General features: G+C 34.8%; 3 protein-coding genes across 3 annotated transcripts; all 3 read right to left on the bottom strand.

Annotated features, from left to right (window-relative positions):
• Positions 1-38,155: 38,155 nt before the first annotated feature.
• Positions 38,156-38,854, bottom strand: LOC131857911 (LRR receptor-like serine/threonine-protein kinase ERECTA). Its single transcript, XM_059210698.1, has one exon. The coding sequence runs from the start codon at positions 38,852-38,854 to the stop codon at positions 38,156-38,158; it is 699 nt and encodes a 232-aa protein (XP_059066681.1).
• Positions 38,855-39,254: 400 nt separating this feature from the next.
• Positions 39,255-40,789, bottom strand: LOC131032402 (LRR receptor-like serine/threonine-protein kinase ERL1). Its single transcript, XM_059210697.1, has 3 exons — positions 40,773-40,789; positions 39,476-40,127; positions 39,255-39,290 (listed from the first exon to the last, which is right to left on the bottom strand). The coding sequence occupies exons 1-3, from the start codon at positions 40,787-40,789 to the stop codon at positions 39,255-39,257; spliced, it is 705 nt and encodes a 234-aa protein (XP_059066680.1).
• A 5,383-nt stretch (positions 40,790-46,172) lies between these two features.
• On the bottom strand, positions 46,173-69,929 carry LOC131032368 (uncharacterized). Its single transcript, XM_057963316.2, has 9 exons — positions 69,711-69,929; positions 69,142-69,582; positions 68,611-69,023; positions 58,703-58,879; positions 58,427-58,576; positions 47,746-47,847; positions 47,589-47,659; positions 47,317-47,384; positions 46,173-47,136 (listed from the first exon to the last, which is right to left on the bottom strand). The coding sequence occupies exons 3-9, from the start codon at positions 68,914-68,916 to the stop codon at positions 46,895-46,897; spliced, it is 1,116 nt and encodes a 371-aa protein (XP_057819299.1). The 5' UTR covers positions 68,917-69,023; positions 69,142-69,582; positions 69,711-69,929; the 3' UTR covers positions 46,173-46,894.
• Positions 69,930-72,089: the final 2,160 nt, after the last annotated feature.

The following is a 72,089-nucleotide window of genomic DNA, read 5'->3' as shown; positions in this document are numbered from 1 at the left end:
AGCATCAACAACACCATCATTGTCTGTGTTCTTGTTTTTATTCCATAATCTTGGCTTGTCTTTTCCTTTAAAGTCCTCTTTGTTTTCTTTGAATATTTTGACGATGCCTTGCTCAATTAGGACCTTCTTTGTTTCTAAGCCTTTTTCAATGATGTCCTTGAAGGTGGAGAAACAAGCTTTTCTCAGGTCATAACCAATGTCTTTGTTGACATTTTGGGTGAATATCGCTACCATTTGCTTTAGTGGAATTTCACAAGAGCATCTGCTGGCTAGATTTCTCCATCTTTGTAAAAATGATGAAAATGATTCTCCATCCTTTTGTTTGGTGTTGCACAGAGTGGTGACTGATGTGTCTGTCTCTATGTTGTATGAGAAATGTTGTATGAAAGCTTCTACTAAATCACCCCATGACTTAATTCCAGGTGGAAGTTGGGAGAATCATTCCATAGCTTGATCACCTAAGCTTTGTGGGAATAATCTCATCAAATATGTCTCTTCTGCTACTACCTCAGTGCAAGCTGTGAAGAATTGTCTTATATGTGCCTTAGGGTCTCCTTTGCCTCTGTACTTATTGAACTTAGGTGTCATGAAATGTGTAGGAAAAGGAGGCATTGGAATGCTTTTGTCAAATGGATAGGGACATATGTCTCTCATTATGTAAGTTGGCTTTGGTGTATTTATGTCCTCCATTTTCTTTTGTAAGTCCTTAATTTGTTGTTCCAAATTGTTCTTAGGTGGAGATCGACTTCTCGGACCATACCCCATGCCTGAACCATCGAGTGGAGGAGGAGCATGTTACATATATCGATGATATTGATCATACACATGTTCATATGGAAGAGGTCTATAATAATGTTGTGTATAGGGACCACTTAGTATAGAGTCATGATGAGGAATGGAATATTTGTTTTGTCTATGTATACCATACTCTATAGGCATGTCATGAGTTTGTTCTAATGTTTTGCCCCCAAATTTGACGCGCGGTTTCCTTGTGTCAAAATTTTGAACATACCTTTGGATATCCAATTGCTTTGGTGGTTCCTTAGCATTGGTATGTGATTAAGTATATTTTTCTGCATAAGACTTCCATAATGGTCTGTGAAGGTGAGTATCATATGCTTGACCATGAGTATGTGGGACCTCAGGTTTTTGAAACAAAGATGATAGTGATTTAGGCACCATATGCGGTCCTCTATTGCCTCCACTATTGGGCCTCCTTTGAACCATGTTGAGGTGAGGTTATTGCAAAGGTCGATTTTCCATTATTTGAGACAAGTCAAAATCATGAGGGATCTTGGCTCCACTTTGTTTCATCACTTGTAAGAAGTATTGTCTATCTCTCCTCATTGTTTCCTCAACCAATCGATTGAAACGGGGATCCATAATGAAATCTTCCACTTCTGTTGAATGTACGGAAAAGTTGTCCATATTGTCATTGTGTGTATCATTGTTGTTTGTGTTATCCATGTTCTCAACGTTTGGAATGTTTCTATAGGCATCCATGTCAGGTAGCGTGGTATGATCAGAATTGAAAAAGACATCATTATCATACTCATAGGCACTCATGTTTGCGAAATCTTGAGCTTATTTAGCTTCTCTCCTAGATTATTGGAAACGGGTTTCAACCATGAACTAAGTATTGACCAAGATGTATAAGACTAGATGAAAATTGAAAGAGTATGGAAAACCAAGAGTTGGATGGAATGTAAATGAATCTGAGGTTTACTTGCAATGTCCAAAGTGTAAGACCAAGTATGTATGTAGTAGAGTAGGTGTGGCTTCCAAAGAGATGATAGTTTCTCTTGATGAGGTAAGTTGACCTTCACTCTAAGTAAGACCAAATGAGACCCAAAGGTGATAGACCTTGATGAGGGACCACTTAGCAAAATGTTGTTGTATGTAGTGTGTTGACAAAGCAAGATGAGGACAAGCAAGTGACCTTTCAACTCAACTTTGGACAAGTGTGAATGTAATGTAAGGTGTAAAGCAATGATGGACTTTGTGAGACCCCAAAATAGACTGAATTCTAGATGAAAACTGGGAGAGATAACCTAGGAATCTCAGTAAGTTTGAAACTGACTGCTCTTGTTTGTTGGACTGTAAAGTTTTCCAATTCTGAACACAGACGTGCTTGTATACTTCACAGACGCGGTTAAATGATGCAGACGTGATTCTTTCAGACACAAACGAGTTTCTGAGATTTTGGAAATGTAATGTTTCTTAAGAAAACACAAAAGCCTTTCTGCCCTTCACGGATGTGGCTAGATGACACAGACATGATTCTATCAAACATATACGTGTTTCCAGAAATTAAGTGCAATTCTTCCAATTTGTGAAGTTGTTTGTTGTGACCAAATCTGAATTTTTGATTGTTTTTCTGTGACAAGAGGACACAATGTTGATGAAGACTCAATGTTTGCAAGTGTTTAGACTCAAAAATGACTCCTAAGAAAGTGTGTTGTTTGATGTAAAAATGTTTTGCATACACTTGAAGACAGAAAAGACACAATGTTTTGATGTTTGGTCTTGAATGTTTAATTGTTCAAAATAAGACAAGCACAATTCTTATGGCTGGCCAAGACAATAGTTGTTGATCCCACATGGGGTTTCCCCCGAGGCTACGCTATTCAGAGCAGATACTTAGATGCTTGAACCCACTGTCTCCACCCTCGGCACTCACTTCTCTGGGACAGCCAAGCATCAGTCCCCACAAAAATTCCCCGTGGCGAGCTTTGTATCTCTACTAAGAACCATATGTGTGTGGGTCACTCCAGAGGTCCAACCTCCTGACCCAACAATTAGAAGGATTTTGGCTTTCTAAAACAAAAATGTGCCAGTAAGGGCATCTGCTCGTGTGGCCATACATGCGACACTTTCAGCTCTGTAAATACAGAAGGCTCCCAGTCAATAGGGGTTACACCCTACAAATGATCAAATAAATTTGATAAAACGAGTTTATGGGGAGACATAGTGTCAGTATGAACTAATCAGCACACGTTACCCATGGTTTTCACCATGGATATAGTTATTTATAGTGGTTCAGAAGAGGATGGCTTTTCCTCGCTACCACTTGGGTCGTTCTCTCCTCACTAGTAGTCCTAATGACAACACGAGGAGACAGGCCCTCTAAACATTAAACAAAAAGAGCCTATTGCTCAAGACATAAAAGACATTAGTTCAATTTTAGTGCACCAATTGAAGTGTTTGATAATCTATGAAAACAAGGCACACAATAAAGATCAAAAACCCTTGCCAAAATTCTGCAACAAAGATTTGTTAGTAGTTTTGCAATAATACCCCTCCTGCAAGCACACAAGTAAGGTAAATTTTAGATCCAAAAGACTTTGTGAAATAGGGGCCTTCAACAATGCATTTTTTGACCAATTTCAAAGATCTGATTCATCTTAAATAAACACCACCTATAAAATTTCAAGAAATTTCCAGAAATGTAAGAAAATCCAAAAAACTTGCTAATTTGCTCCAAAAAAAAAAAAATTGAAAAATAGTAACAAATTCATAAAAAATGCAAACTGGGTCCAAAAAATATGAAATTTTTATTGGACACTTTTGATGGCCTTCCAAACCTGCATAAAAAAATTCCTACAAAATTTCCAAGTAGTTTGTGCGATATGAGCAAAATAATGCAAAACCCTAATTTTCAAAGGTCTAATTTTTTAGGAATGATTTGTATAGAATTTAAAATTACAGAAAACAAATCCTATGTATAATTCTGAAAGATTTCCAAAAATGTAACAAAATCCAAAAAATTCGCAAATTTTCTCTCAAAATTATTTTTGTATGAAAATGCATAAAAAAATCATAGAAAAATCAAATATGCTTCAACAAATCTGAATGTTTTCCTGAGCACCTCTAATAATGTTCTTGACTTGCAAAACAAATTTGATGCCAACATTCAAAGTCATTTGTGAGATCTGATCAAACTAATGAAAAACCCTAATTTTTAAAGATTTGATTTTTAAGGAGATATTTTGCATGAAAATTAAAATCAGAAAGAATAGATCATGTGTATAAATCAGAGAGCTTTCCAAAAATATAATAAAATCCAAAAAATTCGCTCATTTGCTCTCAAAATTATTTTTTTATGAAAATTCATAAAAAAATCATAGAAAATTAAAATATGCTCCAATAGATCTAAATTTTGGTTTGAGAGTTGTTGATACTATCGCCAACCTACCAAAAACATTTGGTGCAAAATTTCCAAGTCATTTGTGATATCGGATCAAATCTCTCCAAGATCTTGATTTTGTGTCCAAAACCCTAGCTACACAAGGTTATTCTCCAAATTATTTTACAAAACAACAATATAGGGATAGAAAAACGTGCAAAAAACACAGATCTAACAAAAATCCATGTCCCACGAGGGGTTCCAAAATGTTTATGGTGAAAAGTGGAATAAACAATATTGACAGACTAAATGAATTCAACCTCAAAACCCTAGCCTAACAACAACAAAGATCCACCATAACATATGAAGATTACCTAAGACAATGCAAATCAAATGAAATCACAAAGATTATACCATCACATGTCCAATGGGGTTTGGATCTCTATTCTTCCTATCTCCATTTATCTTTCTTGATATATTTGCTCTCAGATTTTATGTGTGCACAAGAGCTCAACAAAGAACAGAAATGTGGTTGCAAGTAGGCTTGATCTCATATGAAAGTTTAAAAGCATAGTCGGGGGTTGATAATGAAGGAAGCATCTCCTTATATAGAAGACACTATAAGAAATGGAGGGATAAGATTGAGAGGTGTAAAAGATAAATGGTCGGCTATGATTAGAGAGTAGGTAGAAGAAATAAGAAAATAATGAGAGGGTAGGTAGTATAGGAATTAAGAGATGAATGACATGTGTCATGGGTAGAAAAGGCTAATGAATTAATTAAATAAATAAAGATTCATTTTAATTAATAGAAGAAGTGGGATCAATTAAATAAATAAAAGTATTTATTTAATTTAGGAAAAGATAATTTAAATAAAATATATATTTATTTAAATGAGAAATAAGGCTAGAAGAGGATAAATGAGTTAATTAAATAAATAAAGATTTATTCAATTAATAGAAGAATTAGGATAAATAATTAAATAAATAAAAATGTTTATTTAATTAGACAAGACAATTTTAGGTGTCTACATGTAGCAATTATTTTATCCATACTATCCTCCAACATATCCATATTTAGCCCTTCACAAATCATTTATACCTGGGTATTGATGACCCTCTCTGCCTCTTCCTTCCAAAATTGTAAAAGATTGACTGCCCCTTCTCTATCTTCAATATCTAGGAAAAGAGTTTGTTTTAATTCACTAAAACTCTTCATCAATTCCCTTACCTTACTTTCTATATTCTCTGCAAAATTTTGGGCTTCCTGCATTGACTTTACCAACAAATATGTTGGTTGGAGTGCATGTGGTCTCTCGGCATGAAATTTAGAGGCCATCGACATCATCTTGAGTTCATTTCCTCTTTGTAACCATTTTGTAAACAGGGGAATTGCCACTTATTTATCATCATTAAACTTTTGAATAGCATTTAAAAGTAAAGAATATAAGGCATGGATATTGTTTAACCTTCTATCAACTTTCTCATTTAAATGAGTTAGCACTGAGCTAACTATATCCTTTTGTTGCCCAGTTGATTGTTTTTTTGATTCCTTCAATTTATTTTCTAATTCAATAATCTTCTCTAAAAGCTGAGACTCATTTCGTTCAGTTGATCTTGTAGCATCAGGCTCATCATCATCATAGGGGACTAATACCATTCTAGGGACATCAGTACTGCCTCCTTTCTTGTATCTTTGAAGGCTTTACCCTGGATATCCAAGGGAGTAAGATCCAACGCCAAATTAGGAAGCAATGTAGGAATACCAAATTGCATTTTTGCACTTGTTGCAATGAACCTGTCTTCCTCCATTTGTTCCTCACCCTGTCTTACTGGTAAAAAAGATACAGTTGATGGTGAAGGACTTATGTCAGAATCTTCAAGATCAGTGATCCTAACTCCTTGAAAAAGTCTTAGTTTGTATCTTGGGGAAAGGATCTGAACTCATCATCTTCTTACCCTTTCTCCTTATCACTCTTCCATTGTGATTGATACTATCCTCTTCGTCACTTGTTTCTTATCTTTCTCTTTTGTGAGAAGATTCTTGAATAGGCCTCCCTGCTACCACGCCACCTATTCTCTGGGATAAAAGAGGTTGTGAGCTTGATTATTGCCGGCCATGAACTTTTTGAAGTTTTGCTATCTTCTCCTGTAAAATATTCTTCAACTCCTCAAAACTTTTCATAACAAAATCAATTTTGGCACAAAATGGGGGAAAATCTTTTAATGGGTCATATTTTGGATCCATCTTTTGGATAGCAACCCATAATTTTCTAAAGATTATCCACTTCTCTTTTCTCCATTCCCGAGTCATGGGGTCAAATTTATTCCTGATTAAGTCCTTGGGAAAATTATGCACATGGGGCAACTGAGTTCCTTTTATTATTGTTTTAAAATATTTATAAAAACCCTCACGATCATTGTTTCTAGTTATACTTACCCCCAAATGATATGGAGAAAATAATTTTTTGAAGTCCTCATATCTGCCCTTTAGAATTACAAAGTAAGGGATAATAGTGTAATTCAAGAAATTGTTCCTTTTCCCTTTCCTTTTAAATCCTTATCCTGAATAAATCCTATTTGCCACATCACCTCAGCAAAACCCATTCTAAGAGGAATATTGAAGGGCAGTACATGTGGATGTCCGGAGAAAACATAGATCCTAATACCAGTACTTAAAAAGTAAGGGATAAAATCCCCCCAATTATGTTCAATACTTGAAAGAGGCACCCTCTCCTTAGGTCTCACAAAATCATGCAATTCCTTAGGAATCCTTAGTAGATTTACTGTCAACTTTTGCCTCAACCTAGAAGCAAAATTGTTATCAAACCTTATAAACCTAGCCTCTTGTCTATCCCAAGACATATCTATGCTCCAAAGTTGTACTGGAATCTCCTGGTTATTAATTGTCCTTTTGAGGTTCATGGTACCCTCAAAGTAATTTGCATTCCTAGAAAGGAACATATACATGAGTAAAGAATACCAGGATAATTTAGCACCAGCAACTTGATTCTTAATGTCTAGTAACGCCTCATGAATATTTTCCTCAAGGAAGGGGGAAAAGTCAAAAACTACTGTAAAGTCTGGATGTTGTATTTGAGTATCCATGTACATAAAATCAGGCAGCATCACTGTAATGGGATTAAAACTCAATACTTGACATAAAGAGAAGAAAGTAGCCTGAAAATATAGAGTAAAAGCACCGATTGGGAATGGATCCTCTGAGCTAGGGCCGATATGGCATGTTGTATTCCCTCCTCTGGCTAAATGCATTGGAAGGAAACTCTTTCTAATGAATTCCCTCATCTTGTAATACTTTGTCTTTTGCTCATTTAAATCTATCTGCACCAGGCTCGGGGATGGTTCATATAGGTCAAAATCCTCTTTGAACTCCTCCCTTCTGATGTTTAATATAATTTCTCCATCATTTCCCCTAATAACCTTTGAAATTGGGTCATATCTGTCTGCAATAGCTTTGAGTAGGTCAACATCCATGAAAACACCTGGTACTATCAACTTGCCCAAATCATACTGCCAAGGACTGGATAATGGGGAATGCAATTTTCTTTATATATACCATAACTTAAACATTTCTAACCCAATCATCAATATATTAGCATCCACGAAGTGGAATGATTTGTTAGTTAACCCTTCCCCTAGGGTTTTTCCATCCACAAATCTCTGCCCCTGCTGCTTATCATTTGTAGAGGGCTTCAATTGGTCCAAGAAATCATCATATAGATTTCTTTTCATATAATCCACTTGTCCTGAATGTTTCCATGAGGGAGCCATCTTTTGCAACTAGGCCTTTATACTGTAATTCCAAATTTAGGAAGGAAAAACTAGAGCTAGTACAAGATTTTAAATTACGAGAGTAATTAAAACAAATTTCACTACACTTTGTCTAACACCTAACCCTAGAAAAAATTGAATTCTCTTCTTACAACTTCATGCACAATTTATAATATCAATTTTTTTCAAGAGCATATGGAGAACTCAGATAAACTTACTGCTTTGATTTTCGCCAAAGATGACAATTTTGTGTTGCAGAGAGTTGTTTCAACCTCCTTCAACAGCAGGAAAACCTTCAGGATTGCTATGAAATCTTTTGCGAATGAAGAAAATCCTTTCAAGAATCTTTTAGATATTGCCTATAAAATAACACAAATGTCTCATCCGCCATTAATATTCACGCGATCGAAGCAACGGCTCATAACTTTGCATATAGAAAATTTGAAAATTGGTCATTGATCATCTTCCAAGTTGGCAAATCCAACGATTGTCTCTTGTCGACTTAGCACTTGACTTTCCATCTGTATCAACAGACCCACCAAATCCCGACTAAACAGTGCCATATCATCCTTCGATCAAACTTCATCAACGGCCCCACCGTAGGTCTTCCTGGTCACCATGGGACACGTGGCATCATCTCATGATGTCACAGTCTGTAACCTCCTCGCAACTTCTGTCATGGGAATATGGGGGTGTCAGATCCGTTCAAAATTTACCACTTTGCTCAATGCTTGTTAACTCCTCCAGAATTAAAAATCGAGCAACTTTTACAACAGGACAAAACATCTATGTTCATCTTGAACACGTGCAAAATGATGGGATTGTTAGTAGACTGACCTTTACCGCCTGAGAAATGATAACATGATGCTTCGACCAGTTATACTGCCAACCCTGTCAGTTTCCGTTGATAACACGTGGCACACTCTCATGATGTCATTGTCCTTCTAATCCTCGCATATTTGATCATGGGGAAGCCCGAACCGTTGGATTCAATCTATCTTTAACAACCCGTTGAATTACTTAGGACTTTCAGACTTAGTAAAATATAAGTGCGGGCACAAAAATAAAGGGAGATCGATCATAGGGAAACTTTATGTGCATGACTTAGGAAAATCATATTTCATAAACCGGTTAACCACCACTTAATACTTAGGAAATGAAATGGCCCCGTGAACGAAAGTGGTACCCTCGGCCTTAAGTGAGAAAAAAGGTAACGGCGGAATATAAAAAGGACTTGAAGACTTTCTTTCAAACCAAGATTAAATCAAGAAAAGACATAACCCCTAAATCTCTAAGCCTTGATAACTTGACAAAGGGAAAAATGAAACCAGAACAACCAAATTTTGCAAGACATAATTTTAGGTCTCATCAGTGACTCTAGTTGGGGACATCCATTTCATAGGAATGACATGAGAAACTAGGATTTTTGGGTGAAGCTGACCAAAAATAAATTGCCTGGATAGGGTAACTTCAACTGAAAGGAAACTACACTAATATATACAAAACCTAACTAATGCTCATGGAAAATAACGACTTTCAAGAAAAGTAGAGCTTCAAGAATTGTCCATGAACGGGCAATTCAAGAGTATCACCATGTATATCCTAGAGAATATAAGAATCTTCTCCCCATTTGATTTGAATCAGATATGGGCCCAGCCAAATGGCATCAAATTTGCCATGTTTTCCCTTGTCTTCTATTCTAGCGTTCCACATGAGAACCAAATCATCAATCTGAAAAATCCTTGCAGTTTCTCTTTTATCATACAAGTGTTTAACCTACATCTGTAACTTTGTATTTCTAGTATTGGCTTCTCTTCTAGCTTTGTCTAATTCCATTAAAGCCTCAATTCTCAACTGCATATCATCATCTATATCATTTTTATAAGTTTGGACAAACTTATACATCTCCATCAGATTATTTTGGGGTAACCCTGTACGCATACCATACACCAAATCAAAAGGTGCACAGCCAATTGCTTCCTTGATTGTTACCTTGTCTGCCCAAACAGCTAATCTTAGCTTTGAATCCCTAGCCTTTTTATTCTTTTCTAGCATTCGTTTAATAATATTCATCAAACTTTTGTTGTTGGATTCAGCTTGCCCATTTCCTTGTGGGTGGTAAGGTGATGAATAGGAAATTTGGATACCATATTTATTGCAGAAGTTTTCATATTCTTCTAACCTAAAACTCATTGCATTATCAGAGTCTAGCCTCTCTAGACATCCAAATCTGGTCAATATATTATCTATAAGGAAATCAATTACCACCTTACTTGTTGCTTTTTTAGTGGGTATAGCTTCAACCCACTTAGTGAAATATTTAGTAGCCACTAAAATACAAGAATGGCCACTACTAGATCTGCATGCTATTTCTCGAATAAAATATATACCCCAGTGCTGAAATATAGCTTGCACATTTACAGGTCTTAATGGTAGATTTCCTGAAAATTTTAATTTTCCTGAAAATATTTGGCATGGGTCACATTTCTTGACTAGTTGATGTGCATCTTTGAAAATTGTTGGCCACTAGAACCCAGCTCTTAATAATTTGTGTGCGATTATTTTGGCCATATAATGGCCTCCGCAAACTCCACTATGCAATTGAGACAACAACTTCTGAGCTTGATTCTAGTCCACACATTTTAACATGACACCATCATTGTTCCTCCACTAGAGTTTCCCATTTACAATGGCATAGTTAATAGCATGTAATATTAATGTCCTTCTTTTATTATTAGTCATGTCTTCTGGACATTTCATCCTCTGCAAATAATATATGATATCATCATACTATTTACAACCATCCATATCACAGATACAAGACCTGTGCTCTTCTTCCACAATATTTATTTGATTGGCATCCAAATTACTCTGAGCCATCAACTTTGATAATCCTAATCCTCTACTAACTTAGTGATTTGGATATCAATGTGAAATTCTTGGATCCTATTTATCCATCGGCATCTTCTTCCAGATACTTCCTATTGTGTGAAAATATATTTAATTGCAGCACTAGGCACATATGCAACCACTGTTGCTCCCATCAAGTAACTCCTAAAATCTTTAACAACCTTCACTAGTGCATAAGCCTACTTTTCATTTAAAGCATACTTCAGTTTTGTAGTTTGCAAAGACTTACTAAAAAATGCTATAAGTTGTTCAAAACCTTCTAAATTATTTTGAAACAATACAACAGCAACAGTATGAAAAGATGCAAATGAAAATATCTACATAGGTTTGCCATAATCAGGTGTTTTAAGTACAGGTGCATTTTTAATAGCCTATTTAATCTCCTTGGATGCCTTGACTGGCTCCTCGTTCCATTCTATTTTTGCACCTTTCTTTAATATTTTGGATATAGATCTACTAATTTCAGCAAAATTAGTAATAAACCTTCTTAAAAAATTGATCTGCCCAAAGAAATATTGGATACCTTTCACTGTTCTAGGCTGGGGGACTTTTTCTATTGCTATTACCCTCTCTGGGTCAATTCTCACACCATCTTTTCAAATGATGTGACCCAGCAACTTACCTTGAGTTACCCCATTTTTTTGGGTTTAGGGATATCCCATATTTAATAGCTCTGTCAAAAAAAAATTCAAGGTGACCATAGTGATCACTTTCCTTCTTGGAATAACCTGTTAGATCATCCTGATATACTAATAAGAATACATTTATGATATTAGAGAATGCAACATCCATAGCTCGTTGAAATGTTGCTCCTGCATTTGTTAAACCAAAAGGCAATCTTATGTAAACATAGGATCCCCAAGGTGTAGTAAAGGTTGTTTTGTATTGTTCTGACTCTTTAACCATTACTTGGTTGTAACCTAAAAATCCATCCATCATAGACAAAAGCTCACAGCCTGCTACCCTTTATAACATTGCTTCCATATTTGGCAATGGATAATTGACTTTTAATGAAGATATATTCAGATATCTGAAATCAACACATAATCTGATATCTCCATTCTTTTTGCTCACAAGTACCAAGTTAGACACCCATGATGAATGTTTGATAGGTCTTATAATCCCAGCATCTCTTAGCTTGACTAGCTCCTCTTGCATTTTAGGTGTTAATGTTGGATTAATGGACCTCTGTTTTTTGTCTAAAAGGCTTGGCATTTTATTTCAAAGGAATCTCATGTTGAAACAAATCTCCATTGTAAGCCTTCAAGTCATCATACAACCAAGCAAAAACATGCTTGTATTTTCTCAATAAATCAATTAGCATTTTCCTAACCCTGGGTGACATTTTATTTCCAATACATACCTTCCTTGGAGCTCCTTTTGTCCCAAGGTTAACTTCTTCTAAATCTTCAGGGTGTTGGGCAGTAGTACCAGTCTTAGCTTTATCTTGATTATCAAACACCCTTTCTAAAACAACCAAACCCCTGGGAATTTTATTTGTCTTCAGTTGAATCACTTCCTTCCCAAATATTGTTTCCTTGTCATCCTTTGTCTACACAAAAGCACTGAAATCAATCTCCTAATTTTCATATTCATCTACACAATGTAGAAACCTTAAAATATCATCATCATCATTAAAAACCTGCCAGTTTTCAATGTTATCAGGGACTGAAGGCCTTGTCTGAATCTCAATCTTTGAGATTCCAGCAAAAGTGATATCCTCTAGCCTTAGAGCTATATTTTCTAGGAGATCAGACATTTTGTTATGACTTCTCTCTTTCCATTCAATACCAAATGCATCAAAGTTCTCAATTTGGTCACATACAGCATTTCTATACTGCTTCAGCCTTTTATTTTTTGATGCATATTTAGATCTGATTTGGGATATCACTAACTCAGAGTCTCCAACCACCTTGAGATTATTTATCCCATGTTTTTAAGATAACCTCAAACCAATCAACAATGCTTCATATTTTGCTACATTATTTGTACATGCAAAGACCAGAGTAAAAGAAAACTTAAAATTTTCTCCATGGGGTGATATGAATAACACACCTGCTCCTGAGCCTTTCTTAGAATTGGCTCCTGAGCCTTCCTTAGAACTGGCTCAATCGAAAAACATGGTCCACAAATCATCATCTCCTGATGATTTCTCTACTTCTTCATCCAATAATGCAGGTTGTTCCTCTTTCTTCAGTGGAGAATCTTCAACCCTGGATGCATTTATCCATGTGTCTACCAAACAAGTCATATCTTCATCATATTGTACTGTATGTACCATCATATATGGTACCCTGTATTCTCTTTTAACCTTTACATTTTTACCATCTATGCAAAAGGTAGCATAAGACAGGTCATATTGCAAACTTCCACCCATAGAGGCACTCCATTTTCTTGATAATAGCATCCCATAATACGGTGGAATATCCATAACTAGGACACTCATAATTAATTCTTTCTCGGGGAAAGCAACAAGTTTATAAGGTAGTGCCTTTATAGTTCCTATCACAGGCACTTCTCTTGAATCCATAGCACAACATCTTCCATGAGGAGTATCTACCTTGAAACCCATGGATTGCATTATCCTTACTGGCATGACATTATTTGAGGCCCCAGAATCAATCATACAATTCTTCAAAACTCCTCCATTTATAATAACACTTAGAAAGAAAGGATCTACATTGTCAGGGCTCTCACCTATTGTATCTTCAAGATAAATTTGGGGAATCTGAGAAACCATTCCCTCTAACTCTTTATCCTTTGTTTCATTTTTAATCATTCGTTCCTTTATATTATGAGATATATTCTTATTTTCAATTTCAACATAATGAAAAATACCCTTGACCCAAGCCATGGCTTTCTCCCTATGTTCTTCAATTCTTAACATCTCTTGCAAAGGAACCTTAATTGTAATCTGAAAAAGCAATTGAAGCATATCCACAGGTGTGTAATTTGGTAATTCAAGTGACATACCTGATTTCTCTTCATGTTTCTTTGGTATGTTGCCTTCAATATTTTGTGTCTTCTGTAAGTCTCCTTCAACGGCGAAGCATACTTTTCAACCATCTTTGCTTTCATCTTAAAGGGAGAAGTTTTTTCAATAGGTTTCACAACCTCTACTTTCTTAGCCCACTCCTTTCTCTTGACCTCCTTAATTTTGATTGTCTCTTTCCCTGATTTATCCTCCTTGACCTCTTTTCCTTTATTTTTTAATTATTTGACAAATAGACCCGAAGGTTTGCCCTGGTCTTCACCCAAAAACCTGTTTCTCAATTGATAGTTTCTTTTTACCTGAGCTACCATAGCAGTTGTTATCTTGGCAATCTCTTCATTTGAGGGTCTTCTCAATGACACAGAACACTCACCTTGTTCAGTATTGCACATTCGGTCTTCAATAGATAATTCCTCATCAAAAAAAACCTGTTGATGATATGTTTCATTTATTTGCCTTTGATTATCTATATCAAAGTCCTGAGTCTCAATATCAAAAGAATATTTTTCTTCTCTAAGACAGGAAGAAATCATAAGATAGTTAACATTGTCACCTTCGAAGGTTTCTTCCTCTTCTTCATGTGTCTCATCCTTAGCAGAGATAAATTGTGCTACGGAACAATATTCAGGTGAATGGGGTGATTGACAAGCAACACATCAGGGAGTATCATGCACCATGTTCACTATATGTTTATGCAATGGGTCAGGAGTTTGTTGTTCCTATTTACCCTTTTGCTATTGGAAAGGCTTTCCATCCTACCAATTTGTGTTGTAAGGATAATCTTGCAATCTTAGTGGTCTATTAAATTTATTAAACTGTGGCTTTTCTGGTACAGAACTCTTGTCATTTTTTGCCACAGTCAATTTCAAGTCCTTCAAGGTATTAAGCATCTTGTCCCATCTTTCTTCTTCTTTAGGTTTTGTACCTAAAGACTTCAATTTTATCTTTAACATTTTTAGAAAATCTAGGATCCTCTCTCCTTCTGAAGCTTACCTGAAACTCTTCTATTTCCTTCCACATTTATTGCTATTCTAAATGCATCTCTCAGAGTTTGAGGATCCTTGTCTCTAAGGATATATGTAATTTTTGCATCAAATGCATTCATATATGTAGTCAGACAAACATTGTCATCCAACCTTAACACTTGAAATAACTTATGCATAGCTTTCTGAAATCTACTATTGAAATCAGACACATCCTCATTCAATGACTTCTTAATGTTATTGAACTCGTTTAACATGAAACTGGGATTTTTTTTTGTCACCATACTGCTCCTTAAAAAATCTCTCAAATTCTTCCCAAGAACTAATACTTGTGTGTGTGAAAAGTGGACCAGTATCTGTATCTGCAATACACAACACTTCAATCAAGTCATTACATGCATGGTTAGACAGATATAAACATGAATATGAAAACCATAACAAATCAACCCATTGCCTTCTAAAAGATGCGAGTATAAGATTGCTCTCAGATTTGTATAAGCAATCCAATGACTAAACAACACCAAGATGAAGGATTTTAATCTATATGAGCATGATATTAATGCTAGATGGATGCAAGATTAATCTAACAAGATTTAAGCAATAAATGAGATAAATGATCTAAATATGTATGCAATATTCTCAATGAACTTAGAGAAAAATCAGCATAATAACAATATATTCTCCAGCCTCCTTGAATGAGAGATGAGAACCTGAATTTATAGAAAATTCAGAAAGAAACCAACGGCTGAGATCAAATGATGATGAGCGGTCAAGATTTTCCAATAGGAAGCACAATCCAAGTGAATTGATTGTGGTTGGATGCTTTTCTCAGTTTTAAAGGAAATTGAACTAAAATAAAGATAAAATCAGAAAAAACTGATTTATTCTCTATTTCATTCAATTTTAATATTTAATTGTTTTAATTGCTTTCTCTGAGATTATTTATCAATTTTTAATTTGTTTTTCAAGATTATCTCCAATTGATTTCTTTTCTCAATTTTTAATTCTTTTTTATCAATTAATTCTTTTTTTGATTTGTTTCCTTTTTTTGAATATTTGATGGCAAATTGATTTATTTAATTAAATATGCTAGGATGTTTAATAAAATAAATAAGATAATTGTTTAAAAATGATTTACTTGGAATGATTTAATTAATATTGAGTTATTAATTTGCCATGTAACATTTGATGATTAAAGAACTAATTGTGTGCTCAAGATTTATTTAATTGCCTTTGGTTAGGACCTTGGTGACGTTGTCGAGATTAGGGGCTCATGGTTTAGGTGACCATTTTTAGGGTATTACAATACTTGCAGTTGGCAATCCTCTATACCAATCCTTGGCATCCTCTGTCAGAGATTGTATAAATAATTTCATAACCACATCTTTATGCTCCACCTCATAATCATTCAGCTTATTAGTGAATGTCCTTAGGTGTTATTCACCAGTTATAGCATTATTACCGGTGAATTTACTAAATTTATCCCTTAAGTCATTTGGGATAACATTGGGATATCTTGGGATCCCATCAAAATTCAATTGCCTATACATCTCTAGGTGGATAGATCTTCTTTGAAATTTCCCTGTTGCAACTCGTCCTGCAACACTTGTTATGGTATTAGCTGCAATAGCGTTTGTTTTAGTGTTAACCTCTATAGTTGTGTTAAGATCTTTAGGACATTGGGGTTGACTACTATTCTAAGTAGTCACCTGACTTTTTTGTCCAATAAGTGGAATTCTAGTGTTCTAAGTATCTTAGATATTTTAAAATGGAACACTCGTAATGATATTTGGTGTTGTACCAAAAATAGCCTGAGTTTTGGATGGGCCAGCAATGAATGAAGCAATGTTCAAGGTTGATAACTTAAGGAAATCAATTTTCCTTTACATCTCTACATTTGAGGCTTCCATTTCAACTCTCTTCAACTCTTTTGCAAGAGTTTCATTTTCTATCCTGGTTGTTTCTAACTCAATGTCAATTTGGGATAACTTCAGACTTAGATCTAGGTTAGTCGAAGATTTTCTATCATCTATCTTAACACTAGACATTTTTTGTTTTCCTTTATCCAAGTCTAATTTAGGAATCTGAACACTTGGCTGACTAAGATCCGCTAACCCCTAGTTATCCATAAATACTCTTAACCTTTTCCCTTATAATATTTTCATATTTCTTATCTAAAATCTCTCTTAAAACAGGGCCCTCAACACTAGGCTTGTCATTTTCTTGAGCTAAGGCTTTCAGTGTTGCTAACTATCTTATCACACCATCTCTCTCTATCACAACTCTAATAACTTCATATTCCTTTTCCTTTTCTTTCTTACTTCTGAGATCTATTTGTTCTTGGAGTTCTCTTCTCAATGTATCTATATCTCCAAAAACTTCTAGATCTGCCAAAGTTATCTCAAATCTGGAAGTGTCATCTAAATCAATCAAGTTCACATCATTTTGTTCTCGTAGTGATTCACAACCATGAGAAAAAATTGTTATGAGGCCTGGAGGAGGAGGTACACCAATAGCATTCTTGCTTTGATTACTTCTACTTCTACTCTGACCTCTTGTCTTCTCTGAATATTGAACTTGAGTACACTCTTTTCTTTGTGGCTGCATTTCTTCTTGTATAGGTGTATCAAATAAAGAATTGAAAAACCCTAAACTATCTGATTCAGAAATTTTAGAAGATGGTGTGTGAACCTTAGGAACAGGGTTTAACTGTGACTTACTTGCATTCTTGTGCTTCGGCTTCTATGATGAGGAAGCAGTGCTTGTATCTACTTTTCTTCTTGTTCCCTATTTCTGCGAAGCTCCCTGAAGCTCTTCCAACTTTTCTTCAGGGTGCAGCTGTTAGGCCCAATATGGAAAGCTAATGTACTGATAGGGGAGGGGTGAATCATTACTTCAAATCCTTTCTTGGACAATAACTTTACTGTTATGCATAAACCAAAAACTATTGTAACATAACATAAAGCTAAAACAAATAAATAACAATCATACATGATTCACTCCATAACATATATATTTTGGTTACACAAAAACTCTTGGTTAGAGAGAAAAACTACGGTGGGGATGGCACCCACAACTTCACTACTGCAATAATAAAGAGTGCTCAGTTAGAGCTACATGTTCAACTAATTCTGATAGCTTACCCTATTAGGAGTATCAAGATCGTTAGATCTACCTTGCTAAAGGATTTTACAACAATTAAGCTAAATGTTGCACCTGGTTAAAGGCTTTACAATTTATAGACTTTGTTAGAGTCTTTTACCCTGTTAAAGGTTTTACTTACAACTCAAAATATTACAATAAAATCTTTACAAATATCTGCAACTTTACATCTGGAATGTTATAGAAGATTCTATGTGCTCAAAATGAGATTACCTTGCTTATAGCATACCTCGGTAACCCATAAACTAACTCGGTAAACCCTTCTGTTTACTCTATTCTTTGACTATTCTCTGAAATCCTTCTTGGTGACCTCTATGTCTTTGTAACAGTCAAAACACTCAATGCTTTCTTATGTATCACACATGTCTGTCTTCACACTCATACACACATACCTATCTTTTTTTATCTTAATCCATGTTGTATAAATAGATCTCTTATGTCAGTGATCTAGTTCATTGCTTCGATCTTACAAACATGATTTATCGAATGAATAACTATACAAAATGTTTCATTGGTTAGATGACCTCAAAATCATACACAATCCTTAAGTGCAATTTCCAATATGATAACGGTTCTTTTGCTCCTCGATCTTGTAACATGTTTCCACATGTGTGTCTAGGTTCAATGAATCTGGTAAAATGTTTCACTCAATGTATATCAACTCAGTGTACCATTATTGCTGCTCGGTAGACATAGAATGTTACTTAGTAGACAGCTCGATGTATACTAGGCTCTGTGACTACTTTCTTCTATAACCGACTGCTCTGTGCTTACCGACTGAATATTCTGGTAGTAGTAACTGACTAGAGTATATAGAATGACTTTGGATATAAAACTAATGGCAACTTAATAAGTAGTAACAATCTCCCCTTTTGACATTAGTTGAGATGTTTGACAAAACTACTTTCAAAGACATAACTCAAAAATCTATATACTTGCAAAATTTGACTAATCAGACAGTATATACATTAGTCAACAAAATGGTATGTTTCAGATATACTCCCCTTATCAATATACTGTACATAACTCTGATTTTGCATGCTCGGTGATCAATGTTCTGTGATAACTGCTTGGTTCACTGCTCTGTTCGTTGTTCCCTGTCAAAATTGACTCTGCATTTGAATACTCTATTTCTGCTCAGTATACTCCCCCTATATACTACACTCCTCCTTTGATACTTTGATGCTATAATATATATACTCCCCCTTTTTGACAAACATCAAAATTTATTTACCATTCGGTGGTGGCAACTGGTCAAAAATGGATTTGTACTTTGTCTTGGCATCAGTGATAGCGGTAGAGAGGGCATCCTTGACACTGTCCATGAGTGAATTCTAAGTTGTAATGTCAGCTAACAGTGAGATTAGTCCATCTAAGGTGCTTCCCTCTTGCTGAGTGGATAGGGAGGTAGCTTTGTTGATCTGCTCTTGGATGGATGAAAGATGAGGATTGAATAATGTTTGAAGAGTCATTATATCCATCCTTATCTTGTGCTCTTCATTCCTGAGTTCCAATTGTTGAGCCATGAGCTGTTGTATCTTGGTGTAGAAATTTTGAATAGAGTTTGGCTCAGTGGTTATCTTATTTGAGAGATCGGTGATCTCTTTCTAAATCACGTCTGTTTTATTTTTGATATCTTTAATGAATAAAGAAAATGTACAAAGTTTTTGAAATAAACAAAGAATGTGCTTGAGTTGAGGGGACAACTCAGCAATAAATTTGACAAGTTTTACTTTGCCAATAGCAATAGCCTTATGTACTTCTTCAATCATTTTAGCAGTGAGCTCTTTGTCCTTTAACTTGCTCAAATATTCAGATGCGTCTACTCCAGATGTCTCTATTTTAGTTAGGAGTTCATCCAGTTGAATGTGGATGGTTGCATCTTTTGTCACTGTAGCTTCAAGTAGCATATCTGTTAAGAGTGCTTTCAACTTCTGAAGTACTTTGTTTTTCTTTTGAATAGCCATTTGCTTCTCCTGTTCTGCTTTGGCTTTGCATAGTTCACCGAATTCAATGAGTGCTTGCCCTTTTAATTTGGAAATGGCTACATTCGGCAACACTATTGGTTTTGACAAATCTAATTTGAAACTATGCTTTTTAATTTTCTTTTCTTTACCTTTCACTGGTTGAACTAATACAATGGCTTGTGAGGCTTGTTGACCTTCGGTAGGTTGCTCGGTAGAGGCAACACTTTTATCAATTTCTTGAGCCTCTGATGTAGCCTTTGTTGTGTCCTTTGGTGCTTCAGTGCTTGGGGTCTCATATGTAACATTTTCAGTGCTAGAAGGAGCTTGTGAAGACTGTTCCCCGGTGGCCTGAGAAGCAGTTTCTCCTTCTATAGATTTGTGACCCTTTGTTCCTTGTTCAGTATCTTGAGGGGCCTCGGTTGAAGCAGGTTGAGTGACCGGAGGATAGGGCTGAACTTGCTCCAAAACTAACTCACTGGATACCAGTTTGGCATATGCATTCCCTTCTATCATTTCCTGTTCAGGTGCCTCGGTGTCCATGATATCCTCATCAACTTGTATAGTGTCAGCAGGGTCTTGCTCGGTGATATCAGGATCTTGCTCGGTGACATCAACTATATTTACTTCAGCTTGCTCACGAGCATTCTTGATTCGAAATATTTCCTGCCATTTTTCTTTGGTCTCATTCTCTACATCCAAGTAAAGGCCATTCATCAATTTCAAGGCTCTTTGCTTGACTAGGAATTTTGTGTGGCAGTTTTTCAGATGTTCAGTGATCTCATCTACCGACATGTCTGGAAAAAGATGTACCAGACTTCTTTCTCTCATCTGTTTCTCTAAGTCCATGGCATACTTCCACCTATTATCAATATGTAAATATAATTCATTTGGAAGAGACTTAGATACTTCCAGTGGGACCAATCGGAATTTCAGAAGTGTGCAAATGACAGCTTCTTCTATTTGTCTCTTTTCATCATCAGATCTGGATTCATACTTAACATATCCGAATGCTCTAAATCCACCATATTGCTTCACATTAGTACAAAAATTGTCAACACTGTGTACATTTACCTTTTTACTCTTGACAATCTGAAATTTACTTGCATCTTCAGATTCGGTGTCACTAGACTCTTTAGTCAAAATGAGTCTCTAAGTAGATTTCTTGTAAGTTTTTGTTACCTTGGGTGTGGAAACACTCTTTGTTTTCTTACTCGGTGATGTTGCAGATGATCTTGTGTTTGGGTGCTTTACTGAAGGAGTTGGTGATACCTGGGATGTATCTTGTTTCTTTCTTTTCAAAACTTTTCCCTTAGGCAATTCGGTGCTGAATGTAATAGCTGCCTCTTGGGCTTCAGATTCCTCCTCGGTGATTACTATAGTACCCTTGACAAGTGTAGAGGAAGGACCTTCTCCAAATTTCTCCGTTAATGCCTTGATCATCTTTGTTGCCTTCCTTGTAGCCTTGGGTACTACAATGCTCATCTTAACTTTTTCTTTCACTTCTTCATATGTTCCATATCTCAGCTTGGTAGCATGCCTTGGTAACGTAAGAAAATAATATATTTGTTGTTGTGTGATGTGAAAATCAATCTTGTAACCCATAGGTGGCAAATATTGAGTTCTTGGTTCCACATCATTAACATAGCAATAGTCAGTGTCTACTTCAAAACATATATCATCCTTGTATTTCTCCACTAACTGGGGTGGAATTCTATACCTGTTATGCATCTTTTCTTGAAACTTGCTGAAATAATCATCCATAATATCATTAATGTTATCACCTAGTCATTTGATGAAGTCATTGATTTGATGGGTGATTGGTTGGTGTAGCTCCCAAACTATATTACCGACTGATGGAAAGAATTTCTCAAAATAGAAAAACATGCATACTAATAGTGATCCAAACTTTAGTGCATTAGCCGAGTTGTTCTTCTTCGGCTTCCTTATGGTGTTTAGATTCTCAAATAGGTTTTTCAACAATACTTCACAAAGATCAATTTTCATTCCTTTCTTCACAATTTTATATGCTAAGTCTACTGCTGCACAGGGTACACTGTTTTCCCTTGCTGATTGGAAGAAACAATAACCTATTACTCTAATGGCAAACTTCAGCTCTGCATCTGTTACATTGTTCAATTTCAGTCCTCTGCAATCTGATTCAACTCCGGTTAGAGTGATCAATTCCTTCTGTGATATCATTTTCTGAGCTTAGACATGATCAAAAATAGGGTAACCGGTGATCAAATGAATGATTTCCTTGGTGATTTTAAATGGTTGTTCCACTAACCACATAAAATCATCATGAACTCTGCTCAGAACAAACTTGACCCATTGGGGTTTGAAGACATGGGGATAGGTTAGGGCTTCGGTCAATCCCTTGATTTTGATGTGTTCATACTTGCTATCCAATTTCCCATCGGTACACAATTCATCATATGTGTCCTTGATTTCAACATGACCTAGTTCCTCAAAACGACACTTAGTGAAGAATTTGACATCCTCAACTAGTAAAACCCTATCTGAAATGAGTGAAAATGCAGTTTTATCATCCGATTCAGATGCTACTTTGGGAGTTAGAGAGTATTTCAGTGAGGGATTTTCAATGTTCTCAACAACAATGGGCTTCTGGATCTTAGGTGCCATTGCAAATTTTGGATAATCTCTTAACAAAAGATTCTTAGGGTTTGAAGACTTTCAAATGGCAAACAGATATAAAATAGATAATCACAACTGATATTTCCCGGTAGCTAGCTCTAATAAATGCTTGAGATCAATGTGTAAAATGCCTTGAAATTTGCTCGGGATGTGGTTTGATCGCCTTTGAATCGCTTTGCTCTTCTCTCTGAAAACTTGGTGAGTGTAAAATGACCGCACAAAGTGCTTTAAGTACACAATATACCTTATCAAGCTTCATACAGTTAGGTTAGAAAGCATTAAATGCACTCGATTCCATTAAACCAATTTATTTTTTTTGCTTTTACCGAGTAGCCAGACTTCCTATATTTACCAACTAGATAGACTTCCTGTATTTACCGACTTGACTATTGCACAAAAAGATTTGATAAAATTTCAAATTTCCCAATGCATCTTTAGCTATGCAGATTTTTGAATTAACTACATGATAAAATAGGAACTGTTAAGATTTAACCTTTGAAAGAATGCAATCCCTTCATAAATTTACCGATTAATTTGGAATAGGTGCACCTAACTCGGTGGGTAAGGTGCTTTCTTCATTTGACCCAATTTCCTTCTTTCTCCAAATCATCTGTAATTTGTCTTTTATTTCCTCAGTGTCTCCTCTAGGTTGATCTCTGCAATCTCTAGCCAAGTGTCCAACTTTGTGACAATGAAAACATGCCATACCAGGATTTCTCCATGATCTTCGGTTGTTTATTCCAAACCTTATAAAGCAGTTGGCACTTATATGTCCATATCTTCCACAATATTCACAACATATCCTTGTATTGTAATCCCATGGTACTACAGAATATTGTCGGTAAGGATCTGTGTGAGTTCGGTAACCTCTAGCATTTTCTCGGTGTGCAAACCACATATAGTTCTTTTGCTTAAACCAACACTTCTCGGTACTATGTCCATATCTATTGCAGTTTTTACAAAACCCTTTGAATTTTGCCTTCTGATAATTGTTAACAGGCTTTGTCCCACATTGGTTAGATGTGTGACCATATTTATTGCAATTGTAACAATAACCATTAGACCTAATGACATTCGGTTGCTTACCTTTTCTGATTTGACACATATTAGCAATATGTCCTTGTTTTCCAGAGTAGTTACAAATAGGCTTCTTTCTTTTGATGTTCTTCTTGTTTCCAACTTGCTTTGATGATTCTCCTCTTTTGGTAGTATGGATTCCCTTCTCGGTAGAGTCTTTTCCTTTGTAACCAAGTCCTACATCTTTGTTGGGTCTTCTTGTATTCAGTTGCTCATCCAACATCTTTGATGCTTCATAACTTTTCTTCAGTGTTTCTTTGGATTTCTTCTCTGTTTCAATTTCATCAGTCAACCTTGATACTTCAAGTTTCAATGCTTGATTCTCATCATCTTTCAGATTTGCTTCATGATGTGCATAGCCCAATTGATCTGACAGATTACTTTGAATTCCATTCAACCTTGTGATTTCATCATTCTTTTCAGATACTAATGCTTCAAGTTGTTGTTTTTCTCTTTCTAGATCTCTTACTTTCTCCTCGGTTGTCCTCAATGCATCAAGATTCTCAGTCATCTGTGTGTTGAAATGTTCATGTCCTCTTTTCATTTCTTTTAGCTGATCAGTCAGTGCTTTGTTCTTTTCTTTCAGTTGTCCAATCATCTCTTCAGTCTCTTCAGATATACTGTTCTCAGATGATGTTTCAATTTGTTCCACTAGCTCTTGACAGTCTTGTAAATCATCAAATAATCTTCTTCTCACTTTCAATGATTTTTGCATTTGTCTTTGCATGTCTACAATCACTTGATTAGCGTGATCCAACTCTTCTTGTAGATACACAATTCTCTGAGATTGTTTATAGCCTTCCATTGATAAGATCTTTCTCTTTAGGTTGTTAAACCCTTTTCCAAGACTCAAGCTCTAATACCAATTGTTAGGCCCAATATGGAAAGCTAATGTACTGATAGGGGAGGGGTGAATCAGTACTTCAAATCCTTTCTTGGACAATAACTTTACTGTTATGCATAAACCAAAAACTATTGTAACATAACATAAAGCTAAAACAAATAAATAACAATCATACATGATTCACTCCATAACACATATATTTTGGTTATGCAGAAACTCTTGGTTAGAGAGAAAAACTACGGTGGAGATGGCACCCACAACTTCATTACTGCAATAATAAAGAGTGTTCAGTTAGAGCTACATGTTCAGCTATTTCTGATAGCTTACCCTATTAGGAGTATCAAGATCGTTAGATCTACCTTGCTAAAGGATTTTACAACACTTAAGCTAAATGTTGCAACTGGTTAAAGGCTTTACAATTTATAGACTTTGTTAGAGTCTTTTACCCTGTTAAAGGTTTTACTTACAACTCAAAATATTACAATAAAATCTTTACAAATATCTGCAACTTTACATCTGGAATGTTATAGCAGAATCTATGTGCTCAAAATGAGATTACCTTGCTTATAGCATACCTCGATAACCCATAAACTAACTCAGTAAACCCTTCTGTTTACTCTATTCTTTGACTGTTCTCTGAAATCCTTCTCGGTGACCTTTGTGTCTCTGTAACAGTCAAAACACTCAGTGCTTTCTTATGTATCACACATGTCTGTCTTCACACTCATACACACATACCTATCTTTTTTTTATCTTAATCCATGCTTTATAAATAGATCTCTTATGTCAGTGATCTGGTTCATTGCTTCGATCTTACAAACATGATTTATCGAATGAATAACTAGACAAAATATTTCATTGGTTAGATGACCTCAAAATCATACACAATCCTTAAGTGCAATTTCCAATGTGATAACGGTTCTTTTGCTCCTCGATCTTGTAACACGTTTCCACATGTGTGTCTAGGTTCAATGAATCTGGTAAAACATTTCACTTGGTGTATATCAACTCAGTGTACCATTATTGCTGCTCGGTAGAGATAGAATGTTACTCGGTAGACAGCTCGGTGTATAGTAGGCTCTGTGACTACTTTCTTCTATAACCGACTGCTCTGTGCTTACTGACTAAATATTTCAGTAGTAGTAACCAACTAGAGTATATAGAATGACTTTGGATATAAAACTAATGGCAACTTAATAAGTAGTAACAACAGCCTCATGTAACCTCTGGTGTTCTTCTCTTTACTCATAGTAGCAGAGTCCTTCAAATATTTGTTAGAATTATTCAAAGATATATGCACTGGCATAAAAACCTCAGAGTCGCCACCCAAATTACTTTGGGATATCAAATAATATACTACTTGATAATTCTTGAAAGAAATTTGTGAACCCTGTTCACAAACCGCAATATATTTCTCACAAAAATGTAGAACACCCTTTTCACAGGAAAACATGAACCAAAAATACAAAACCGCGAGCTCAACTGTCAAATCACAGAGATATTATGAAAACTTCTATTGTATTTTAAACAAAACCTCTTTACCCATAGACTCTTTATCATTCATGTCCCCAGCAGAGTCGCTATTTTTTGTTAGTGCCCAAAAACGGGTTTACACTGACTCAAGGTAGAGACCAAGTTGTTTTCTTCTAAAATATCTATGGAAAGCCACTTCCAATTGTTTAATATTCTTCAAACTTGGACCAACAATAACAAGGATGTGAGATTCTTCTGCACTTTAGGCTCTGCAAAACGAGGGAGGGTGATCCCCATGCTTATTTTTTATTTTATGCCACACTCACAAATCATGCATTAAACAAAGCAAATAATCTCATATAAAGACTCAATAATAAGGGATAATGCTCAGGAATGGAAAATTCCTCAGTGATCCTCAACCAGCTTGGAGCATAAGATGATTAATACACATGACAACATTCATGTAAACTAAAAATGTTCTGATATTCAATAAATTGTAGCAAACCAGTGGTGATTCCTAACGGTAAATAAATACCAAGGCATTCACTTAACTATGATCAGTTCCTTATTCCATTGGGTACATGAATTCATACTGCATTAAACTGTACTTCCGATAGAATTTATCGAACACCATATAACCTAAGATAATATTGCCTTGCAATACATCATGTTTGTAATCCCTACCCAATACTACTTATCAAAATCCCTGTAAATATCCCTATCACTCTGCAATTTTATTCAAACATTTAATTGACCTTTTAGACCAAAGCATGAATGGAAAATGCATACACCACAACAGTGCAACGAATGATAAAATCCTTGATAATATGCATTCAAAACATGATAGAACAATACACTGGAGAGAAGTGGGTTTGAATTATATATTTATTTAATAATTTTTTTGTCTCTATAAGAATACAATCCATACATAACTCCTTCAAGAACCTGCAGAAATTACAGACACGAGACCCTTTCTATTCTTTTTCTTTTTAAAATAACCTTTTACAATTGCTTCACCTAGACTTTTCTATTTGGGAACAGAAATTCGGAACACTCAAAGGACCAAAAATTTGAACATCGTCTCATAGCCCTGAATTCCATTTCATAAAAAACAAGGGAGAAAACAAGCTTCAGGAAAGAGGAGACACATGTCATCTCAAAATGACTACAAATAACTGCATTTTGTTATACAAAACAATCATCCTCAAACATGCTTACGTGGGATTAAAGTATGCAGTCGCCTTCTTCAAAACTCATGATGAAAATTACCCTCATTTTATTATACAAGTTCAAAAATATCTGCCACTAAAATAAAAAATAGTTATCCAAACTATTTACAAATTTTATTCATCATTCAGATACATGCTACTTCACGCACTATAGTCTTCATCGGATGGCCAATTGAAATTCAGGACTTCGTCATCTTTTGTCCTATGTGGACTATACTTAACGGCTACTTGGTTTGCCTCTCTTTCAAAAGTTTCAAAAAATAATCCGGTAGTAATTATTTTATCCATGCTATCCTCCAACATATCCATATTTAGCCCTTCACAAATCATTTCTACCTAGGTATTGATGACCCTCTCTACCTCTTCCTTCCAAAATTGTAAAGGCTTGACTACCCCTTCTCTATCTTCAATATCTAGAAATAGAGTTTTTTCTAATTCACTAAAACTCTTCATCAATTCCCTTACCTTCCTTTCTATATTCTCTGGCAAAATTTGGGCTTCCTGCATTGACTTTACCAACAAATATTTTGGTTGGAGTGCATGAGGTCTCTCGACATGAAATTTAGAGGCCATGGACATCATCCTGAGCTCATTTCCTCTTTGTAACTATTTTGTAAATAGGGGAATTGCCACTTCTTTATCATCATTAAACTTTTGAATAGAATTAAAAAGTAAAGAATATAAGGCATGGATATTGTTTAACCTGCTATCAACTTTTTCATTTAAATGAGTTATCATTGAGCTAACTATATCCTTTTGCTTCCCAGCTCATTGTTTTTCTGATTCCTTCAATTTATTTTCTACTTCAACAATCTTCTCTAAAAGCTGAGACTCATTTCATTCAATTGATCTTGTAGCATCAGGCTCGTCATCATCATCATAGGGAACTAATTCCATACTAGGGACATCAGTACTCGTATTTAGTTGAGTTGCTTCTCCTCCCTGAACCATAGGTGGCGACCTAGATGTCGATGGCTCGGATGACCCTGTAAAGTGTAGGATAGGAAACCTTTATTTGTCCTTTCTCAAGGAGTTGCACTCTCGTTTGCAACTCCACACACATTTTCTGAGATGCATTATAGTCATTAAAAATCTTATTAAACTTTCTTACCAGCTTAGCCTTCTCTAAAGCTTCCTTTTTTGTGCTCTCATGTGCCAACTTAGCAACATCAACATTTAACTTTGTAGCCTCTCCACTTGATGTGTTAGATTCTCTTTTTATAATTAATCTTCCTCTCAAGTTGGGGTTTAAATCACTAATATTAGGCTTCCTAGGTCCTTCCTCTAGTGCCCATATTGCCAAGGTTGTATAATCGTCTGCAAAATCTGATCCTCTTAATGCTAACCCTGCTTCTTCTTCCTTTGATTTCCTAATTGCCTCAAATGTCATTGGATCTGCTATGTCCGATTCTGGCAAGATCAAGACTCCAGCCTGACTTACAATTTTCCTGCCCTCATCAGTAGTGATTTCCTTAAACTCTTCCTTCATTTCACTCTTTACTTCCTCTTGGATTTCTTGATCTCATATGTCTGGCCTTTGGGCCTTCTTCTCAGTAATTCTTCTTTTGTATTCCTCAACCTTTGTCTTCCATACTAACTGCAAAATGGTTGGGCTCCTTACAAAAGAATCATCCTCGAGGAATTTACCACATGCCTTGTTTCTTGCATCTTTGAAGGCTTTACCCTGGATATCCAAGGGTGTAAGATCCAACTCCAAATTAGGAGGCAATGCAGGAATACCAAATTGCATTTTTGCACTTGTTTCAATGAACCTGTCTTCCTCCATTTGTTCCTCACCACGTCTTACTGGTAAAAAAGATACAGCTGATGGCGAAAGACTTCTGTCAGAATCTTCAAGATCAATGATCTTGACTCCTTGAAAAGGCTTAGTTTGTATCTTAGGGAAAGGCTCTGAACTCATCATCTTCTTACCCTTTCTCCTTATCAATTTTCCACTGTCATTGCTACTATCCTCTTCATTACTTGTTTCTTCTCTTTCTCTTTTGTGAGAAGATTCCTGAATAGGTATCCCTTCTACCACGCCACCTGTTCTCTGGGATAAAAGAGGTTGTGAGCTTGATTGTTGTCGGCCATGAACTTCTTCAAGTTTGGCTATCTTCTCCTTGAAAATCTTCTTCAACTCCTCAAAAAAATTTGATGCCCTCCTAAATGGCACAAGGTTAGCAAATGATAAACAACACCAAAGACAAGAAAAACCGTTAGTGTTAGTCAATCAAAAACTAATCTAAAAAGGCATATCAAGAGAGACACTAAAAGCATGCTAATATATCTAATAAACAAGACAAAGATTATGAGGCATCTCCAACTGCCTCTTAGCATGGCCTTAGCTCTTTCTCCCTTGTTCCTCTCCTCTCCAAGTTCCAAAATAGTGTAGCTCTCAACAGCTTTTTGCACTATGGATGCTTATGGAGGATTGAGATTTAGTATTAAGCTTCAAATATGAAATAAAAAGCTAAATACTATGCTATTGATGCTAAGATGATTTATTTTACCAAAATAACAATATATTAGTTGATTATGCTAAAATACTCTCTAAAAATGACTATAGCTTAAATGCATGCAAGTTTTCAGGATCTGGATTATGAAGAAAGGGGCTCTATTTATAGGAAAAATGGAGCAATGGATGGTTGAGATTGAGCAATCTCAACAAGGGTCAGGATTGAATGATTTCAAATCCATGTGAGGGCTTTCAACCCAATCCCAGGATGACAAGTGTCAATGTGATATAGGTTGAGAGGAGAGGGAATAAGCATTAAATGCCTGACATGACTTTGGGATTTTGAGTCAAGGTTGGTTGAATGAATAAACTCTTTATTCAAAGAATAAAGCTTTTATCCAATGGATAAATTCTTGTGCAAATGTGAAATGGATGAATATGGTCAAAACAATAAATGTTTGGGGAGACAAGATTGAAATAACCATAAATGGTTATGTAAGAGCCATAAATGGTCATGTAAGAGCCATTAGTGGTCTTGGAAGACTTTGGGGGTTAATTTGTTGAACACACAAAGCATTAAATGCTTTTCAAAGACTTTGGAGTCTTTGAGAAGTGACTCCATTTTGCTTAGGAATGTGACAATAATTAGGGGATGGATTAGGCTAATTAAGAAGGGGTTAGAAGAATCTAGAAGGGGATTAGATTTTGCAAGTAGATTTGGTGGGTGAGGGAAAATAAGATTTTATTAAAATAAAAATTCATTTATTTCAATAAATGTGTGCAAGTTGCATTTGTAGGAAAATGCAAGTGGGGTGGGGGATAATGATTTAAATAAATGTTTTATTTAATTTATTTAAAAGAGGAATAGGGGGATTTTGATTACATAAATAGATTTTTTTTATTTAATTGATTGGGAATTTGATTTAATGAATTAATTAAAATAAATTGAATAATTTATTTAATTAATGGAAGAATGTTTGGGGATGAATTAATTAAATATTAATTTAATTAACTGATGGCTAGTGGATTTTTAATCAAATAAATATCGAATATTTATTTAATTAAGCTGGACAGATTTGTGTGACTACAATTTTCATAACAAAATCAATCTTGGCACAGAATGGGGAAAAATCCTTTAATGGGTTATATTTTGGATCCATCTTTTACATAACAGCCCATAATTTTCTAAAGATTATCCACTTCTCTTTTCTCCATTCCCGAGTCATGGGGTCAACTTCATTCCTGATTAAGTCCTCAAGAAAATTATGCACATGGGGCAACTGAGTTCTGTTTATTCTTGTTTTAAAATCTTTGTAAAAACCCTCAGGAGCACTTTTTCTAGCTATACTTACCCCCAAATGATATGGAGCAAAGAATTTGTCGAAGTGCTCATATCCTCCCTTTAGAATTAAAAATTAAGGGATAATAGTGTAATCCGGGAAAATAGTTCATTTTCACTTTCCTTTTAAATTCTTATCCTGAATGCATCCTTTTTGCCACATCACCTCAGCAAAACCTATTCTCAAAGGAATATTGAAGGGTAGTACATGTGGTTGTTCGGAGAAACCATAGATCCTGATAACAGTAGTTACAGAGTAAGGGATAAAATCCTCCCAATTATGTTCAATCCTGGCAAGAGGCACCCTCTCCTTGGGTCTCAGAAAATCATGTAGTTCCTTAGGAGTCCTTGGTGGATTTACTGTCAACTTTTTCCTCAACCTAGAAGCAAAATTATTATCAAACCTTATAAACCTACCCTCTTGTCTATCCCAAGAAATATATGTGCTCCAGAGCTATACTAGAATCTCCTGGTTATCAATTATCCTTTTGAGGTTCATGGTACCCTCAAAGTAATCTGCATTCCTAGAAAGGAGCATATACATGAGTAAAGAATACGAGGAGAATTTAGCACCAGCAACTTGATTCTTAATGTCTAGTAACGCCTCATGAATCTTTTCCTCAAGGTAGGGGGAAATGTCAAAAACTACTGTAAAGTCCGGATGTTGTATTTGCATAGCCATGTACATAAAATCAGGTGACATCACTATAATGGGATTAAAACCCAATACTTGACATAGAGAGAAGAAAGTAGCCTGAAAATAGGGATAAAAAGCATCGATTGGGAATGGCTCCTCTGAGCTAGGGTCGATATGGTATGTTGTATTCCCTGCTCTGGCTAAGTGCATTGGAAGGAAACTCTTTATAATGAATTCCCTCATCTTTTAATACTCTTCCTTTTGCTCATTTAAATCTATCTGCACCAGGCTCGGGGATGGTTCATATAGGTCAAAAATCTCTTGGAACTCCTCCATTTTGATGGTTAATAGAATTTCTCCATCATTTCCCCTAATAACCTTTGAAATTGGGTCATATTTGTCTGCAACAACTTTGAGTAGGTCAACATCCATCAAAACACCCGGTACTATCAACTTGCCCAAATCATATTGTCAAGGACTGGATAATGGGGAATGCAATTTTCTTTGTCCATACCATAACTTAAACATTTCTAACCCAGTCATTGGTATATTAGCATCCGCTAAGCGAAATTATTTGTCAGTTAACCCTTCCCCTAGGGTTTTTCCATCCATAAATCTTTGCCCTTGTTGCTTATCATTTGTAGAGGGCTTCAATTGGTCCAAGAAATCATCATATAGATTTCTTTTCATATAATCCACTTGTCCTGAATGTTTTCGTGAGGGAGCCATCTTCTGCAACTAGGTCTTTATACTATAATTCCAAATTTGGGAAGGAAAAACTAGGGCTAGTACAAGATTTTAAATTACCAGTAATTCAAACAAATTTCACTACACTTTGTCTAGCACCTAACCCTAGAAAATTTTGAATTCTCTTCTTACAACTTCACGCACAATTTATAATATCAATTTGTTTCAAGAACATATGGAGAACTCAGATAAACTTACTGCTTTGATTTTCGCCAGAGATGACAATTATGTGTCATAGAGAGTCGTTTCAACCTCCTTTAGCAACAGGAAAACCTTCAAAATTGCTATGAAATCTTTTGCGAATGAAGAAAATCCTTTCAAGAATCTTTTAGATATTGCCTGAAAAATAACGCAAATGTCTCATCTGCCATTAATATTCACGAGTGAAGCAATGGCTCATAACTTTGCATATAGAAAATTTGAAACTTGGTCGTCGATCATCTTCCAAGTTGGCAAATCCAACGATCATCTCTTGTCGAATTAGCACTTGAATTTCCATTTGTATCAATGGACCCACCAAATCTCGACTAAACAATGCCATATCATCCTTCAATCAAACTCCATCAACGGCCCCACCGTAGGTCTTCCTGGTCACCATGGGACACGTGGCATCATCTTGTGATGTCTTCTGTAACCTCCTTGCAACTTCCATCGCGAGAACACGGGGGTTGTTAGATCCATTCAAACTTTACCGCTTTACTCAATGCTCGTTAACTCCTCCAAAATTAAAAATCGAGCAACATTTATCTTAGGACAAAACATCTTCATTCATCTTGAACACGTGCAAAATGATGGGACTGTTAGTAGACCGACCTTTACCGCCTAAGAACCGATAACGCAATGCTTCGACCGATTATACTGCCAACCCTGTCAGTTTTCGCTGATAACACACGGCACAATCTCGTGATGTCTTTGTCCTTATAGTCCTCGCATCTTGGATCACAGGGAAGCATGAACCATTGGATTCAATATATCTTTAACAACCAGCCGAATCACTTAGGACTTTCAAACTTAGTAAAATATAAGCGCGGGCACAAAAATAAAGGGAGACCGGTCATAGCAAAATTTTATGCACATGACTTAGGAAAATCATATTTCATAAACTGGTTAACCACCACTTAATACTTAGGAAATGAAATGGCCCTGCGAACGAAAGTGGTACCCTCGGCCTTAAGTGAGAAAAAAGGTAACAGCAGAATATAAAAAGGACTTGAAGACTTTCTTTCAAACCAAGATTTAATCAAGAAAAGACATAACCCCTAAAGCCCTAAGCCTTGATAACTTGACAGAGGGCAAAATAAAACCAGAACGACCAAATTTTGCAAGACATAATTTTAGGTCCCATCACAACACTGGGTTGTATGTAAATAAAATCTACTCCTATTAATGGCCACATTTAAATGCATGGCACATTGGTTAAGGTGTGAGAATTTAGTGGGGCGGATCTTGGGATCAAATCCAACAAAATGTACTTTTCCATTAAATGTAGCATCATCTTTTATCTTGTTTTAAATATTATTTGATTCTTATCCATTCATGTGTAAAGCACATGGCATAATGGTATGATAATTTAATTGTTGTGAACAGGTTTTGAGTTTGAATTCCACTTATTATGCTTGTAAATTGACTTACCATGTGTTAATTTTTAAATGGTCCACGCGGCATCTTCTAATCGGTCCATGTTGAAACATTTGATTGGTCCACTTGCCTCCACATGTCAAATTTGCATTGTGCCATATTAGTATAGAGGTATATAAATAGGGAGTCATCACGGGGTCGTGGGGATAGAGTAGGAGAGGGATAGGGATAGAAAGAGTGAGATATATTTAAGCATAGATATAACTTGGGAAAGATCTAGATGGGATGAGAAAAAGAGTGAGATAGGTAGAGAAGAAAGACAGAGAGAGGAGAGATATAGATAGAAGTAGAGTAAGGTAACTTAGGGAGAGAGATGGAATGAAAGGGAGATAAAAGGAGAGGGGATGAGAGAAATACATAGCTAAGTAAATAGAGAGAGGGGGGGAGAGATATAGAGAGACATTTTGTCCTACTAGGTCAACTTGGAAAAGGTGTGCATAGGATCAAAGACAACAAAGAAACCTTTTATGATGATTTATTAAAAAAAAAGTTAGTTTCACTAGTACATAATATTTAAATTTTTCATTAATTAGTACCTTTTTAATGCTCCAATTCTTTTGGGAGCAAAAAATTTGAAAAAAAAAACTTTATATAGAAAAGTTGTAACTATTTAAAGTTTAAAAATGAAGGAGTAACTTCAAATGATTATAATCAATTTATTGGAGTGTATTCTAATAAAATTATTGTATCTATTTTGTAGGTCTCTAAATTACCTTTCCAATGCCTATAAAAAATAAAAAAATTGATAAAAAAACGCAAAATTTATGCCCATTTTACTAAAGTATTCTTTTTAGGCTAAACAAAATCATTTTGTTTTTCAAAATAGATATCCCTTTCAAATGGATATTTGTTTTGTTTTCCAAAACCTAAATCTATTTCAAACGGCTCTCCATTTTTGAAAACATGATATCACAACGATGATGTTAGGAAATGAATATTTGTTAATAACTGATATCGGTTACTAACAGATATCCATTTCAGTTTGGTAATTACAAACCAAATTTAGATTTTGTCTGACCTATAAAAAAAGTCAAAGTGGAATTTGACGTGTTTAACAAAGTAAAAAATGCATTTTTTTCCCATTGCCACATTTTGGCCCCCATGATCGTACACTCGCCCAACACCACCAAAATTAATAGAATTTATATGATGAACTTTAATATAGGAATTTTTCCTATTAAAATTGAAAACCAATATGCTTGCCCATTATTGGAATATCTTGGCTTTGTACCTCTAAATATTGACACAAACAAGGCAAACAATACCAAGTATGATATAAGTACTCCAGATATGGCTATTATTACTCATGTATTAACTACAAACATTGTTACATTTGATTTGGCTATTGATGACGTACAAAATGTTATACAAAGAACATATCAATCTGTGTACTTGTATCATCAATAGTGAGTACATTTGGATAATATATACTAGGTGGCAAGCTTATTCTTCAAAAGATTTGAAAACAAGTGACTTCAAAAATGGTTGATACTACTATTTGAAGAATTCCAATTGTTTCAAACAGTATTATATGCTTTGCTTACAAAGTAATGTAAATTGGACTATATTTAAATCAGAAGACAAACATCATAGACTATAAATACATAAAGGATCTAGTAGAAGGTAAAAAATGAAAACAAAAAAAAAAAAACTACACCTTAACAGACGTAATTAAAAAAAATGCATCATCACTAATAGTGTATGAATTGTTCATTGAAACAAAAAAAAATTAGGAATAAACATTGATTGGTTAGGAGAGGAAAATTTGATATTAGTTGATTTTGTCTCAATATTCAGAAAACGTTGATTGGTTAGGAGAGGAAAATTTAATATTAGTTGATTTTGCCTCAATATTCAAATTTATGACATAGATATTGCATACATTAGTGAGTCACAATATAGAAATTTTAGAAACAAAACCAAAAATCTAAACAACTTTAATCTTATTCAATGCAAGAAATCATAGATACATATGTATAAACAGAAAAATAAGAATTTAACTTTATAAAGACATTTCTTGCATTAAAACTTATTACTCTATATAAAAAATAAAATAATATGAATACATTATACATATATAAACCACACACATAAATATCTATCCATTATACGCTTTTCACACATACATACATACATATCTATCCCTATATACACTTTTCTTACATTAAAACCAACGATCTTAAATTTTTCTTCATATCTATCATACATTTTAAGTTTTTATTCACAAGGAAACAAGATATCTATCAATCTTCGTTTGGCCAGCACTACAAGGTACATATTATTTTTTTTCTCTGTTTCCTTAACAATGAATAAAATGAGGAAGAGAGATACAAAGGGTTTGAATTTTGCCAATTCTAAGTATGAAGACAGTCATAATCTTGATAAAATCGCATATAAGAGAGAAAAATGTGTGACTAAAGAGAAGTTTCCAACCAACAGCATAACCATCTGCAACATATATGCTTGCAAAGTAGCTAAAGAAAACTGCCCTCATCATCAGAAGTGAGAATGGTAAAGATAATACCAAGTCCCTACCATAGACTAACCAATAAGAAGCCACTTGCAAATTAGAATTTTTAAAATTATATCAAGTTGTTGTTTACTAGCATTGGTGGGTATAATCTAGTTTGGCAAATGAGGATCATATTTAGGTATGACTGTGAGATCTAGTTCCCTGCCCATCATTAATGGGGTCAATATTTCCCTAGTCATTTTAATTTTTACCCTCTACTGTTTAAGTGTTCAGAATTTTCAATATTATATATCATTGTTGTGAACTAACATTGGCAATTGCCATGTCTTACTTGGCATTCAAGTTAATGTGATAAGAATTTGGGCAATATTTAAAGGGAGTGTTAGGGATCATTGTAGGGTTGACAGAAATTATCAAGCATTCATCTGATTATGGTTGAGAGTTATATTTGCTTTGAGGTGTGAGGTTAGAAATTTTTCAATTTTCTTATATTTTGTTATGGGGGAGTTGTATTGTAGACTAAAAGTAAATATTAAATTTTAAATGTGGCTATCTTAATAAATAGATTGAATAATGTCAAAGTTAAAATTTATTTTCATATGAACTCTATTGTTATTTTATATGATGTAGTAACAGTGTTCATATCATTCAAATCATTCAAAGAGTCCAAATTTGATTGAACAAATAAATGTATTTGGACATGTATTCAAATAAAAAATGACTTTTGCACTCACTATTTCCAGCATGAACCAATAGAAAAACAAATGATATGTTTATCTAGTTATTCAAAATAGAAAATTAAACGTAGTCTCTAAGATTGTTATTGAATTTTTTTGATTCTATGCATTTGTTGACCAAACTAATAAAAGAATTTGAATGCAATGAATTCATTAGCATTTCAGACTTGTCAAAAAAATAATAATTTTGAAAAATAAATGATAAATTAAATGAACTGACAAAAAATATAATATATTTATATCGAATCAGCTTAGAAAAGGAAACAAACTTTTATAATGTCAACTTGCGGAACCATGGGAAAATAAATTTCAAAACCAAATCAACTCCTTGAAAGTATTTTTGTCCCCACTTCTTTATCAACACAATCAATGCCAACACTATTGTAAAACCTGTTACATATGAAAGTCCCATTCCAATATCATACCCCACACTTTCCTCACTCTCCTCTTTTTCATTAATGGGTGTAGAAATGGGAGGACTATGAGAAAATTCTGGCCAAGAACATTTCTTTGGAAGTGGACACCCCCGTAGATTTGGATTGCCTGAAAATGATGATTCAAGAAATGTTGCCATATGTCCTGCTTGTGGTATCAGCCCTGAGAGGTGGTTGTTGGAAAAGTTAAGGGCTCCCAAATATAACTCAAAAAACCTAGATCTGAAGGAATTTGTCCACAAAAATGGTTTGTAGAAAGATCTAATGATTCCAGCCAAATCAATTGTACAATACTATTTGGAATAGCACCATTAAAATTGTTCATTGAAAGGTTGAGTAGCTTCAATTTTCCTAAATCAAAAGGAAGATTCCCATTCAATTGATTTTCTGAGAGATCCATAGCCACCATCGTGGGAAAAATATATGTGTAGTGCTCATCTCTGCCTTTGGAATTCATAATCAATCCATTCTTATACATGTATGTTAATGTGGGTATAGATGACGGAAAATTCCTGATGTTTTTTCTGACAACATTGCTTGCAAACTAAAAATGTTGTGGGGCACAAAACCTGAGAGTTGATTTGAAGAAAGGTCCAGGATTTGTAGATTCTTCAGCTGCCCAATTTCTGCAGGGATACTACCTACAAAATCATTTTTCCTCATTGCTAACACCTTCAGTTCTAATAAGTTTCCTATTGACTTTGGAATGTGACCTTCCAAGAAGTTTCGGCCGACATCTAAAAAATATAATTCTTTGCAATTTGATATGGAGAAAGGGAATTTTCCACTCAACAGGTTATTCTTTAACACGAGTACTTTCAGTTCAGTTAGCTTACCCAACTCATACGGAATGATTCCCCTCAAATAATTATCCCCCAAATTCAAATTTCCAAGCTTGGAACAATTGGCTAAGCTTGGAGGAATGGTTCCAATCAAATAGTTATTTGCCAAATTTACAATTTCCAGTGAAGAGATACCTTGTAAAAGTGGAGGAATATATCCTGTCAGCAAATTGTCATTGAGGAGCAATACTTGTACATTAGGAGGCCAAATTGATGGTATCTGACCACAAAATGCATTTCTAGACACATCCAAGACCTCCAATTGATTCCAAGCTGAAGCATTTAGCAAAAGGCGACCTTGAAGATTATTTGCTGTAAGATTGATGTAGAGAAGACGCATATCCAGTAGCCATGAAGGATTTCTCCAGTAAGATTGTTGTCAGCTAATTCCAGGTTTTCAAGTGAAAACTGAGTTGAAATCCATAATGGAATTACACCATCCACCTTGCAGGATGTCAAAAATAAGAAAGTTAACTGGAATGAGGGAATCCAAGTGGTGCTGGTATTAAGAACACATTTTGACAAGGCCAGAATTTTCAATTTGCTAACGTTGTGAAAGAAATCCTCTGAAATTGTCTGTTGGCCGTCTAGTGAGAGAAGAAGATGTTTAAGTGAAGAGGGTAGTGCTGAGGAAGCAACACTCTGGTTGAATGCATTACCATCAACACTGAGCGTCACAAGGGAGGAGAGCCTTGAAAATGAGGAGGGAAGGGTTCCATTCAGTTGGTTGTCAGATAGATCTAAGAATTCCAGCAAAGAAAGATTCCCCAAGGAATCTGGGATAGAACCAGATAAAGAATTATTAGAAACTATAAAATAGTTCAGTGAGGAAATCTTGCCTAAAGAACATGGAATATTACCACTCAAGTGATTTCCAAGAACATTTAGGCTTCTTAGAGAAGAGAGATTACCGAGACAGGATGGTAAGCTTCCATTCAGCCGGTTGTTACAAAAGATATACCTCATTAAGGTTGCTGAGCATACAAATAGTAGTGAGGACATTTTCACCTTCCAAAACATTATCTGCTAAACCAAGGATAGCCAGAGAAGAAGACAAGTTTCCAAAGGACAATGGAATATTCCCACTCAAGCCATTACCAGATAAATCTAGTTCTATTAGAGAAGAGAGCCTTCCCAGACAGGACGGTAAATTTCCATTGAGTTGATTGCCAGTAAGATCAACCTTTCTAAGATTGCTGAGCATACAAATAGTGCTAAGAACAGTTTCACCTTCTAAAACGTTATCTCTTAAATAAAGAACAGTAAGAGAAGAAGGCAACGTAATGTTTCCCCTCAACCTATTAAAAGTTAGATCCAGTTCTGTGAGAGAAGAGAGTTTTCCCAAGCACAGAGGAATAGTACCTGTTAATCCCGTGCTGGTTAGGCGTATGGTTGCAACAAAAGTGAGGGTGCACAAGCTCTCAGATATTACACCGCCCTGTATTTCAAGACCACCGTATATTTCAACGCTCACAACATGATGGGTGGTGTTATGGCAGGAAATGCCGTCCCACACACAGCAATCTCTTTCCTTCTCCCACGAACTCAGATTGGTATAGAAATCAGAAGAGTAATTTAAGGCATGTTTGAAAATAATAAGAGCTTCCCGTTCCCTGTGAATACATCCACAGCAGAAGCGGAGGAGAAACAGGGTAATAAGAGTAAACAGAAATAATTTGGTTGTTTTCTCTAGTGTTCTTATGTATATTTAGGTGCAATATTGTAAATTTGTACTTGAAGTTGCTCATACTAAGGAGGTGTTGGATTACTAAGTAAATTGTGCATATACTATTACTCGTAGTCTACTTGAGTTGTTCTCTCCTTAGTGCTCGGGAATCGGTGTGGTCATGGTTGACTTACAAGATGTGATTATGGATTCCACTCGTGTGGCACTTGCGATTGCCATCCTCTTGTTGCAAGAAATACCACTACTCATGGCAGTTGGAATCAACTTTTCTAGATGCTCTATGCTTGTGCTTGTGGGTGAGGTGATTCTAATTGGCCTAGCTCAAGAAAATTGGGTTGGTTGTAGTTGACTACTTTTCACCCCATATTCAACAACCTTTCAATGACCCTCTTGAAGAAGAGCCTCTCATTGTCTAGGAGTTGATAGGTGATGCTATCCTTGAAAATGTTTTAGGTGATTCTAATGATAAGGGTCCTCCTCCTAATCCCTCAATAGCCTAGGTTTTGTTAATTTTGACCTTGTTATTTTGTCTCTGCATTGGTTTTAGTCTTAATAAAATTTATAGATGTACCTCTCTACCACCTTCATTTGTTATAAATATTATATCATTTTCTTTTAGTCATAAAATATATATATAAATATTATATAAATAATTTACAAATTAAAAAAATCTACATAATTAAATCAATGCAGTCTTCTCTAATCTTTCAACTTACAAATTAAAATATATACATTATAATCAAATCATTGAAGTCTTCTTCAATCTTTTAATTTACAAATTAAATAATCTACATAACTAAATTAATGAAGTCTTCTAGATAACCTTTCAATTTACAAATTAAAAAATCGTTAAAATATACATAATTAAATCAATGAAGTCTTCTCTAATCTTTCAATTACAAATTAAATAATCTACATAACTAAATTAATGAAATCTTCTATAGATAATCATTCAATTTACAAATTAAAAAATCTACAAAATTAAGTCAATGAAATCTTCTCTAATCTTTACTTTACAAATTTAAAAATTCACATAATTAAATTAATGAAATCTATTAGATAATCTTTCAATTTACAAATTAAAAAATTACATAATTAAATCAATAAAATCTTCTGTAATATTTCAATTTACAAATAAAATAATCTACACAACTAAATCAATAAAATATTCTAAATAATCTTTCAATTTATAAATTAAAAATAAATAATTAAACCAATAAAATATTTTATAATCTTTCACAAACAGATTTAGTTCTCATATCCCGCCTTTAATCTATTTTATAAGGTCTCATTTTCCCATCTGTTTTTTAATGTTGACCCAAGTCAAGACAAGCTGGAATACTTAGTCTGACTTTTATAAAAAGAAATGAGAAAAATATATGGACAAACAAAATTTGTAATCTACTTTATAATGCATGGCATGGCTCGCAACAAGTGTGACAGATCTCTATTTAATTATCTTCTTAATATTTCAGTCTGGCAAATCTATTCTCATTTTCTTGAATAAAGAAGAATGAAGTAATAATTAGGTAGTCCCACAGCTGTTCTAAATGTATGCTTTCATAGATGAATTGGAAGTAATAAGAATGCAATAATTACACCCCTTTCATTTTCATTATAATTTCTTGCCCTTTCATTCTCGTTACCTTTATACTAATATAAGGTCATAGTATAGATAAGGGGTAAACCAAATTTTAGAAACAAAGTATAATATTTTATATTTTAGAAAATAAATAATGATATAATCGTAATTCTTTTACATATAGATATAATTTAAATAATACTGAAATTTTAAAGTTCAATTGTGATTGCATTTTGGTCACATATTTTCTTTGTTTAAAAGTTTTGATTCTTACTCTTTTTTTTTTCTTTTTCATGAATCTTTAAAACAAGATTGGGCTCAAAGAAATTTTTAATTATAGATTAGCTTTTATTTTGTGTTATTATAAACTAAATTTAAATAAAAAATATCAAGATTTTAAGAAACAAAATTTTATAGTAGAAATGAAAGAATGGTTAAAGAAATTGAGAATGGAAAGGGAAAATTGATGGGAAAGTGGGATTCAAAAAACTTGAAGAGGATATTATATAGATTCTTCATATCGACAAGATTATAGATAGATTGAGAAAAATAATGTTGGTTAAAATCTTCAAGGAAAATGTGGAAGAAAGGTAAGATAAAAGAAGAGAGATGGAGATAGGCGAACCCTCTAAGGGAGATTCTTCAAGGTAGAGGAAAAACATTGATATATAATCTAATGATGATGATATACCAAATGGAGGTATAGCCCAATATTTATTAGTTTCTCCTCACAAACATATCTTTTTTACATAGTTTGAGTTTTTCAAGCATGCTCTTACACGGTATGAGAGCTATTCACACTCATTAGAAGTTTGGAAAATCCCACTAGTTTGAAAGTAGGGATACTTCAAGAGTCCATTTAGCAAGAAAAATTGGGAACACAGACTGAGGTTTTGAACCTTAAGTAGTTTTTGTATGTTGTATTTATATCCTAGACACAATTATACAAAGGGAGCAAGGAGTTAATTTGGATATTTCTTTAACCAGTAAAAATAATAGAGAAACATGGGATATTCACAAGACAACACGTTATATAAGAAACTATGATATATTTCTATTATTAAAGATCAGTCATATACATTCATAGTATCCTTATATATCCTTATTACATTATCTACCATTTACATATATTATATATCTTCTTCATAGATCTTATATTAGCCCCTTTCTACCTTATGCATCCCTTGTCTTTGGTATTGTTTGATGTGGAAAAGAGATGGACTAATCTAGCTATTAATTTAATCAAATCCAAACCTCTCTTCCATAAACCAATGAAATAGGAATGGACCAAAGGTGAGATATTTGACTAACTCTAATCAAAGAGAGTCAAACAACTTGGCGTCTATTCCTTTGCTATATAGAATATGGATTGATTGATCTATACGTGGGCTAATGAAGTCTAAAACTATGTACATATGACAACATAAACTGCTAAAATAGAATTATAACACACAAAAACTACTAAAAGCTATAAAAGTGGAACAAAGATACCAAGGTGTACCAGTGACTGCAATTAGAGCATGTTGGAGGGCATCCTAGAACATAGGGTGTTTGATTGGTGAAGTTGTTCAGATCTAGGATCAATAGACTTATGTCCAAATGTGCAAGACTAGAGCATTACTACCCCCGTACAGATCTTTTATCTCAAATTTTATAGTAGAAATGAAGGAATGGTTAAGGAGAGCAAGAATGGAAAGGGAAGATGATGGGAAAATGAGATTATAAAAGCTTGAAGAGGATATTATATAGATTCCTAATATCGACAAAATTGTAGATAGATTGAGAAAATAATATTGGTTCAAATCTTCAAAAAAATGTGGAAGAAAGCGAATTAAAGAAGAGAGATGGAGCAAGGTGAATCCTCTCAGGGAAGATTCTTCAAGGTAGATGAAAAACGTCTATATACAACCCGATGATGATGATGATGATATTAGCACAAAGAAATAGGCATCCTGAATGGAGGTATAGTCTAATATTCATTATTTATCTCCTCACAAACAAATCTTTTTTATATACTTCAAGAATTCTAACCATGCTCTCAAACGATATGAGAGTTATTCACACTCATTATAAGTTTGGAAAGTGTCACTAATTTCAAAGTATGGATACTTCAAGATGCCAATGTTAGCAAGGAAAATAAGGAACACTAACTGAAGTTTTGAGCCCCAAGTAGTTTCTATATGGTGAATTTATACCCTTGACTCTGTTTATAAAAGGAGCAAGGAGTTAATATGATCAGTGCTTTAACTAATAAACATAATAGAGAAACATGAGATATTTAGGAGACATCCCATTATATATGAAACTGTAGTATATTTGTATTATTAAAAATCATTCATATACATTCACAATATCCTTAGATCTCCTTATTACAATAATACCTTTAATATATTACTTATTATATCTCTTCTTCTAGATATTATATTCTCTCGTATCTACCTTATACATCCATCCTCTGTTATATTATCTCTTTGTCTATACAAATATATATCTATTGGGACGTGACCCATTGTATAGTACTCCTAATCTAGATGATGCCTATTCAGTATGATTCTCCACAAGCTCTTTACAATGAAATATAATAGGATCTTTGATAACTACACCTACAATGCTCCTCTCTTGCCAACATCATCCCCCTTTTCAAAATGTTGGCTTCCTCTCAAGACAACTATATTGTAGATTGGTATGATAGTGTTTTCATACAAGAGGACACCATATCCAACTCTGTGAAAGAAAATGATGACCCAACAATACAAAACAATTGGACATAAGCCATTATGGGATTTCAACTCTCTATGACCACCTTTAGATCTTCCATTAAAGGATGAAACCCCTTTAACTATCAATGAACACATGCAAAAGTTGTATTTGAGCCTTCATGTTGGTTGATAATGACAACAATGAATCCACACGACATTTCTAGTTGTCATGAGTGTAAGTTTTGCACTCTAACCACCATTAAAGGGACACTATGAATCAACACGACATTTCTAGTTGTCGTGTGTAAGTTCTGCACTCTAACCACCATTAAAGCGACACTTGATCATTGTAATACCAAATAGCTCTATTTTTCAGAGAGGTGTTTTAGAATCAGAGCTTCCATGTACTTGGGGGTTTTTTATTATTGGCATTAATAACCTCATCGTGATAAGAGTATTTTGTAAAGGTATCTGAGATCCATTATTAAATAGATATTTACTAATTATCTCTATTATTGAGTGTTTCATGTAAATGCAAGACTATAAAGAATGTGTTGTAGATGTTTTCATACAAATGTGTTTGTAAACTCATAGGTTGATTAGAGTTGCTCAATAAGTTGAATTTGTTGCTTGTGTTAAATTAAAAACTTGAAGCACGTGTATGGTGGATAACATTATTGTGTGAAATATTAAAACATTGTTATGCATTTTAGGGTTTGTAAATTACCATTTAACATTTTAAATCTGTTAAAATTATTGGTTCTAAATCTCACACAGCACATTATTAAAAAAAATTCGATGTTCAGCCAAGCTCCATAAAACTTCCTAACAAGACGAGCCGCCAACTTAATTTTGAAATGTCAATTTGAACCAATTAAGTACGTCACTTTATTTGGAATACGATGCAAATTGTCAATATTTGGGCACCTAAATTGATGTGTTGAATTCCCTTTAGGAAAGAACAAGTGCGACCTTGTTAATCTTGATCAATAAAATAATAATAAAAACTTGGATACAAAAGGATTGATATGAAAGTTCAATATATGATAAATCTACTGCAAAAAAAAAAAAGAGTGATAAATTTTGATTATATAGAATCATCTTCCATGACACTAACAATGAGAAATCAATACAAAATGAAATATCAATGAGCACCAAGCAATGAACGATAAGCAAGAGATTCATCTTCTACAAACCAAGTCAGAATGTTGTCGCCGGGGATGATTTTGGCAACAAGTTGTGTTGTGATATTTGGTGCCAATATTGACTAATTGTGGTCGGTACCAAATTGATGGCTGAGGTTCCCACTAAGATTAAAATATGTTACTGCAAGAAAAAGATCCAAGCATGTTTCTACCAAAATGTAAACTCAAATTACTCTCGGCTGAAGGCCTGAAGAGGCCAGCCTACACTGTTATTCTTGAATGATACGTGAAGAAAAAAAGATGAATATCTATTGCTCCCGAAGTTGCTTTTATAAATAGATACGTGTACTTGCACTGTTAACTAAAAAAGAAACTGAACTACACTAACAACTACGCGATGGCATAAAGCTCAAGACCCAGAAAAATATTTACACTGAAACCATCTATAAATGACCTGATATAATTAAAAACATATTACGAAAATGTAAAATTATGCTACCAAAAATGAATGCCACAAATACAAACCTAAGAAAAAGCCGTGTCAATTTTCACCTTAACAAATTCTTTATATACTAAAAATAGTATCGCCAAAAACTCAGAACTTACAACTTAGATGCCGTATGACTACAAGAGTTTTCCAAAAAGAATACAATTTGTCGGTTGTGTTTCTGCCCTACTTTTTTATAGCTGCATTGTTCTATTACAAAATCAGTGTACAAAGTATAGTCTGTTCCTACAAATAAAGATGGAGCTATTAGTGTTGAGTATCTTCTTAATCTGAAAAGTCAAAACTTTATACTGTAAATCCAACCTAGAATTACACTCTCTGCTGAATATCTGAACTTAACCAGGTCTGCAGTGTGTTCCCTTTGCTTCAAGCATGAGGCAATGGCTGAATTTTGCTTGAAATGGAATCATCCCAAATTTGGCATACACAATGTGTGTCCATCCTGCGAGTAAAATTCATTTGGCTGTCATCAAACAGCCAATAACTTATTCGCTTTTCTTGGAGCAACTTCTTGTGCCAATTTAGTAGCTTACCACGTTCACAGACAATGAATAAAAGTAGAAGCTTGTCGGTCAGGTTGCTTTACTCTGTATAATAGAAATACCATTTTTTCCCAATGAATAAATCCTTATATGTGAATATTTCAAATACAATCTCCGGTATACTTTATATGTCCCAAAAGTAGATAGTTAAAAAGATTAGACGACATGCAATAATTCTCTTTGAAATGAATAGAACAGGAAACCAGCTTGGAAAACTCTATTCCTCTGAAGGCCTTCGAGAAAGAACCGTCTTCATGATTTCATAGGTCATAAACACAATACCAACACTAGGAATAACTTTTAAATACTCTGGAAGAATTCCTCTGTATAAACCAGCCCATCCCTCTGTCTTGATTATGTGCTTGAATGTGCCTAAAATTCCTGAATTGTATACACGTGCACGCCCTCCTGCACCTTCCAGTTGCATTCTCCTCCTGACCAAATCGAGTGGAAATGTAGCTACAAATATTTAAGAACAAGTGAGGACACATAATATGTTCTGCTTTTTTAAAATTTATATTATAGAAAAATTCATGGATGATGTCTGCAAAAGATATATCAATCCCTTGGATAAAAATCGGGAGGTAGGTTGCACTTCAAAATGTGACTTATGCATAAAAACATTACATCCCATTTTACCTGTTGATGAGGCAATGCCTGAAAGGCTGCCACACGCCAAGCTAACTGCCACGGGAGAATCATGAGGCCTGAATTATAAAACATTGGCACTTTATCAGGAGTTGAACGTAGAAAAAGAAATGAGAAGACAAATATAGTCTTGTAGCTTAATTGTAAGAAAAAATCTATGAAGCAGCTAACTGAAACAAAATGCACGAAAACTAATTTATTTATACTCCAAGAGCCAGCTTCTAGTATTGTAAAAGTTGGCAGTAATAAGACCCTGGACATACCTTTCAAACTCCCAAAAGGATCTAAGAGTCTCATAGGCACAGAAACTAATTGCTATATTAGGTCCGACCCCCTGCATGATGCATAGATAGCCATTTAGTGTTAGAAGAAATATATTCAGAGTGTTAGTGGGCTTGCTTAAATGTATTGTACACTAACCAATAAAGTTGCTCCAAGGCCTTTGTATAACCCTTTGATGCCTTCCTCCCTTGAAATGGTGTAGAGGGCATGTGTGATGCCTTTGTAGTACATTACTTTTGTCTGTCAAACAATAGAATGTAAGAGAAAGAAAAAATGAAGCCAATAAACATTATATACATGATCATGGCCAGTAATATTTTATAAACATCATGCCACAAAAGCTCCTATTTCTACTATGTTGTTCTAAATGTCTGATCAATTGATGACAAATACAAAAACTACTATGAATTAATCAACATGCTTTTGGAATATACCCATGCTCAAATATAACATTGCACAATATATGTGGGTTAACTAGGAGAAAATGAATAAAAACTGATAAAGAAAAAACTATAAACATACAGAGCTAAAATTTATACAAAAAAGGTCCTATATTTACAATACGGCTTCTAGTTTAGCTAGTAGTAACCAAGCAACTCTCCAAAAATTACAAGCATTTAAGTGGTCATCATAGTGATCAATTCATAGTCACTTCTAATTGTAACACAACAAATTTATAGGAAATGCCTATTCAAACTCATTTAAGTAAAAGAATTTCACACTCGGAAGTTTGACTATTCAAAAACTCAAGACACTCTATAATATATGCTTGCTGTCTGCATGATCAGGAGAACCTATAGCTTTGTTACCTGTAACCAATTCAAACAGGGTTCTGATTCTAGCCACAAGATACCAAGGAAACACATTCAATTTGCCTAGGTTATGGCCTAAGTTCATCACAGAGGTACGCATGCAGTCACCTTCCAGGGAAAATCTAGGCTCAAATTGCTTGAAGAAAAAGATCATTTTTTATTTTTTATTTTTTATTTAATAAACAGATAAGAAAAAAACAGAAGTGAAAAATTAAAACCTAAATGAAACTAGGAGAAGCGTACCAGTAGTGGCTTCTAGGTAGTAACAACACACACTGTGGGATCAGTTATGCGCACGAGGGTCAACAAGTACACATTTCAAAGTGTCGCACGATACCTACTTAAAGATGTTCCAATAACCGTCCACTCAAAATTGCCAGTACTTGTGGACAAATGTCCCACCTAGTGGTGCACAAATGGGCCAATTACGGATCAAAACAGCTAAAAAGTGATCGGCTATTGGTACATTTGAAACTTATTAATGAGCTTTTCATCATCATTTTTCTGGATCCTTTAAAATTAGTAATTGGGGGGATGGGTGCACCAAGAGTGATTGGCTATTGGAACGCGATCCACTACTGGTACTCTTCCCCTAAGGAAAAAGACATGAGAATAACACACAATCCTCTCAATTTTGACACTCACCTCTCTCATTAAGTGCAGAGCAAAAACATCACCAAAGCAATCATGTTGACTGCATTGTTTACCTATCCTTGCACCGCTATTATTTAAGGCAAATATTTATATTTTTGGCTTTCTATTTTTTTCAAACATCACAAGTTTTTACTCACTAATGTTTTGATCATAGTTCTGAAACTCAGCATGCTAAAATTTTGACTCAAACTTGGGACTCAACAAAAACTGGCATATTCAGTGATACATAAATTTGTAAAATCAATGCACCCAGGGACATGTCCCCTACATATTTTGGTCCATCTCCCCTACATATTTTGATCCATCACCTATAGGGGACTTTTCAAGGATAGTGTAACGGATATGTCTCCACCCCATACCCAATTTGTGCAAGAATTCGGAAACATTTCCAAAACAGGGAATCGGCAGGAGGAAACAACAGGGAGTAGCTAGCCATCTCATACAACCCAGGTAGCTTAAATGTTTTGTTTTTGTTTTGTTTTTTCAAAATTGAAAATAAGGGGGGCATGGGGAGCCCACAAGGACCCGCACACCCCTTTGTACCAACCCTGACCACTGACCAAAACCAAAAACAAAATTCCTTTTTCCAATTTAAGAATAAGATAACGAAGGAGAACAGCTGGAAGAAGATTAGGGAGAAAAAGTAAGTAAGAGGCAAGAGAGCATCAAATCTTACATCATTTGAAATAAGCTTACCATCCGTTGTTCATTTGTTCAAGTTCTTTTGCATTGTTTTTTGCTTTTTTCAAGTTCCAAACACTTTGGGAGATTTTTTGTTTGATTTTTGTTTTATGTTTGTATTTGCAGCAATGTTCCGAATTTTCAACAAAAAAACAGTGAACAATAATGAGGTCACTGAGGGTAACACAGTTCAAATTCAACCAAGATGCAATAGAAGTACCATTACTGGTTCTTCTAGGGTGAAACAGTGAACTTGTAGAAGAGATGGCTACTCTATCATCATGGATGAGTGGACTGATATTAGACATCAGGTACTCATCAATATCAATGTCACATGTTCAACTAACTCTTATTTTCTTAGAGCTATTGAATATTCAAAGAAGAAATTAGACAATCTAATATGGTAAAAGTGGTGACCCATTCAGCCTATGTATGTAAATTAGCTAGCTTGATGGTGGAGAGTGCTTATAAATTATAAGCACATTTTAGAGACTCCGTGTATTCATGCCTTGAACAACACATTGAAAAGATAGATTAGGTGAAGACGATGATCACAAAAATTAAACATATAAATGTTCATTTGCAATCATCACACCTCACTTTGTTCATTTTTTCTTTTTAAATCCTCAAACCTATGGATACTAGATGTCAGCCTCTATAATTGATAATGGTTAATCCAAAGTAGAGTAGATGGTTACAGGCAAGCACGGCTAAGGGAAAAGAGCTACGAAACCCAGGGACGCATCCCCTACCTGAAAACTCCCGTCCCAGTCCCGAGGACGTTTCGGGGACTTGGGGACGGCCAGGGGATGTCCCCCCCCCATCCCCAAATTGTCAGAATTTTGAGGGGACGTCCCCAAAACGGGGGGACGGCTGGGGACAGCTAGACGTCCCCCACATCTAGAGCTAGGGAAAAATATTTTTTTTAAAAGTCGTAATTTCAAAAAAAAATTAATTTTTCTAACATGGGCCCTCTATATTGAAAAAATTTAAAAAACGACTATCAATATTTTTATTATTGAATTTGAATAGTTATGAAATCAAAATACGACTATCTAGATTTTATTATTTTTTTAACATGGGCCCTCTATCAAAAATTAGAAGGCGACATTAAATTTATTAATTCATATGAAATATTTATAATTTTAAATTAAATCATATTATAAATTTTAAAATTTATAAATAGAAAATAAATTAAATAATAAAATATTAAATAATAAATATTATACTTTGCTTTTTAGTATTTACTTGGTACTATTTTGATTTCCATATCACAATTGACAATGAAACAATATGGCAGCAGTGTGGCCTTTGGGCATTTTGTATGTTATTTCTTTAATATCTATTATGATATGCATATTGACTGACAATGTGAATGAATTGAAATTCTGAATTATGAGTGCATATTGAGTATTGAGTCTATTGATAATGTTGTATGTTCGATGTTTGCATTCTAAAATGTTTTCATAGTATCATACACATGCTATATCCATGTTTTCATATGAATATAATGTATAGATGCATGCTTTATCCATGTTTTCATATGAACATTTAGAATTTTCCTACATATTTTAAATTTTCCCTATATTTTATATAGTTGTCCCCTTTGCCGTCCCCCCCCCCCCCCCCCCCCCCGTCCCCAAATTTGGCAAAAAAAATTGCCGTCCCGGAAACTTGGGGTAACGTTGGAAAAGAGTGAAACAGCAGATCCTTAAAGATTATTGGTAGTCCAAAATGAGATAAGAAATTGATGGTTTTATTATCACATAGTTAATTTATTAATGGTTCTAACTTACAAATTATTTTCATTCTTTGTAATAGCATTCACTCTTTGTCCTTTGAGTCTTGATTTTTTTTTAATTTTAATTTTTGTCACTTGTTTGCAGATACATTAGGTACTTCACCTCATGTATTGTGCATCTCATAAGAGATGTTGATACAAACACTCCTAACCTTACAGAGATTTATAAGACATTTGACAATATTCTTGGACAAATGAAACAAGCCATTCAAACCAAGGATCCTACTCTGGGATACGAGGAGCGTATTAAACACACTATATGCAACGATGAAACAGTACAAACACTCCACTCCATATGGCAGCCTATGCTCTCAATCCCAAATGGTATGGAGCTAGGCCTAGGAGAGTGCCTCCATCTCATGATGAAGAGATGAAGAGTGCTCATAAAAGACCTTTAAAAATCTATACCATGAGGAGTCCACTTTACTTCTAACACAATGACTAGCCTTCATCAATCTTTGCATTCCAACCAAGATTAGCTCGAACCAACCCTATTGGATGTTAGATGTGACATGGCAAGGATGCACCAAATTTGAGAATATTTGCCACTCACCTCCTTTCAAGGGTTGCCAATTCCTCTGCTATTGAAACAAATTGGTCCAAATACAACTTCAATCATACTATCAATGTTGAAACAATGTGTAACTATACAATGAGATATCTTGATCTTAATACAATCAAATTCAATAACAAAGAGTAGATCATATATGGAAAACCAAGCCTGTATTAATGATAAAATAAATTACATGACATCAGATTATCTCTTTAAACTTTAGCAACATGACGATGCTCGAATGACTACAAAATAACATGCCATCAAAATATTGGAGATATGAATACAAGATATCATAGATGTCTTCCAAAAAAAATCGCCAATACCACAAATCCCAAAAGTAGGTGTCCAAATACTCATGAGATATCTCACACCTCACCAAAACGATCATCATACCTGACTAGAAACTCCTCTTGTGCACCTCACATCCAACTCTTATGTCATAAGCATCATAGATTCTATTATAACAGTCAAAAGGAATAGGCTTTCTTGAAGAGTGGGGAAGTTGGTGGCTATGCATAGTGCCTTATGGTTTCAAGATAGGCATACTCTCGAGTATCATTAGTCTCCGAAAAAATGCTGGGATGTTGATCTTGAAAATGCCACACAAGTTGATGAAGAGGCTTCGGAGGGAATTAGTTGGGGTCATTGGATGAGGTAGCCTTCATACTGAAACTGGTTCAGACTCATTGGATAAGGTAGCCTTCATAGTGACAATGGTTCAGACTCGAACTACAATTTTGATGCAATCTCGGTAAATGTTGATTAGGGGCAGCAGCACATTTTCTATGTTTTTGTCATTTTGTAGTTGAAACTCAGAGTCTTTGGGCCTTTTGTTGAAATTTTTATATAATTTATATGCACAATGGCAATGACTGCTCATGTGAAATATCAATTCAAATCTAATGTTATGTAATAAGATTTTATAATGTATAAAATGAATGGGTTATCAAATGATCCTTATATGTTTAGATCTCCCCTGTATTCTTTATAATTGTCCTCTAAAAAAATGACCTCCCAAATAATCCATTACAGAAACATTTCCCCCTGTTCCCTGCCATCCCCATCCTAAAAAACTGGTGTAAAATAGGTGCAAATTGATGAAGATGGTGAACCGGTAGTTGAAGTGGCGTTTCCACTACTAATGCTTGAGGCTCTAATGAAACACAATGACAATTTCAGTGCGCCCAATGACAAGTAATTGTTTGTTTGTATGTACTGCATGTAGTTTAATTGTTGGTTATTTAGTATTAGACAATTTTGAACAGCAATTGTAAACCACTATCATTCCAATCCATTCCAGAAACATTTCCCCCTGTTCCCTGCCGTCCCCATCCTAAAAAACTGGTGTAAAATAGGTGCAAATTGATGAAGATGGTGAACCGGTAGTTGAAGTGGCGTTTCCACTACTAATGCTTGAGGCTCTAATGAAACACAATGACAATTTCAGTGCGCCCAATGACAAGTAATTGTTTGTTTGTATGTACTGCATGTAGTTTAATTGTTGGTTATTTAGTATTAGACAATTTTGAACAGCAATTGTAAACCAACTATCATTCCAATCCATTCCAGAAACATTTCCCCCTGTTCCCTGCCGTCCCCATCCTAAAAAACTGGTGTAAAATAGGTGCAAATTGATGAAGATGGTGAACCGGTAGTTGAAGTGGCATTTCCACTACTAATGCTTGAGGCTCTAATGAAACACAATGACAATTTCAGTTCGCCCAGTTTGTTTGTTTGTCAGAATAAAGTATTGATAGCTTCAATGGTGTATGATGTGATTTGCTGTACCTGCGAGGGAACTTACGTTGAACACCTAAATGCTCGAATGATGTTGGAACGTGGAATTTCACTTGACTTGAAAAAAAGGAAAAAAGGAAAAGGTTTGAGAGAGATCTAATTCTAACTCTAGGAATGTAGGAGCAATGAATGATCTTTGATGAAACTCTACCTAAGTCTTGCTTCGACATGCAACGAACATCTCCACAAGGCTAGTTCGATCTTCTAAGGATAGCTTTATGATGTTCAAATCACCGCTACAAGCATAGATACCATCAAGTTGATGCATACCAATGTAGATGCAATATGGATCCAATTGACCACACAAGGCACTTTACCATCGGCAAAGTGTTAGTAGTATGGATATACGAATTGAACTGCTACTACTGACTATTGACTTTTAACTATTGACTATTGACTTTTAACTATTGACCTTACAAATGAAGAAGTGGAGCCTTTTTTAGTGCTCTCATTACAATTCAGTGCCTCAAATTGACTTGAGATCAAAGGCCAAGATTACCTGATAGAAACCCTAACTAGGGTTTGTTGAACCCATTACAGAACATTTAATGCTTGACCAATGATACAATTACATTTGATGGGACACATGTCCTTCTTAGAAAATTCAACCAATAGGTGATAGGGGTAGGTACTTCGATCTTTGTGCCCTTGTAGTGGTTATCTCCTTTTGAATCTAGACGCCTCCTCATGAAGTGATGTGATTGGATATAATGATGACAAGTCACCACCTCAGCTTGATTGATTGCATAGCTCGTCACAAATGTGCAATTAATTGAATGAATGAATGAGGCATATCTCTTGATACTCAACATGTGTAAGCACTTGATGTGACGATGACTTCGCTCATGTCGATCTTCTAACTTTGATTAACTCTTTTGAAACTATCCCTTGTCTCAATCACTTGCATTCTTGAACTTTCATCTAACCATACTGTCAATGATTCTTCCAAGATTGTGAAGATTTCGTCCTTGAGTGCTTGATGTGGGTCAACCGTGCTCCTGCCATGGTGTACCCGTGAGAGTTAGATAAGTTAGTTTTATGAAGTGACATTTGTATGAATGAATCACTTAGGGTGAGAAGTTCTAATTATTAACCTTGAAAGCCTAGGCTACCTCTCTAACCCTGCTCAAATGTAATTTCTTTCAAAGCTCTCTAAGGCAATAAAATATCGTAAAACCCTTTGATGGATAAAGGAAGATCAGCTTTGAACACATTATTTGATATTGATTGCCAATTAGACTTCACTTGAAACCTGTGAAGATATTTAATGATAAACTGGAATTCACTTGCAGATCTGAAGTTGATCAAAATTACTTTGTGAAATTCGATTTATCTCCCTTTAATCAAAATTCACTGTGTCAATGCCAGTTCAAATGCAACTTTGATTGAATTTGAAATCAAAATTCACTGTGTCAATGCCAGTTCAAATGCAACTTTGATTGAATTTGGAATTAGTGATTCCTGCCAAGTGTTCAAATCCAATCAGTCTTGGTCATACCACTTGAATATTACCACACCACCCAAATCACTCACAAATATCACAGCCGGTAAGTAATAATAGACTGATCGCTCATAATGCAGTTGCCAAGTATGAAGACACATTCGCTGTCAAACAGTGGTTTGATATCACTAGAATATGAAGGCCAATTGAAGTAGCAGCATATAAGAGAAGTGGCTGTGTCTCAGAATAGATTCGCTATGACAAGATCAAAATCACCACCTTTATTTGATGAAAGACTGATCAAAACTGGATCGCTGGCCTTTGTGATTGAATCGCTGATGATGAAACAGTTTTTGGTCGACAAAAGACGAGTTGGATATCAAAATCGCACAGATACGATGTTATATAAATCGCTGTCACTCACTGATCGAATCAGCAGATGGAATATAATCGCCTTTGTGGTGAAGTCGCTGGTCATCAATATGAAGTCGCAGCATGTAGGAGAGGAAATCGTTGATGTCAAGGTAAATTCAAAAGTCAGAATCGCTGCCTTAATGGGATCAGAATTTGACCACAATTTGGATCGCTGTTATTAATCACCCAACTACAATATCATAGAAATCACCATCTTGATCGATCTAGCAAACATCACCTAGCAATCACTATGCATGAAGCCGGTGGTCTCAAATCATGCTCAAGTTATGATCATCCTAAATGAATTCGCTAGATACAAAAGACCATAATCGCTGCCTCTGTTCAATTGAAATTGCCTACAATCACCTATTGCTGCTGTAAGCAATCCAAAATCATAAAATAAGAGCAAATCATTTCAACAAATTGATCAACACAGTGATCAATTTGTAAAATAAAAAAGGCATTGGTACCTCATCACATATAGTTTGACAAAATTCATGTAATGGGTTACATTGCAATCATTTAATATTTCATAGACACCGACTTTTATTAAAATATGTGTATCTTTTCAAAATTGCGGTGTCTTTTGCAATATATTAACTTCAACTCACCCTCCACATATTAGAATTACCTCATGATATGCGATTGCCATATATCAACATGTTGCAATCAATACTTCAAAACTTCGATCTTGGCAATTCAAATCATTAAATGGAATTGCTGGGACCAACCTAATTTAATGGATTGCATTCATCAAATTGATTCATTTTCACACATTAAGTACGTTCTTTTGCTTTAGCAATTTTTAATGTAATGTCCTCTTTGCATTGGTTGAATAAAACTTGTTGATATTTGGCTATCGACTCCCCTCGTGTGGTGACCCATATTTGAATGTGTTGCTATGTAATGAATTGAATTTAGTTAATGTGCCACCCTTATTATTTGACAAGAAGCTTCGAATTTTGCTTTTGAGTGTCCAATCATAATCGCCTTGTAATCATCCCACAAAGATAAGTGCTTCCTCTTAAAAAAATTGCAACCACCCATTTGCCACATAACATCGAACTGAAACCATTTAATTAAGGACCTTGCATCACATTGATACTTGAGATCTTCCTTGAGTTTTAAAATTTGTTATCGAATGCACTCCTGAAATTGCATCATGGAAAACTCCAAGTCTCGAGATATCACCATTGATGGTTCATCAACCCAAACTTACATTTGCTTATCATCGATTGAATAATAAAAAATCGTTTCAAGTGACTTGCATCGCTAAAAGCGGTGATGAGCAATGCACAAAGAGTGCAATGCTATTGAAAAGCAGTGCTTAAAAGTAGTAACGATATTAATGAGCACTGCTTAAAAGCAGTAGTGACACTAAGAAGCACCGCTTAAAAGCAGCAGTGACATGCGATGGCACTGCTTAAAAGAAACAATGACATAAAGAGGCACTTCTTAAAAGCAGCAGTGCAACTGAAAGGCACTGCTTAAAAGTAGCAGTGACATCAAGAGGCACTGCTTAAAAGCAGTAATGCTCTTGAGAGGCACTACTTATTTTCCATGCCTACTGAGAGGCACTGCTTAAAAGCAGCAGTGACATCAAGAGGCACTGCTTAAAAGCAGTAATGCTCGAGAGGCACTGCTTATTTTTTATTTTTTTGTTGTATTTTTTTAAAGTTCTAAATTTTTTTTGTATTTTTAAGATTTTTTTATTTTTGGGGGATTTTTTATTTTAAGAGACACATATTTTATTTTTGGGGGATTTTTTATTTTAAGAGACACATACTTTAAACTACACTAAACTAAGACACCTATTCACAACTATGCTTAAAAAAGTAGGGGTCCACATTTGCGATGGGGCGATGTGTGAATACGTCACAACAAACAGTTAGACCAGCGACCAATGCCACATATGCTAGACTTTCTACAAATCTGGTATAGAAATTACTCCATTGAAAAGATAGATTAGAAACTAGGAAAAGGACATTAATTGACTAATCAAAAATTCTGCAGTAAAACACATCCCTTGAAGTTAAAATATTTAATAGCTCGAAAAATTAAACATGCAAAACAATTTCAGCTTTCAAATACTTTTTGGTTTTCCTACTAATGCTTCAATCAACAGTTTGAGCAAAACCTTAAAAATTTAAATTTATATCTACTTACCTTTTAATATTGTATTTTTGGGTTTTTCCTGCTAATGCCTTGGTCAACATTTTGGGCAAAAGGAGTGTACCTTAAATTTAATCTACGTATACAAAGTTCTAGTGAAAACATGAGCATCTTCTAAAATCCCTTAACTGCTAATTGGCTACAACCCAATGTAAAACACTGACACTGGTTATTAGGCATTTACAAACCACCGACACTTTTTGATAGACAAGATCTAACAACATGTTGCATGGTCAGAAAGCATACATATTTGAAAACCGTTATACTATCAGATAACTATATTTCAAAATGTGTAACTGGACTCGTGAGAAACACTGAAGAAAATAGGTGATCACTCAGAGCTTCCAATAATAAATGATTAACATGTACCATCAAATATGCATTGCATATGGGTCAATTTATGGGATAAATAAGAATTACTTCAACAGAATTAAAAATATCAGAATAAACTCAAATGAATAATAAATAACCAGAGTTATAAAAGTTATTACCTGTGCTGCCAATCGAGTCCTTACAAGATCTAACGGATATGTGAAAGTTGCAGCTGTTACTCCTGCTGCACCACCACCTAATAGACGAATGCCAAGGTCTGTACTAATATTCTCTTTATATCTCTCCATAAAAGGCAATGAATGCATGATCTGCAGCAAAAACTCACTTAGACATACCATAACAGCATCAAGTGCCGAAACTCAGAAGAATACCATTCTAGCACAACATTTTTCCTGTTTTTTTATTAACTTTGCTGTCAAGTGATCAGTACTCACCTTCTTGTACCGTTCATATGCATAAAAACTAATAGATGAGTAAGGGAGTCGATGGGCGATTGTAACCAGATTTCCCTTCCAAAATGCTCTTACACCCTCTTCAGAAACGATCCGTGATGCTTCTCGAACAATACTCGCTTTACGCAAGGTTGAACCATCATTGTGCATACCTTGGACCTACATGGAGGAAAACTTCCACATAAATACTTAACTAGACAAAATTAAACAAAACAAGAAGGCAACTAAACAAAACACAAAAAGACATGGGATTACTCTCTTGAGAAGAGCATTTATTTTTAGATCAATGGAATTCATTTCTACATAGAGGAACACTCAAAATTTGCTTTATAAAAAAATGAGCTAAAATTTATTAATAAATTAACCTAGTGGTTCTGTGGAGGGGGATACCACAATTTTCTCAGCAAGTACTAAGATATTTTCAGAACATTTTGCAGGAATATGGTCACACAACTTTTTAACATGCCTCTAACAACTGTTGCCCAGAAAATCTAGGACCTACTCTACTGCCATACTGTCATCAAAAATGTTAAAGAGGGAAAAATATAAAAAATGACCATATGCAGGTTGCCTCCTGGCAATAAAGATCTTAGAAAGGTGCTAATGTTTCAACCCACTTTTCAGCAACCAGCAAATCCTCCTTCCTTAAAAATAGCCACTCTAAGTAAATATTTGAATTGTTACATTCCTGATATGAAGCCATCACCATAAAAAACCATACTTCTAATCCAAAACAAGATAAGGGTGGCACATCAATCCATCGTGGCAACCCCTGTTGAACTCCCACTTTCTTGACCATCCTCCCTAATGTTCTCTCCTTTCTCTTCTTTAACTTATTTTGTCTCTGGCCTCTCTCATTTATCCTTCACTTTCTTTTGTTTTCTTTCTTGCCCATTATCTTTTCTCATTGTCTCCTCCTTATCTTGCCTCCCCTCTTTTCCCTCTTTTGTACTCCTTTTGATTTCTATTTTGATTTTTGTATTTTTAGTTCTTTTGTGGAGTTTTTATTTATATTTTCTCTTTACTAGTTTTTGTTTTTATAGTTAGATTGTTTTGGTTTTTTGGTTTACATTTTATTTATTTTTCAAGGCTTAATTTGTTGTTTTTTGTATCCCATATTTAATTATGTTTTTTCAATTGTTGAATTTTCATTGTTATTATTTATCTTTTATTAATTAGTATTTATAATTTCTGTTTTGATTTTTTGATAATTTTTGTTATATTACTTCTTATTGTTTTTTCTTTTTCTTTTTTTATATTTTATTATTATTGTATTTATAATTTTTTTAATTTCACATTGTTAGTGTGTTAAAAAAAAATTAATTTTATATTGCCATTTTGTAAGATTATTTGTTTCCTTTTACCTTAGTTATTTTATATTCTTATTTTGATGTTATATTTTTTTGTTCCTTTTTCTTGTCTTGTTTGTGTTTTTTCCTATTTCTTTATTTTCTCTCTCATTATTCTCTTTTTTCTCTCTTCTTTCTTTTCTTTTCCTTTCTTCCTGTTATTTACACCTTAGGATCTTTTTCTTTTCTCTCATACCTCCCACATTATTTATAAAGCCGATCTGCAATCCTTATCTCATATTTGCTTCTTCCTGATGATGAATCACTGTGAGTGATTTTGAAACGTCAAATGAAAAATTTACACACTTTTTATCCAGAAGCTTGCATCTACAATTCCTGATATTATTAAGGCTTTATTCTTACAGAGAGTCATGAGCAGTAGTTATTCAAGTAGAAGCTATGCGAATACAAACTTCCAGTGTATAAAATGAGGCATGCAATTGATGTGAATGGCTTTTTTCTAATTGTTACCATTTTATGTCTCTTTGTGATAAATGAATATAAAAGAATTGCAATGGTGATATTTCATGAATTTATGAGAACTACACATGTAATTATGGTTTCTATTCTGTTGAGAATTAAAGCTACAAAAAAAATTCTAAGGACCTTGTAGATTTTACTCCCAGTATCAACAGAGGAATACAAAAGCATTGGAACATATTTCTTCTCCTTGCAGTGTGCAGTAGGGAAATGTTATGCAACAAAGACAATAACAAAACCTTAAGAAAAATACGAGGTAACACAGGTTTATTATGCATTGTGCCATTCCTTTATGAGCTCTATATAGGATTTCTAGCCACCAAATGATTTTTTTTTGATAATATACATTCTGCAACAACATTGCTGCGACATATTGCACCTCTGCTTATCATTTTTTATCTTGCCTTCTAATTTCTCTCTCTCTATTCTAAACATTAAACATTTTTTTTAAGTCAAAGTCATTTACAAATGCCCTCTCCAACAAGGATGAAATCCTTCCAAGGTTTAAATTTTTATACCTGAAATTATACAGAAGGGTAAGAAAATTTTCAGACAAAAAATAACTGCTAACATTGCTAGCACCCCCCACATTCTTACAGGAGTAGGGCTTATTATAGTGCCACGAGTAACTGGATCGCAAAATGTAGCCCTCTCTACAGCCAAGAACAGAAACTTTAAAAATTCTAACTGGTTTGATGAATCTCTCAAATAAATCCTTTATATATAAAGCCACACAATTTTTTAAGGAATCACATCTAGGATTGCTTTGTAATTTTCATGTAAAGAAAATTCCGAAAATAGTATCAATGCATTAAAAACTGACTTTTGCAACAAGGTGTGAATCAAACTGTCCTCCAACCATCTGCTTAAAGCTTAACAAAAGAATTTTACCATGTTAGTAACTATTAGATTTTTATGGGGTTGATCAGATGGTGCACTTGCAGTGCAGAATTTAGGACAAGTCAGACTCTAATTTTAGTGATAAATTCTGCCTGTTGACTGCTAGAATTCAGACCTTATTTTTAGTTTTTTTGGTAACTATTGTTTCGTTATACATTTTGTTCTATGTTTAGCCATTTTTTATTAGTTTCTAAATCTATCGTGGAATCATTGATTGATTCCATGAATCAAACTGACTGGAGAATTGAAGAGGACCACAACAATGTTTAATGCCAAAGGATTCTCTCAAAAAAAGGCAATTGACCTTAATGAGACTCTCACTTTTGTTGGCTCTCAAAACCAGCGCTCCAATCCTCTTGAAGAAACACTCACTACCTTTGCAAGAGAAACAAGAATACAAGGGCATAAAGGCAGGATTCGTCAACAAGCACACAACAGTTAGAGACCAACTAACAAGGTAGATAACCTCCTCTTCTTCTTCAGGCTCTGCAAAAACCTAGGAGGGTTATCCTTGAGGTCTCCTTGACAAGAAAATCAAAGAGAAACAAAAAGATTACAAACTAGGCCTTACTAACCAAAGAAACAACAGTCGGGAAAAAAACGCAATTTTTCCCGATTAATCGGGGATCGGATGGAATGCCGATCAATTCCCCAAAATCGCGCAGAATAATCGTTGACTGTTGAAAATGATTTTCAACAATTTTTACCGATTAAATCGCGGAAAAATCGCGCGATTAATCGCCAATAAAACATCGCGCGAAAAAAACCCCTAAACCGCCAAAAAAGGGGGCGAAAAATCGTCCGCTTTTTTTCTTTATAACTGTCACGCTTTGGGTTTTCCATATCTCGCCTGATAACTTGCAGGCTGAGAGTGCGGCGTAGGGTTTGCAGGCTGAGAGTGCAATAGTTTGCATATAGTTTGCAGGTTGCAGATAGTATTTACAGATGATTGCTGAGAGTACGACAGTTTGCAGATAGAATGTGAGTGGCTTGAATCAGAGAACAAGCTGCTGCGAGTGGAACACTTCCAGGTATTTGCACTCAACATTCTGTGATAAATGACCATTATGTGTAGGCATCTTAACTTTTGCACAACCTTCTTTCTTAAGTTGATAAATTACCATTCTATTGTAGGATTGACAACATTGCACGAAATTTGCTGTTACTGTTTGCCCATATATACCATTCTTCCTTAAGTTGATAAATTACCATTCTGTGTAGGATTGACAACATTGCACGATTTACATTGTTCTGCACTTAAGTTGACAATCCTTCTTTCTTGGGTAATGGTAATTTGCTGTTACTGTTTTCTATCTTCTAAATTTACTTTGTGTGCAGCTCATTTATCACATTGCTCTTTCCATTGAAAACTAGTTGCCTCCATTGCATAGTTTTTAGTCAATGTTGAACTCTGAGATTTGAAAATTTCCTATCAGTTGTTAAAGATGCAGTAGGATAACAGATGATTACTATGATAGAAGGAACCAGATGATTACTATGATAAGTAATCATCTGTATTAATCATCTTTAATACACCAGATGCATCTTTAGTGTTTTCTGGTTCCTATAATCTTTAAAAGAAAGATGCATCTGGTTCCTTATAGTAATCATCTTTAATACACAAGAAATATTAATAGAATGCCATTTGAAAGTATTCACTAATCATAGTAATCATCTGTATTAATCTACTAAAGATGCAGTATTCACTTATCATAGTAATCATAGTATTCACTTATCATAGTAATCATGTATTATCTGTTAGTGATTGACAGTATTGAATATTATCTGTTAGTGATTGACAGTACCAGTATAATATTAGTGATTGACAATATTGTATATTTCTGGTTTATTTTCAACGATTTTCTTCTAATTGTGCTTGTGGTTTTTTTTCTATGTTATACTATGATGATTTTCAACTTAAAACAACCTGTGATTTTCTATGTTTATGTTCACTATAAATATAGAATCTAGAATCTATGTTCACCATAAATACATCAGAACATGTCAGTTTCAGAATAAACATAGAAAATCTGCCTAAAATAAATATCTTGCAGCCTATTTACAAACATGAGGGGTTCTTTGGTATTCATGTTCACTTCATATTCATGAGTGTACATGTTCAATGCCTTGCCTAAGTTACTTTGACCAGTCTCTAATATCAAATGCCCATATAACTGTGTGTGACTTTTTACTATCACTTCTATGTCTTGATGTCACAAATTTATGAATTAATGTCACTGTTCACGCTCATATACTAGATCATGTATTGTACTATTGAGTAACAATTGAAGTATACCATTGTTGTAATCTTGAAATTCAAATACATTTAGATTTCCAATTTCCCATGTCAATGAAATTCAAATGCAATTATTATACATAAACCTAACCCTAGATCCCTAAGAATTAAAGACTAAGTGGAATGTCTTTGCAGAACTGATTCTTCATCACAATGCCACATCTAAAAGACTTTGCACAGAAACATTGCACAGCAATTCCTGGTAGCACGAAGGTCAAGTGCAATTGGTGTCTAGAGGACATCAGTGGTGGAATTTATCGTTTCAAATGGCATTTGTCAAAAGAACGAGGAAATAACACTGAGATATGCAAAAGATGCCCTGTCGATGTCTCGTATCAGGCAAAGCAGCTTGAGGGGATTGCTGAGAGCAAGGCCAAAAAGGCAAAAACTGGGGTTGAACTAGGTTCTAGTACTGCAAATGCCAGGAGAAACTGTTTGGGTGAGGAGGATGGTGAAGAAGCGGATTTCAATGAATCTGAGTCACCACCTCGTTCTATACCATGTGGACCAAACACAGGTGGAGGAAACATCAGTACATTCTTCCAACCTCGTACTACACCGGGATCGCAAACCACTTTGAAGAGTACAGGATGGAGGAAAAATGTCACAGAACAAGCAAATAAGGCAATTAATAATTTTTTGTACTCCTCTCACTTGGCATTCCATGCTTCCAAAAATCCATATTGGCAACCTATGGTAGATGCTATTGCAGCTGTAGATCCGGGAGCCCCATCTTCTGAGTCTTTGAGGGTTGGAATGCTACAAGATGCAGTACGGGATGTTGAAGATGTTGTTAAAGAGCATCGGTTACAATGGGCTATTACTGGTTGTAGCATTATGTCAAATGGTTGGACAGATGGAAGGAATCAGACTCTCATTAACTTCCTTGACACTTGTAAGATTGGCACTGTTTTTTTTTAAATCTGTGGATGCATCTAATATTTAAAAATACAACTGCATTGTTTGAGATGTATGAAATGGTAGTTACTGATGTAGGGCCACAAAAAGTGGTTCAATTTATCACTGCACTGACAATGCTATTGCATGTCTTGCTGTTGGGAAACTTCTGACAGATAAATACCCTTCTATATTTTTTACACCATGTGCAACACATTGCCTTGATCTAACCCTAGAGGACATTGGAAAAATTGAATGGGTTAAGGAGGCATTTCAGAAGGTTCACAAGGTGACCAAATTTATTTATAATCACACAAGGGTTTTGGCTATGATGCGCTCTTTCACTGGGGGCAAGGAGGTAGTTCGACCGGGGGTGACAAGATTTGCAACAAACTTCTTTGCATTGCAGAAACTATGGGAGCAAAAAGTTAATTTGAGGTGAATGTTTTGTTTCAACTGAGTGGATGGAGTCTAGCTTCATAAATCAAACAAATGGGATAGTAGTGACAGAGTTCATCTATTCTACCAGCTTTTGGGAATCGATTGAACAAATTGTATAATCTTCAAAGCCTCTAGTAAAAGTTTTGAGAGTAGTGGATGGGGAAAACCCCCCCATGGGATATCTGTATGAGGCCATGGATAGGGCCAAGGAGGTGATAAGGAGTAAGATGGGAAATAACAGGGATATGTATATGTCGTTGTGGGACATAATTGATAGAAGATGGGATGAACAGATGCACACTCCTCTCCATGTTGCGGGATATTTTCTCAATCCTTTGTTATTCTATAAGATTCCATATATGGATATTGATGTTGAGATCAAACAAGGCTTCTTCAAGTGCATGCAGAAAATGTTTCGTACTGTGGAAAAACTTGATGCGGCTACGGCAGAGTTGCAAATGTACAAGCAAGCTAAGGGTTTTCTCTCTTGTAGGGCTGCCCTACAAAGCAGGAAGACCATGCAACCAAGTAGACTCTATAAATTTTTGAGAATCTCTTTATTTTGCCAACATGCTCATTAAGTTCGTTAAGATTTTAAGAGAGTCTTATAGAAGGACCCATAGAGAGCCCAGGTACCCAAGAAGAACCCAAGTCGTGTTGATTTGGTGGTCAGCACCTCCTTCGGGGTTCGGGACATGGCTTAACCGCCTCCTGTGGATCTGGGTATGTCTGGTGTTTGTGACGTTCATTGATAGCTCGATCTTTCGGCGCAACGGCAAACATACCATCAAATGGTATCAGAGCCTTGGGTCACGGGTTCGAATCCCGAGAGGTCTCTTTCATTCCGTCAGTGCGGAACCCTCAATCGGTGCTGAGGGGGAGATTGTTGACTTGGTGGTCAACACCTCCTTCGAGGTTCGCGACATGGCTTAGCCACCTCTCATGGATCTGGGTAAGTTTGGTGTTTGTGACGTTTGTTGATAGCTCGAGCTTTTGGCGCAACGGCAAACATAACATCAAGCCGTACCTAGGAAGAACCCAGACCGTACCAGTACCCAAAAAGTACCAGTACTAGGACACGAGCTAAACTAGAAGAACCCGATAACTTAGGTATATATGAATGCTTTATCAATGTTACCAAATGACTATTTAAAATTTCCCTATCTATTTTAAATTTTCTCCATTTTTTATAAAGTCGTCCCCTACCATCCCCAAAAATGGCCCAAAAAATCGAGGACTCCAAAACACGTCCCCTTGTCCCTTGCTATCCCCATCCCAAAAGTTTGAGGTTAACATAGGTTCATCTACATTGCTAGTGGCCAAGGAAATGTACAAAAATTCCAATTTTCCATCACAACCATGAAATATGAAATAAATCTCGAAACAAAGGTGGCTAGGGGATTTGCATTGGTAAAGTCAAACCACCACCATTAAAGCCAAGAACAACCTCTTGAAAATGAGTAGGTGACAACCATGCCACAATCACTCCCAACAAGATAATGGACCCACAAAGAATGCCATCCATACGCCACTTGGCATCTTTTACTTGTCACCATACTCACCACACTGCTACCATAGAGCACAAAACATCCTAGTAAGATATTGGGCCCACCACCACCAAGGCAACATGTGGCAGGCAAAAATTCAACTTTGAGACCACAAAAACCTTTGAAAAGAAACAAGCACCCACAATGAAAAGATCACGGACCCACCATGTCACATTAGCAAGATGATACGTGGTACCATGTAAGTAGTCCACATATACCATCACAATTGTGATTTCCATCCACATGAAATTAAAACACATAGAAATCAGCAGCACAAAATGTCAGAGTTGAGAGCAATTAAACCAATCAAATGTAAATTATTGGATTGACCAACATCAGAACATGTGGCAAAACTACACACATAGACATATTGAACCCTAGTATAAGTTATCTTGAATAAGTTGTCAACATAGGATTATGAGAGCACGGTTACTCAAATTAGACAGAAACAGGGATGAGCACCAACAACTATAATTGCCAAGGGATTGTCTAAAGAAAGAGAAAGGTGATTTTGTTGAGGATTTTGCTTCAGATGACCAAGTTGCAGACATTTGGACAGAGCCCCTATCAAAAGAGAAGTTTGATCTACTGAGAGCCAAGTTCAGGTTTTTGAAAAACACCTTCCTGGTGAGAAGTGAGTTAAATTTGTGTATGGGTTGCTCAAATGGTGTTCTAGTGGCACATATATAAGGAGAAATCAGTCCCTAACTTTAGTGATGGATTCTGTGTGTTGAACACTGGAAAATTGCACACTTTTTCTATATTACTTTGTGTAACTGCTGTTATAGGTGCTTTAAACTTACTTGAGACACTAATTTTAGACTATTCTTAGGCACTGCAGCTTTAATATGAACGAACAGCAGTCATATATATTTTTAGCTTTCTGTTGGGTAGACAGCAGATATTGTTTTTGTTTTTGATCACCCACATTTTAGACTCTATTTATGACACAATGCACTCTCTAGTTTGCATCAGAAATGCAGAACCAAAATTCAGGATAATAAAATATTCTGAGAGCAAGCGTTACTCTGATATGATTTTTTTATTTGTTATTTTCTTGTACTTCAAGTTTTTTGTGATTGCAGGTCTAATCAAAGGTTAAGTTAGACAATTTGTGTCAAACCCTAGAGCACCGAAACTGCATACCATGTGCTGAATTTTAACATTAATGATATAGACAAACCTTACATAGTTTATCAATGACCAAGAAAGTTCATTGCACATTAGATGATTTGAAATAGAGAAGAGCTGCTGGATATGGATCCTTAAGAAAATGAGTCAACTAGGTTTTCAGCAAGGCATCAGCCTTCCATGTGAGTCATTTGCACATGTCATACACATCTCAGTTTGAACAGGCTTGCTAGTGCCTGAAGTCATTAAGAATTAGTGAGAACGCAACCTAATAACGTTGTACATATAAATATGAGTTATTAACCAAATGAATAAAGTTATTAATGGATATATTTATCATAAGAAAATCCACAAAAAAGATCTACAGAGCACTCAAGGGGGGAAAGGAATATTGATTCTGAATAAGTGAATAGATCAAAACCATCCGACCCTTTAAATAGTACTCAGAGCGTACGTGGATTGCCAAGCTCGCATTTATTCCCGAGCATTATCATGACGACAAAAACCAGGAGTATAAACATTGACCAACACATAAGTCAGACAGAAATACTTCCGCTTTAGACTTCTACCTGCCAAATTGGCAAAATCTTACATTTTACCTTAATAAAAACAATAGTTTGGTTATTGTCACAAAACAAAGGAGTACCTTAATAAAAACAATAGTTTGGTTATTGTCACAAAACAAAGGAGTAAAATAAAAATTTGACTGCTATACAAGTTAAACGGAAAGAAATCCCCTTCAAACCTCCATCGGCCGAATCGTGGCCCGGTCTGTCCATAAAAACAATTAATCTTTACATTTTACCTTAATAAAACTAATCACTTAATATCACATATTTATTTACAAACCTGAAAGAGAATGGTGAGCCGAGCCAATGGAGCAGTGCAGGTTTTGCTCACAGCACCAGCCACCCCCCCTGCTAAAAGCTGCGATATCGTCCCAATCTGTGAATGTTGTACGGATTGCTGAACATACTTCTTTACCCCTCTATCCACCCCACCATGCTGTAATTGCTCTGCACTATTCAGTGACCCAGCTGATCCTGTCGTTAACTGTGCCCTTTGAGGAGAAGTGACCCCTGCCTCCAGCACAACTCCTACCCTGCCTGCAGAGGCAGAATGAAAGGCCCCTTCAGCAGCAGCCTCTGTCTGCATTATTACTATCTTCTCAAAAGTAACGCCAAAGGGGGGAGAAAGATATAGCCCAAAAATAGATTGTTCCACTCAAGTCAAATGTATCCTACGAAAATTGCCAGAGAAACCTGCCAATGAATTTAATTCGCCAAATTATAAACACAAAAAAGCTTGCCCAAATACGAAATGTTGCTGCAATTTGAATAACAGTGTCACAGCAAACCCTGATTCAAATAACTTTTATACCTGTCCCAATAAAGAATTAACGTTTTATCTAATGAAAACCCGAATTTCCGACCAATCCACGGAGCCTTTCTGCCTTTCGTTTACTAAACAACGCTTTCAAAAATTCACCGGTTCAACTGCAAAAAAACCCTCACTTCCACCCGGAAGCATAGTCTCCACCTGAGTTCTCCAAACGCCGTGATTTTCAAATTTGGTATACGGTTAAAGCGACAAAATTCACACCCACAACCACAAGCAAACCCTTCCTTTTCTCCTCAATCACATTACCATTATAATAAGGGTTCTCACAACCCCCTATGTCCAACTCAACCAAATTTTCAACCCATCATTCTCCTTCAGCAAAACACCGAAAGCCCATTATCTTCCTTTAAGCAAAAACATCAAAACCAACACTTAGTACCATCTGTACCGCATCCGACTCGTACCAGACCTCTTGAAACCCTGTACAATCAAAAATTTCAAGGCAACTATATTATGCCCTAATTTCTTATAAGATACGCAACCCACCGGAAAGGAAACTTAAAAAAAAAATTCTCAAACAAGCAGCTTGCAAGACAAATTTTGCTCACCCTCTCTTTTTGCACGCAGGAACAAAAGACCTGATTGACAGCCTATCGAATGTTCGAATCACATGATAGAGGGATTGGAAATGAAATAAAAATCTCTGTAGTTTTTTTAAAAAGCCCAATCCCTAACCCTAAGAACAAAATATGCCGCAGAGCCGACAGCTTAACAGAACAAATACCAGAGCATGAACATTACGTTAACTAGGGTTTAATATATGGTCAGTGTCAACCCCCTTGGTTGAATCGATGCGGAATATACGTTGCTAGATTATTTGCACTTTTTTTGGATACTTTCCTTTGATTCCATTCGGCTGCTTAATTTTACCTGCTTTTTATTTTATAATTAGATTTCTTTAATCTTTTATAATTTTTTATATTTAAAAATAATTTTTCCCTCCTCCTTTGTAGCTGTCACCTATTTATTTATAGTATTTATTCATTATAAACTATTTTGTTTAATATAAAAAATTCTTTTTTTATTTTTAAAGATAGTTTATGTTAAATTTAGATGTTTTCTAAATTTATATATATAAATAATTATATATAAAATTATCAATGGTGAAAGTTTATACTTAAGTTTACATGAATGATGTCAGACCTCTAATATTCATAATGTTGCAACTGTAGAAGTCTCTAGGCCTAAATATCCATAATGCTAGAAGCATCTTGGCTATTCATCTAATGGATATCTTCTTAATGGACTCATTCAAATCATTCGATTACATCTGGATCATAATAATTAGTACAGATCTTTATTGTAATGATAGATCACAAATTTCCACATGTCATAATAATTAGGGTGTATCATTATTGCAATGAGGAATCACAATTCCAGATAAATCAAGTTTGGAATCGCGATGTTTGGAAATTTCCACATGCCATAATAATTAGGGTGTATCAATATTCTAATGAGGAATCACAATTCCAGATGGATCACGAAGTTTGGAAATTCCACATGCCATAATAATTAGGGTGTGTCATTATTGTAATGAGGGATCACAATTCCAGATGGATCACGAAGTTGTAATGAGGAATCACAATTCCAGATGGATCACGAAATTTGGAATCGCGATTCCAAACATCCATGCGTGAATCCAAAAATGTATATAATTTTAATATATATATATATATATATATATATATATATATATATATATATATATATATATATATATATATATATATATATTGAATTAATAAAAATATTTAATAACAATAAGAAATGGTGATTGTAATAATCAATATATTAGTATTTGAAAAATAACTTTTGAATAAATAAATAATTTTAAATTACTATTTAATAATGAATCACTTTTTTAATAAAAATAATTTAAATATTTTTAGATAAACATATTTAAAATATTTATAATATTTTTTTTTATTGACTAAAATTTTAATTTTTAATTATGATAAGGGTGGGGTCTCATGGGGGCTTCTTAAAACAATTCAATGGGTGTTATAAGATTTTTTTGAATTTTAGTATTATTTTAAAGCCGATGGTCTCCTGAATTTTGTAATGCAATTAGACTTATAAATTTAAGCTTCAAAATATGGAAACAGATGATCTTATGAATAAATAAATAAATAAAAATTAAAAAATTAATTGATAAAAAATGAAAAACTTTAGATAATTGACAAGTAACTAAGTTTGTGGGACAATTTCTAAACCTCACCTTTTCCACGCACTAAAATTTACAGCCCTAAAAAATAGCCTAGAAGCCGCTATTTCTTTAATAAAAATTTTGAGGATCCCATCAATCTTATTTTTCCACCCTAACCACCATTTTAAAAAAATATCCAAATTAAATAAATCATAGGTGAGCAGCAGCACATTTCAATAGAAGCTTCCAGTTACCAAATGAAATTGAAATTTCTTTTTGGGTTCACCATTGGTCAATAAGAGCACATGACCTATTTTTTCTCGTGGCCCGCGTTTTTATTACCGGATGGAAGGTGTGATACTAAGTAGTTTAATGTCACTAAATTTTTTGTTTATTTAATGCGTATATTAATAAGGTGATTAAAAAAAATTAGAATTCGTGAAATAAATTTGTATAATTTTAATTTTAAATTTTTTAATATATAAAAGTTAAATTTTAATATGGATGTTTTAAGTATATTTATTTTGAGTATTTATCTTATTTTAAATTTATTTGTTTGACTTTGTTATTCAAATATTTATTAATTTATTTAATATATTTATAGTTATTTTTTAATAGTTTTTAATTTATTTCAAAAAATTGTATTATGTAAATAATTTTTGATAGATAAATTGAACAAAAATTGTACATTTATATTTTTGAGTCAAAGTCATTTTATATTTAGTGCTTAGTTAATATGACTATTTATAAATGTATTTCATTATTCAATTATTTTAAGAGT

Source organism: Cryptomeria japonica, chromosome 8 (genome assembly GCF_030272615.1).
Source record: "Cryptomeria japonica chromosome 8, Sugi_1.0, whole genome shotgun sequence".
Classification (NCBI taxonomy): Eukaryota; Viridiplantae; Streptophyta; class Pinopsida; order Cupressales; family Cupressaceae; genus Cryptomeria; species Cryptomeria japonica.
Note: the sequence above shows the minus strand (reverse complement) of the source record. Positions and strands in the feature narration are given on the sequence as shown.

Coding starts and splice junctions, on each gene's coding strand:
- LOC131032368 (XM_057963316.2), bottom strand. CDS start 68,916: ATGCAGACAGAGGCTGCTGCTGAAGGGGCCTTTCATTCTGCCTCTGCA. Junction 58,880..68,610: donor GGCTCACCATTCTCTTTCAG/GTTTGTAAATAA, acceptor TCCTCCATGTAG/GTCCAAGGTATGCACAATGA. Junction 47,848..58,426: donor GGACTCGATTGGCAGCACAG/GTAATAACTTTT, acceptor ATTGTTTGACAG/ACAAAAGTAATGTACTACAA.
- LOC131857911 (XM_059210698.1), bottom strand. CDS start 38,854: ATGCGTCTTCTCTACATCAATCTTACAGCAAATAATCTTCAAGGTCGC.
- LOC131032402 (XM_059210697.1), bottom strand. Junction 39,291..39,475: donor TGCTCAGCAACCTTAATGAG/GTATATCTTTTG, acceptor GTTCTATCCCAG/ATTCCTTGGGGAATCTTTCT.